Source organism: Nicotiana tomentosiformis, chromosome 9, assembly GCF_000390325.3.
Source record: "Nicotiana tomentosiformis chromosome 9, ASM39032v3, whole genome shotgun sequence".
NCBI lineage: Eukaryota > Viridiplantae > Streptophyta > Magnoliopsida > Solanales > Solanaceae > Nicotiana > Nicotiana tomentosiformis.
This window is the reverse complement of record NC_090820.1, coordinates 78,287,735-78,359,823: the sequence shown is the minus strand read 5'-3', so window position 1 is coordinate 78,359,823 and position 72,089 is coordinate 78,287,735. Positions and strand designations below refer to the sequence as shown.

The 72,089-nt window shown below is 37.7% G+C and overlaps 1 protein-coding gene, 1 long non-coding RNA gene and 1 pseudogene across 3 annotated transcripts; all 3 read right to left on the bottom strand.

Moving 5' to 3' along the window:
• Positions 1-10,174: 10,174 nt before the first annotated feature.
• Positions 10,175-12,849, bottom strand: LOC138899042 (uncharacterized). The gene is made up of 3 exons (XM_070185155.1): positions 11,944-12,849; positions 11,441-11,568; positions 10,175-10,943 (listed from the first exon to the last, which is right to left on the bottom strand). Exons 1-3 carry the CDS (start codon positions 12,847-12,849, stop codon positions 10,175-10,177), a joined length of 1,803 nt encoding a protein of 600 aa, XP_070041256.1.
• A 27,969-nt stretch (positions 12,850-40,818) lies between these two features.
• On the bottom strand, positions 40,819-42,358 carry LOC117275250 (uncharacterized). Of its 2 annotated transcripts, none has more exons than XR_011410932.1 (2): positions 42,234-42,358; positions 40,819-41,463 (listed from the first exon to the last, which is right to left on the bottom strand). It is a non-coding gene; the product is annotated as an uncharacterized lncRNA (long non-coding RNA). The 2 variants fall into 2 exon arrangements; XR_011410931.1 differs by having other exon boundaries at positions 42,238-42,358.
• Positions 42,359-43,154: 796 nt separating this feature from the next.
• On the bottom strand, positions 43,155-43,968 carry LOC104090194 (chlorophyll a-b binding protein 7, chloroplastic-like; annotated as a pseudogene).
• Positions 43,969-72,089: the final 28,121 nt, after the last annotated feature.

Genomic DNA, 72,089 nt, shown 5'->3' with positions numbered 1-72,089 from the left:
TTTGACTAACGCTTCAGCAACTTTCATGCATTTGATGAACAATGTGTTCTAGCCTTATTTGGATCTTTTGTTACTATGTTCATTGATGATATCTTTGTATATTTCCGTAGTGCTAAGGAGCATGAGCATCATTTGAGGCATGTACTCCAGATTCTAAGGGAGAAGAAGTTATATGCTAATTTCTCCAAGTGTGATTTTTGGTTGGACTTAGTAGCATTCTTGGGCCACGCGGTATCTATTTATGGGATCAAGGTGGATCCGAAGAAGATTGAGGCAGTTCAGAGTTGGCCCAGACTTTTTACCATTGTAGAGATTCAGAGTTTCTTAGTCTTGGCTGGGTATTATCGTCGCTTTGTGGAAGGGTTTTCATCTATTACCACCTCATTGACTAAGTTGACTCAGAAGTTCACTTCTTTCAAATTGTTGGGCGAGTATGAATACAACTTTCACAAGCCCAAGACTGCTTTGACTACGATTCTAATTTTGGTACTATCCTCAGGATCGGGGTTGTATATAGTCTATTGTGATGCTTCGCGTATTGGTCTTGAATGTTTGTTGATGTAGGACGGTAGGGTGATTGTCTATACATCGTTCCAGTTGAAGCCTCATGAAAAGAACTATCTTATACATGATTTGAACTTAGCAGCTATTGTGCACACACTTAATATTTGAAGGCATTACTTATATGGAGGGTCTTGTGAGGTCTACACTGATCACCAGAGTCTTCAACATTTGTTTAAATAGAAGGATATGAATTTGAGGCAGTGAAAATGTAACAGTTATTGAAGGATTATGATATCACTATTTTGTATCAACCGGGGAAGGCCAATGTGGTAGCAGATGCCTTGAGTAGAAGGGCAGAGAGTATGGAGAGTTTGACATTTATTCCAGCTTTAGAGAGGCCTTTGGCTATAAATGTTTAAACTTTAGCTAACAGATTTGTGAGGTCGGATATTTATAGGTCTAGCAGAGTTCTCACTTGTGTTGTTGTGCAGTTGTCCTTTTTTTAGAGCATCAAGGCTCGTTAGTATGATGAACCCCATTTGCTTGTCCTTAAGGACATAGTGTTATGAGGTGGTGCTAAGGAGGTGACTATTAGTAATGATAGGGTATTGAGGCTTTAGGGGTGGATTTATGTTCCTAATGTTGATGGCTTGAGAGAGTTGATTCTTGAGGAGACTCACAGTTCGAGCCGTTCTATTCACCCATGTGCTACAAAGATTCATTGTGATTTAAGCAGCATTATTGGTGGAGAAGGATGATGATGGACATTGTTGGTTATGTTGCACGGTATTTGAATTGTTAGTAGGTTAAGTCTGAGTATCAGTAATCGAGTAGTTTGCTTCAGAGTATAGAGATACTGAGTGGAAGTTGGAGCGTATCACTATGGATTTTGTGATAGGGTTTTCATAGACTTTGATGACATTTGACGTTGTTTGGGTCGTTTTGGACAAGCCGACCAAGTCTGCACATTTTATTCCGATCATGACTTCCTACATTTTTGAGCAGTTAGCTCAGACTTATCTTAGAGAGATTGTTCGCCTGCATGGTGTGCTTGTGTCTATCATCTCAGATCGATGTACTTAGGTTACATTGCACTTTTATAGAGTTGTTCAGCATGAGTTGGCACGCATGTAGACTTGAGCACTGAATTTCACCCTCAAATGGATGGGCATTTCTAGCGGACCATTCAGATATTGGAGGATATGTTGAGAGCATGTGTTATAGATTTCAGAGGTCAATGGGATCAATTTCTACCATTTGCAGAGTTTTCATACAATAACAACTTTCAGTCTAGTATCCAAATGGCCCCGTATGAGGCCTTATATTGAGGGAATCTTGTTATCGAGTCAGTTAGTTTTGAGACTGGAGAGGCTAGGTTGTTGGGCACCGATCTGGTTCATAATACTTTGGAGAAATTGAAATTGATTCAGGAGCGACTTAGTACGGCCCAGTCAACGCAAAAGACTTATGTTGACAGGAAGGTTCATGAAGTGGTTTTCATGGAGGTTGATAGGGTTCTCTGTAGAGTTTTACCTATGAAAAGTGTGATGAGGTTTGGAAATAAAGGTAAGTTGAGCCCTCAGTGTGTTGGTCCATTTGAGGTTTTAGAGAGAGTTGGTGAACTGGCTTATAGTATTTCCTTGCCACCTAGCTTGTCGGGTGTTTCATCTTTCTGTGCTTTGGAAGTACCATAAAGATCATCCACATGTGTTAGATTTCAGTTCAACGTACTTAGATGAGGACTTGGCTTATGATAAAGAACTAGTGACCATTTTGGATAGGCAGGTTCAGAAGTTGAGATCGAAGGAGATTGCATCAGTGAAGGTTCAATGGAGAGGTTAACCGGTCAAGGAGTGACTTGGGAGACCGAGCATGATATACTGAGCAGATATCCTTATCATTTTGGCATTCCAGGTATGTTTCTAAACTCGTTCAAGGACGAGCATCTATTTAAGAGGGGGAGAATGTAACGAAATGGCCGGTTGTTTTGTGTATTTGAGCCATGTTCCCCTATTTGATGCTTTTCGTATATGCTTTTGTGGTTTTGTGACTTGAGGCGGTGGTTGATTTGGCTTCGGGAAGATTTGAGAGAGAATTGAGATACTTAGTCTCATTTTGGAAGCGTGTGTTGTAACAGTTGGTCAAGGTTTTACCTCTATGTAAACGACCTCCTATTAGTATTTTTATGATTCTAATAGGTTTGTATAGTTATTTTGGACTCAACCATATGTTCGGAATTGGATTTGGAGATTCCTAGGATATTTTGGCTATATATGTAGAAAGTTGGTAACTTTAAGGTTTTAAGAGTTCATAGGTTTGGCCAGGAGTTGACTTTGATGATATCAGACATGGATTGTTATTTAGGGACTTGCAATCGATTCATATAGTGGTTTGAAACTTGTGTGCGGAGTTTGGTTGGAATCTGGATTGGCTAGACTTGAATCAGACATTTGGTTGGAAGTTCTTGAACTTAATACAAGGATTTTGATCAGCGATTCTTAGTTTTGATGTTATTCATCGTGTTTCGAGCGTTTGGATAAGTTTGTATTAGGTATATGGACTTGTTGGTATATTTTGACGGGGTCTCGGAGAGCTCGGGTATTTTTTGATGTGGTTTCAGACTATTTTCCTTTGATTTACAACTGCTGGTTTTCTGGTGTGAAGCAGAGCTTCACAATAGTGCAGCTGAGTCTTGCGATCGCGGAGAAGGTAAAGGTTGCAGGCGAATATTTACTATTCGCATTCGCGTGTGGGGTGTTGCGTTCGCGGATGACTAAGGGCTAGTGCTTCGTGTTCACGTGCAGAGAGTCGCATTCGTGAAGGTTAAACGTCTGGCAGATTGAATGCCTTCATGTTCGCGAGGAGTAGGTGGTATTCGCGTAGGCTAGGCTGGACTGCACATCACGTATGCGTGTGGTTATTTTCATTCACAAAGTAGAGTTTTAGCTGGGCAGTTTTTTTTTTGGCCTTCGCGATCGCGGGGGGGGGGGGGGGGGGGGGTGTCGCAATCGCTATTTATACTACCGGGCGGACTACTTAAGATATGATCCCGGGACTTTTACCCACTTTTTTATATTTTGAGTCCTAGACCTCGGATTTTAGAGATTTGTGAAGAAACTTTCACCCACTACTTGGAGGTAAGAGTTTTTACACCAATTTTGATAATATATCTTGTTTCCCTATAGATTTTTATATTGGAAGAGAAATATGGGTTTTTTTACTTTTTTTTTTTGGAAAGTATAAATTTGTGATTTGGGAGTCATTTTGGACTCGATTTTGGAATCTAATCACATATTTGGATTCGAGTGATTATAGATAGTTGGGATCCACCTCTTGACTCGGGTTTTGACCATGTGGGCTTGGATTAAATTTTGTTGACTTTTGAGAATTCGATTAAAGATTCGAATTTTATTATTTAGAATTGATTCATATAGGTTTATTTGACATTATTGAATTGTATTTGACTAGATTCGACTCGTTTGGAGTTTGATTTGAGAGAAAAAAACTATTTTGGAAGGTTAAAGACTATCGAGTGGAGAAAATCTCTTGGCTAACCTTGTTAAGAGGGAAATCCCTAGGATTTTTACTTGATTGCTATCTATTTATGGTATTAGGGTTGGTGTATATACAGGGTGGCGAACGTACATGTACTTACCAACTTTACATCATGACCGAGGTAGAATTGGGATACTTATGCCTTGTTTTGATTATGTGCTCATTTGATTCATGATTTATTTGGCTTATATGACTACGTTTGTGCTCTTATTCATGTTAGAGATCATGCCTAGGTTTATAATTATTTATGAAGGAATGGGAACTCACTCTTGATTTATTGAATTGCTTGAATTTTCCGTAGTCATAGAAATTCCTTGAGCACATATCCGCATGATTTTTGCTAAGTCCTTATTATGCATCTTTTATCTATAATTCTTGAGCATATACATATTTTTTGCATATGGATAATTGATTTGAATCGAGAATTTAGGCACAAAAGGTAAGGCATACGGATGAAACACAGTTACGGCACACAGGACGTGATGATCGAATATTAGATTATATATGAGCTATCAAGCTCCTTCTTGTACTTGGAAAAGAATCTGTCCCAGTAGATTCAGGTGATTACCCATATTATTTTGGACCTTGTGAGCATGGTCAATACATGGATTGTGTATCGGATCGATAAAGGATTGGATATCGGGTCGATACATGAATTTTGTATCAGGTTACGGTGAAACATTAATTCTGTATCGTGGTACATGGATCTTGTACTGGTTATGGTATGAGACTGAGTTTGAGAATGCATAGATCCTTGACTCATTTAGAAGCATTCATTTATCTGTTAGTCGTTACATGCCATCTATATATGTTAGTTGGGAGTATCGACTCTGTTGAACTGAAGCATGATATCTTTAAATACTATATCTCAGCAATGTTATGATTATTTCTTGAATTGAAAAAGCATGCTTTATACCTTTTGGTTGTTGGTATTTTTGATTCTTGTTGTTTATGAGATCATTTACTATTTCAGTTTAAAGCTCTATTATTTATATCCGTGTTGTAAGTATCTTGATGGCTATAGCCTCTCCACTACCTATTCGAGGTTAGACATAATACTTACTTGGTACCGATTCTGGTGTACTCATATTACGCTTGTGCACATCTTTTTGTGAAGATCCTTAGGTAGGTACTAGCGGAGCCTGTTGATTGAGCCTAGGCATTCGCACATAGACTTAGGGTGAGCTGGACTCCAAGGATTCATTTCACAGTACTCAAGTCCCTATTCTTTTACCATTTCTTGTCTACCTTAATATTTCAGATAGTTTTGTTCATGTATGTAGACTTGTACTTATTTAATAGTTGCTCGTGTACTTATGCCACCTAGTCTTAGGGGTTGTACTGTTTTGGTCATGTTTATGTCATTTTATGAATGTATCAGATATTTTACATCTTTGAAATTTATTTTTATTTTTATTTATGATATGACTCTGTTAATTAAAGAAAATTTGACTATTTTCTGTTGAATGTGAGTTGGCTTGCTTAGAAGTATGGTTAGGCACCATCACGGCTTAAGGTGGGATTTCGGATCGTGACTTGAAGCTTTGTTCATACTTTCCATATGTACGAGACAAACAACTTAGGCTTCCAAATATGGGTAAAAAGAGTAGACGAGAGGAAGGATAATATTTGAGTCTAAGTACTTTATCCTAAAGGCTATGGGGGAGTGGCAAACGTGCTAGTGCAAGATGGCTAAGAGATAATGTTTTATAGGTGTAGTTTAGGGATACCTAAACCCTCTTGCTTGAATTTTTTTAGTAGTGATTCCCCAAAGGAAGTTATATTAAAATGGTCAATATATTGCATTGTCTTGGAAGGAAGAAGATTATTTTACATTGCATAAGTGGGTATAGAGTTAACGACTGATTGAATGAGTGTGGTATGACCACCTAGAGAGAGAGGAACTTTGTTTTCCACCATAGCAGTCGTCAATTCATTTGGTTTAAAATATATTTATAGTTGGAATATTTGGGATGAAGGTTCGGTTCGGTATAGGAAAGCCAAGGTATTGTCTAAAGATAGAAGTAAATCGAATATTAAATAAGGAAGATATGGTGGCACGATCAGATGTAGGGATATTGTAGGAGAAAATAATTTTGACTTATTAAAGTTGATGCGTTGTCTAGATTGAGCACTTATGTGAATGAAATGTTAATAATATCATGTGTGTTAGGGATATCTGCATTTACCAATAGAACTAAGTTGTTAGCAAAAAGCATATGAGAGTTTGGGGGGGGGGGGAGGGAGGGAAGAAGAAGAACGAGAAATCTTCACGGAAATCCATTGTTTAGTGTCAACAACTTGTTCAATAAGATGAAGCGAGATTTCATACAAATAATAAAAAGATAGGGGATAGTGGATCACCTTGTCATATACCTCGTGATGATCGGAAGACATGAGTTTGCCATTTATGAGTACTAGCATAGAGGAAGTAGTAATACATGACATAATGATATTATTAAGATATGTAATTTAAGTTTTGGAGAAAAAATGGATAAAGGACCATTCTAATCTGTCAAAGGCCTTTTCAAGGTTTATTTTCAACATTATGTTGCCTACTTTACCCTTTTGACAATGAAAAAAGCGTATGATTTCCTAACTAATGATTGCATTGTCGACCAAATGATGACCAAGTATAAAACTATATTAGGTTGGATTTATATAAGTTTTGAGAGAAATGGTTGGATACGATCGACATTAATATTTCAAATAGTTTTGTAAATTGTGTTACAGAGACCAATAGGGCGATATTATGATACATTTTCTGTACGAGCGACTTTGAGAGTAAGGTAACAAAGGTTGTGTTTATGTCAGGAGAAATACTAGACGAGGCAAAAGCTGTCATACATGTTCCAATGACTTCTTGTTTTGTATCTTCCCAAAACCTTTGAAAACAACTAGAAGTAAGCAATCCGACCTACGTGTCTCGAGGGGTTTGAATGATTTTACATCAGTAAAATTTGTGGTAGAGAATGGGTCGATTAAGTATGTGAATATCCTTAGTAGTTGGCGCATAAGGGATGGGCTACGGAGTAGTTGGAACTTGGAAAATAGTTGAGTAGTGTAAAGATCTTTAAAGTGGAAAAATAGAGTAGACTGTATTAGGGAAGTGTCAAAGGTTCAGTTACTCATTGAGTCATTAAGTCCCAAAATACGGTTGCGCCAACGATACTGAATAGTAAATAGGTGAAAAAATTGACTATTTGCGTCCCTATCATTTAACCATTGAATACATTATTTTAGTTTTCAAAGTCTTCTTCATGCCTAAGAATGGTATTATTTTTCATAATTAGGTGATTTTCTAAATTACAATAGAAAGTAATTTTTATATGAGGAGGCATGCATTGTAAGCCAATGAGAATGATCTAGTAAGATTGAGAAGAAGCAGGCAGTGGTCGAAGTGAGTGCACAAAAGATGTAGGATGGTAGAGTCTTCGAAGAGGCTCAAATAGAGATTATTAGCAAAAACTTTATCGAGGCGCTCAAACACAAGCTTTCCCTAAGAAGATTTTATACTATTGAGCTTAGGTTTGTTGGTCCATATAATAAAAGAACCCGAAAAAATTAGGTCTAACATATTTATGTTATTAAGACATTTATTAAGGCAGAGGAGCGATGCAGACTTATAGGGTTACATCAAAACTCATCAACAAACGAATAAACTTCATTAAAATTGCCACCTAATGAACAAACAGAATTATGGTACCTATTAAATTCTTAAAGATTATGCCAGTCACTTGAGCAATGCGGGAGACTAGGGAATGAGTCAAAAAAACTCCCTTGGGGCCGATAAAATAATATATGAAACATTAATTAGATAGGAATTTGATTGGTATTCTTTTTCTTAATGATTGGAAATGTAGAGACATGAGTACGTTATAGAGAGTGAAGGTGGAAGCATCGAATAGTGATGAGAGACGGCTCAACAGAGAAGGAATAAAAAATCTTCAAGGATAACTTCTTTATTGGTAGAACTAAGGGCTATATAAAGAGAGTGATTCTTTGAGGGCTTGTCTACTATTGTACGAGTTACTTGCATAGATGAATGAGATAAACCAGGGAGTTGAAGTACTACTAACCTGAACTGAATCACGAATCTCCTGACTAGTAACAACAATTAAATGCATGGTCAGCTCGTGTGCTCGCCATAGAAGAACAATCCCACTTGAAAGGCCTTGAGCAACAACCTGAAGTAGGTCAGTAAAGTTGTACTCTTGAAGGAGTGATGTATGATCCTCCATTTTAATCTCAGTGATACATAAAACAGAGGAATTGTTCCAGTTAATAAGAAAGTGCATATTAGACAAAATTCTGGCCCATTGGCTCTCCTACAATTGTTGAGCATGACCTTCACTAAATTTTTATTGATTGGGGGACTCCCTCCCGGAGCCAAGGACAATTCTAGGTGCATCAAGATACGGGTTGTAGAGAGCCTCTGGTAGGAGAATGCCATTTAACATTAGAACCATAAGTATCACATACTTCTCGTCCTAAGAGAAGGGATTGAGATGGATATTCTATGAGATTTTCTCCAAGGCTGGAGAAATAAATATCAAAAAATTTCTGTCGATATTTTCTTGCATGGAAATCATCAAAAAATCGTTTAGTGTCATTATTTTCATAATGTCTCTAGCATGTCTGTTAGATTGTGAGGAAGAAGAAGATCGATAAATGAAGAAGAAAAAAAATCGAAATTGTATTCTTTCATCTGTTAAGCCATCGTTCAATACAAGGCTATATAGAGCTTCTCCACTAATTAAATGACAGCTCTTGTACATCAACTAACCACTTTAACTAGCCTCCTTTTATACTAACTCTAAACATACCCTATACTTTTATTATGTACACTTTGACCCTATATCCAAGACTCCTCTCAAGCTGGAGGGTGGAAAACATTGAACACTCCAAGCTTGGAAAGAAGGAAGGAGTGTTGAGCAACACCAAGGCCTTTTGTCATAAGATCAGCCAACTGAAGCTTGGTTGAAATGTGATGAGGAGCGAATAGACCATTCTTAATTTTCTCTCGAACAAAATGGCAGTCTATCTCGATGTGCTTTGTCCTCTCATGAAAAATGAGATTTGCTGCTATTTGAAAAGCAGCTTTGCTATCAAAATATAGATCAACATGTTGATGTATCTCAATGTTCAACTCTTGCAACAATCCAACTAGCCAAGTAACCTCAGTTGTTACTGCTACGAGGCTTCTATATTCAGCTTCAGCTGAGCTTCGACTTACAGTCTGCTACTTCTTGGACTTTCGGGACAATAAGTAATCCCCCAGTTTGACAACATATCTAGTGATCAACCTCCATGTGTTTGGGCATGCTACACAATTAGAATCACAGAAGGCAGAAAGGTGAGTAATATGGCCTTTTTTGAGGAAGACACCAAGACCATGTGAACCTTTAATGTACCTGACCACTCGAAGTGCATCAGTTAAGTGTGACTGCTTAGGATGCTACATGAACTGACTCAAAACTTGCACTACAAAGAAAATGTCAGGTCGTGTGATGGTCAAGTAGAGTAACCAACCTACCAACCTTTAATAACTACCCACATCCTGTAGCTCTTCATCACCATTGTGCCCTACATGTTTGTCATACTCTGCGGTGGTGAGTTTCTGATTAAGTTCAATAGGAGTGGATGCAGGTTTAGCAGCAGCTAGTCCTGTGGTGGATATTAACTCCAGGGCATATTTTCTCTGGTTTAATAACAGTCTCTTATCTGATTTTAGCACTTCAATGCCTAAGAAATATCTGAGCTCACCCAAATCTTTGACTTTAAAACTGTTATGTAATGTAGTCTTGGCCTCTTCCACAAGGGAAATATTGCTACCAGTGATTAAGAGATCATCAACATACACCAATATAACCACAGTGTCATGTGTTGTCTGCTTAGTATAAAGAGAATGATCATATGCACTCTGCTGATATCCTGCTCCCACTAAAGCATCTGTGAGCTTAATGTTCCACTGTCTTGAAACCTGTTTCAGGCCATAGAGTGATTTTAATAGTCTGTAAGCTTTATTCTCCCCCTGTCATTGGAAACCCTGTGGCAAGACCATGTATACTTCTTCATAAAGATCCTCTTGTAGGAATGCATTATTGACATCCATCTAATAGAGGATCCATCCCTTTGAGGTTGCTATGCTAAGGACAGTTCTCACAGTTTCCATTTTGGCAACTAGTGAGAATGTCTCATGATAGTCCAACCCTTCTTGTTGGGTGTATCCCTTTGCTACTAGTCGTGCCTTACATCTGTCAACCTCTTCAGTTAATTTATATTTGATCTTAAACATCCATTTAGAACCAATTGGTTTCTTCCCTTCTGGCAAGTCAACCACTTCCCAGTTATGGTTCTCTTCAAGTGCTTTAATCTCTTGGTCCATAGCTTCTATCCATCTTCGATCATGTGCAGCTTCCTTAAAGGACCGTGGTTCAGTTAAAACTGAAAAAACATTGAGATATGACTGATATGCAGAAGATAGATGATCATAAGATATGGCATTAGATATGGAATAGACAATGTTAGTGTGTGTCTTAGCAGTAGTGATGAAATCTTTAAGCCAAACAGAGGGCCTTCCTTGTCGACCAGATTTCCTAGTCTCTACTTCTATAGATACTGGTTGTGAATGCACTTCTTCTGTTCCTGCTTCTTCTATTGTTGTCTCAGCTGCTAGTTCAAGGATAACAAGAATGGGATTTTCATTTATTGGGACACCAGTTGCAGTCTCATGTTCTTCACCAGATCCTGCATGATCTATGATTATGTCCACAATAGCATTCTCCACTTCTGTAGTAGTGTTTTCAGTAACTGGCAACTGCATGTTTTGGGTTGTGGTAGGAATCACACGTGCATGTGGTTGATGCCTATTTGCTCTATAACTGAAGTTTGAGAAGTAAATAGATCCTCTATACAGTCTGAGTCTGTAGTTCTTTCAAAAGGAAAGACCTGCTATTTAAATACCGCATCTCTACTAACAAATACACTTCTACTCTCTAGATCATACACCCTATAACCCTTTTATGTTTCTGAGTATCCAATAAGAACATCCCTTTTTGCTCTAACTGTGAACTTATCACCTTTAGGGAGGTTACTTACATAACAGAAGTAACCAAACACCCTTAAGTGATCTATTTTGGCTAGCTTTCCATACAATAACTCATAAGGTGATTTTCCTTGCAAAATACTAGTGGGCAGTTTGTTTATCAAGTATACTGCATTTCTTACATAATCACCCCAGAACCTCCTAGGAATCGAGCTTTGAAATTTTAAGCCTCTTGTAACCTCCAGTATATGTCTATGTTTTCATTCAACCACCCCATTTTATTGTGGGGTGTATGGACAACTACTTTGGTGTATGATTCCTAGAGAAGCAAACAAAGCATTGCATTGAGAATTGAAGAACTCAGTACCATTATCTGATCTAACAACATTCACAGTAGCTTCAAACTGAGTGTTTATCATTGCAAGAAAATTCTTTATTATAACAACTACTTCACATTTAGACTGTATTAAGCACACCCAAGTAAACCTGATGTATTCATCTACTATTGTAACAAAATAAAACTTTTTGTCATATGTAGGTACCTTATGAGGTCCCCCAAACATCCATGTGTGTGAGCTGAAAACAACTACTTGACCTGGTGCTACTAAGTGGAAACTGTTGATTTGCCAAAGGGCACACTTCATAATTGTCTTACTCTTTACTTGTATCGTATTCTATAGTTCTGAAATATGTTGCATAGATTTTGTTAATGCATGACCTAGCCTCAAATGACACAGTATTGTTTCTCCATGTTCCTTCAAAAAACTAATTACTGTTGTTGGTAAGTTTTCTTTTATCAAACATAATCCATTATTTTCTCTATCAATCCCCATCACCTTGCCATTGTAGAGCCCCTGAAATATACAAAAATCAGGGTAAAAACCAACTGAGCAGCATAACTGTCTAGTGAGTTTTGACACTGACAATAAGTTGAATTTAAAGTCTGGCACATACATAACTCCTTCAATAGTTTTATTCCCTAAAACTACTGCATCTCCTGTATGTGTAATTTCTGCTCTACTGTCTCTAGGTAGTTGTACTCCATCTGTTCTATGATCTGCTTTTCTAAGATTATCTAGAGTATTCTTACAATATGTCACATGATGAGTAGCACTTGAGTACACTATCCAAACATGATCATTAGCAGATGCATTTGTCATTAAAGTGATAATACCTACAGTACTAGCGGAACAGTCATTTGTGGTAGTCTTCTGCAATACATTCACCAGCTGTTTGTATTGATCCTCAATGAAGAAATTCCCTTGTGTTGGCAGCATAGGTGCCTGTTTCTCCTCACTTGTTATATTGTTTACATAGGTCCTGCCTCCTGTGTTTTGCCCTTTCTTCTTGCTTTTGAAATCTGGTGGATACCCCACTATCTTGTAACAATTTTCCTTTAGGTTTTCTTTGTAACCACAATAATCACAGATTAATCCTGACCTCTTAGGTCTAAACTCATGACCTTTTCCTACCAGCATTATGAGAGGATCCTTCAATGTGTTTGTGACTCCTAGAGTTCTTTGACTTTCTTCTTGTGTAACTATTGCATAGGCTTCATTCACTGTAATCACAGGTCTTTTTTCCAAGACATTACTTCGAATATTACCATAACTCTCGTTCAATCCCATGAGGAACAGTAATAGGCGAATGTTTTTTAAGAGCTCTACTGAAGGCCTGGACTCCTCACAGTCACGTGAAGCCATATGTGCTATGACATCTAGTTCATCCCATAGATCCTTCATTTTCGAATGATAGTTAGTGACGGAGTCTGTTCCTTGTCTCAAAGTCGCAATAGCAGTTCAAAGATGATAGATCCTTGTCAGATTTGACCTATCAAATCTCTCTTGAAAATTAGCCCATACCTTTTTTGCATTCGATGCATATACGATGCTAGGAATTAATTCATTCGAAATAGTACTACCAATCCATGATAGAACAATTGCATTACATTTCTCCCATTGCTCTGCCAATTCACCTCCATATATACCTTTTACACAAGATCCATCCATAAATTCAAGTTTGCTCTTTTCCCGGAGTGCCAATTTTATCACCCTGCTCTATAGTGCATAGTTTTCTGGGCCTGTGAGCTTGACGGAATTAAGACGAGTCCTGGAGCATCTGAAGCTTACAAAAATAGCTGATGAATGTGATCGAATGAACTGACTTCATTGTCTGCCATGGCTGCTTGATTTTGAGCTCGAAATTGAGGAATTTCTCAGCTATGTATTTTGACGGAAAGCTTGAATCTCGCCAGAAATAGATCATAATTACAGTCCTAGCGATTCCCGCTCTGATACCATGTTAGACTGTGAGGAAGAAGAAGATCGAGAAATGAAGAAGAAGAAGAAGAGAAATCGAAATTATATTCTTTCATCTGTTAAGCCATCGTTCAATACAAGGCTATATAGAGCTTCTCCACTAGCTAAATGACAGCTCTTGTACCGCTGTCAACTAACCACTTTAACTAGCCTCCTTTTGTACTAACTCTAAATATACTCTATACTTTTATTATGTACACTTTGACCCTATATCCCAAGAATGTCTATTTCTTCTTCGGCCTCCGCTTCTTGGGCTGGCTTCTCCGATGGTGGTGATGCAGGTAATGATGGTGGCGTTGGGTGGGCTAGTTGTTCATTGACAACTGGTGATGGAAGTTGGAATTCCGTTGGTTATTGTAGATGTTTCGCATACCATAGCCAGTTGTTATGAGATTGGTGTGTAACTTAAGCTGGGTATTGCTATTGCAATTGAACATTCCATTCTTGAATCTTAATAAGATGTGTCTGGAACTTCTAGGTTGCAATGTTATGTAGATACAACAGTTTCATAGCATTGGCTTATTGCATTAGTATGTAAACCCACTCCTAGAATCATCTAGGGCTATGGTGCCGCATAGTAGTATTAGTGAGGAGATGTAATGGAATTCCTAACAGGTGGATAATAGGTGAGGAGGTTAGTTGAGAGTTGGTGTAGATGGGAAGGTGTGGTGATTAATATGTATATTGTTGATGTAGTAGCGTGGCCACTGGTGATAACGATGATGCTTTGGATGGTGGCGGTAATACATTATCGAAGATGCTAATAAGAGGTAACATCATAGTTGTCTTCAAAGATCATGAACATGGAGGAATGAAGGAATCTGTATTTATAGGAATGATTTTTGTAGTTGAGGAAGTAGGTTATACCAGTAGAGGTAGGTATTCATGATAAGATTCTTCATCGGCAAACAATAGTATCAGAGCCATAACAAGTGCGGTAGCCGGTATGTGACTTACATATCCTTATCCGGTAAGTTGCATGATGTTGTGCTCCATGAAAGAGGGTGGAGATGTAGTAGAGGTAATAGGGATTAGAGTGTTAGAATATGACTGATGATGAGGTGGAGCAATTTGAGTAATGTTTGTTGATAGATGTGGCAATGTAGAAGACAGTTGTTGGTGTTTGAAAGTGACTCATGTAAAGCTTATTGTTGATTCCAAGGTATTCAAGTGGTCTATGGTGGTAGGAAGAAAAGTAGAAATTTCAATGGTGCGTTAAACCTTTTGAGGGGGTTCACGAACTATGCTGTTAATTAATCCTCGGGATTTTATTTTTTATTTATTGGCTCTATGAATTAGAGGGAGAAGTAGTTGTGTGGATCTTTGTAAGGTAGGTGATGTAAAGATATAATTAGTAGTCAATTTAGATCTCATAGGAGTGGATTAATATTTTCAGGCTAATTTTGGAGTGATTATGGGATTGAGTGGAGACAATTGAATTATTTTCAGAATAGAAGTCTAATTTGAGAAATAAAACTGGTGGTCTGGGGGTTAGGGAATGTGGTAGGCCTTTGTCAAAAATTTCATCAGAACTTAGGCAAGTAAATATATTAGCTAAAGGAATATCTATAAAGGTAGTGTTTTGGGAATGTAACCTAGTAGTACTTATTATTTGGGGTAAAATAATTTTGGATTGTGTAGTATTCAAAGAAGACACAGGGGTATTGTTGAGAATAATAGGTTATTTCTTACAGTATTTTTGAAATAGGTTACTATTTTTCATGGACTCTCAGTAACACTGTAATTTTCTATAGTAGTATTGTCTGGTGAAGGAAAAGACAACCACAAAGGGTACACAGTGTGTAAGAATCCTCATAGAGTATTCATTGTGTGGGGAGTGGCGTTCCTAGTGGGGCAAGAATACATAGACGAGCATAACTCCCTGAGTAGTATGGACTATGCAAGTAGCGATTTTAAGTGGAGTTCCTATTGGTTGTGTTATTTTACGAAGTTATTTCTAGATCATAATATTCGGTGGGTAGTTTTTGTAGTCTAATCCAAACGATTGAGTAATTACTGTGTGGTATGACGAGATTAAATTTTATTTCAATGTCTCATGGTTAAATATTGAGATCTAATAAACCACGGATCTTGGTGAAGAACTTTGTTATAATTTTCTATAAGTGTGAATTTGATTAAGTAGTACTCAAATCCAAGATTGATAAGTTGAAGGAGTTCGGTAGACTGCCGAAGTGAAGTTTATTTTTAAGACAGTAGTAGGCTATATTTGTCACGTCCCAAATATCCCCTAGACGTGACTGGCACCCAGCTAACACCACCCGTCAGGCGAACCATGCTTTATTACCTTAGCCATTAATTTACAGTATTTGATTAATCACAAGAGTGTCTAAATAATCTGACAACTAAATTACAAACAGTTAATATCTCGAAATATTATACAGAAATTCTAGCCCAAATCCCACACTAGACCATGGAGCATCTAAGAGAATTGTAGCAGACATCATATGAATGAATAATAAAGACTCTTTTGGCGGCCTCCCCGAACAATGTGGCGGCTCACCTCAACAACCGAATCTACTCTAGTGAACTCGTCAGCTACTAGCTCCGTCTTCACCAATAGTATCTGCATAGACATGCAGGTAAAGAGTGAGTTATATGTAAATATAACCCAGTAAGATCCTTGACCCGTCACTCTGAATACCTCTGGAATAAGTGTTAGAAAATACAAATACACAACGAGCACATAAATAATATGCACAAAAATCTTTCACCATATAATTACTCTATAAGGCCCAAACAATTATTCAACAACAACACTATATATATCTCAACACAACCTACACTAAGGACTTGTCATTAACGACAGTGCAGGAAATTAACCAAACACCCCGACGAGTCCACAACAGTATACACAATATCCCAAATCTATTACGGCGACATACACAATGCCCCAAATATATTACGGCATCGAAGAAATAATTTCTAACGCCCCAACACTATAGCACGAGGCTATGCCACATCACACCATATCGCAAATCACTTATTAAATAATTTTAGCTTTTTACAAAATAATATATATTTGCGGCTGGTCAACGACCACCGATTCTGCCAAGCGCACGCTCGTCTCAACACTTGGACCGGACAGACAAAATATACTTTCAAAACAGGTTCGAAAAAGCAAGCATCAAAGCTTAGAGTCTCACTTATCTCGCTAACAGGAAGTTTTCCAACCTTGCAATGTCTAGAACGCCAATCAAACGGCCTCCAATGGCCTCAATCTATCCAAAATATTGAATAACACGCCCTAATTAGTCTAGGTAAATAATGTTTTTACAATTTTAGAACGAGTCAAAATTAAAATTAACCCCGAGTCCAATAAATAAAATCTATACACTATTAAGTATTAAACAAAGCACTTTAATAATGCAAAAATAAATCGGCACAACAGTGACTTCAGAAGCATCACATTAGCTTATACTCTAATTCTTCAAAATATTAATAATATTATTTTCTTATGAATGCTTCCTATCACGGCATAATAAGTTATATCTCCTAATTAAAAATAGCAAAAATAGCAAAAGTAACTGAACGAGATTTTTCAAACAAACTCCTAAATTCCATCCTTATATAAATATTACTAAATTATTTATGTCATCATTGACATAATCATTACCCCAATCATTATTTAACTGTTACTTTCACTAATTGGCTAACAATTTTCTAGCTAATTAAAGAAGCAGATTGTATTATGCAAAGAAAATTAATTCTACGCTTCAGTGTTATTATCTGACTTCTCATATTACTTTGTTTAACTCCATTACTATTCAATCACCATCAAATTATATTGTCTCCCCTAATCATTGGCTTGTTCATGAATATTATCACTTTTTGCTTCCAATCATCACTATGATTATTATTCCTACATAAATAATACCAATAAATAGCAAATTGAACTACAGTAGCATAGCTATGACACCTGATTCTGAAATTGTTTCCTCCAATACTATTGCCGCCGCCCCTCGTCCCTTCTCCTTACGGAAATTGCTACTAAACTAAGGATATCAATTATAACCTCTAACCAGCTAGTAAGCGGTGGGCTTGGCCCATTTATTAACCTTTTAAATACTCACTAAAGTCACTTACTTCTACCTTTAAATTGTAATATGTAATTGGCTCACTAGCCACTTATCAAATACACCGACTTATATATTATAGTAAATCACCTTCCCGTAGATTAGCACTTTTTCAATAGCTACAAAATAAATAAATTCTCTAATCTCATAATTAATAAGTATAAAAAAATATTGGGTATAAGAGGGTTTTTTCTAGAGTAAAAATTGGAATGAAGTGGGGGTGGAGAAAGGGTTCTCTTGGTCATCATCTAAATAGAGTTTACTAAGAAAAGCAGTCTTAAAATTTTTGGGTAGTGGGGGAATTAATGTGTGACAAAAACTTGCAGTGTCCGATGTATGACTTGAAGTGGATGGAGATAGATCTTTAAATATTCATGGCTGGTTATGAATAAAATTGAGGTCAAAGTGGTCATCGAAGGCAGTTTGGATATGGTAAATGTGTTATTTGTTCTTGATTTCAAGTTTAACTTGTTATTAGTATCAAAATTAATCAAGGAACTCTCATGCTCAGTCCACTTCTTTTTTTTGGCTTCTGTGTGTTTTAGGAGCTTTAGAATGGCAGGGTGGAGGGGATTGGTAGGAAAAGACGAGGTTTGTACATCTTCAATAATACAATTGCTATTAGTCACAGCACAGGACACAAAATAATAGCTGCAGTTCAGAGAAGGAGTAGTTGCTTATGACATCAGAGGCTTGGCCATCCTTCCATTTTAGCCATGAAATCTATGAAATTACTGCATAACATTGTAGATAGTTAATTGTTGAATAAGTGTCCAGTTTGTCCTTCGGTGAAACAAACTATGTTGATGTTTCTACTACTGAATTTAGAAGTGAATTACCATTTCATCTTGTACACATAAATCTTTCAGACCCTTATGAAACTCCTATTTTTTATCATAAATAGTATTTTCTGATAATTGTAGATGATTTTAGTAGATATACTTGGATTTATTTGTTGCAGCTTAAATCTGAAGCTACTGTTTCCATTAAATCTTTTGTACTTATGGTGAAGACTCAGTTTGATATGGCGGTAAAGGTACTTAGGACTGCTAATGGTACTGAGTTCTTCAACTCTCAATGTAATACTCTTGTTTAAGACCTGGGAATACTTTAGCACAGCAGTTGTGTGCACACTCCTCAACAGAATCGAGTTGTCGAGAGGAACCAAAGGCACATTCTGAACATATCTAGAGAGTCTATATCTTGATGGATTTGCCCTCTAATCAGTTCTTTGTCAGCAGAGATATCATGTTTTAGGAGACTGTTTTCTTTTGCCACTAAACACTCTGCATAGCCTCCGTTACACACTATATTAGGAGTGAATATAACAAGTCTAGTGAACTATTTTCAGTGATAGTAAGGTCGCAATACAAATTGAAATTAATCCAATTTTTCAAGAACAAAAAAATAAAATAAAGATTGATTGTCAATTTATTAGGGACAAGATCAAGGCTAGGATGATGAACAAGCTGGGGGTTTTCAACATATTACACCCTCCAACTTAAGGGAGAGTATTATGAGATCGAGTCCAACGACTAGTAGTGGGAAGGAGGGGACGTGGGAGTCTGTTACTTGTTTGTTATTCTTTCTTGTGTGACAGCTATGCAACAACTGAGATAAGTTAATTAGGTGATTAGTTACATATTAGTGGATTAGTTAGAGGCAGTTACAATTAGTTTCTATTGTTGAGGTTTTATTTTTTAAGATGTAATATTCTTAAAATGAGGGTGAATGGGAAATGGAGGGAAAATGAAATTTTGAGTAAAATTTTAAGTTTCCCCTCTTAACAATGAGACATTGTCCCATATTGGAAGTGGAAGACATTTTTGGTGGGTATATATATAATTGCTCTTCTTGTAGCTCTTAAAGAGTTAAGAAGAAAGCAAGCCTCGCGCCGTCGTCGTCGTCGCTCGCTCGCTCGGCTCGGCTTCGGCTTCGGCTTCGGCTTCGGATTTGGTCAAATGATTGATTGATTAATTTTTTGGACCAAATTTATTTGTTAATAGTAAATATTAACGTAAGATTATCCGTATTTGTAAACGGATATTTTCCAATCCGTGTATTGACCACCATGAAGTGCTTGCTCCACAAATATGAAGTGCTTGCTCCACAAATATGTAATGCTTGATCCACCATGAAGGGTGGACGTTTGGTCTTGCACTCCTTCTTGGCTGCTATATATATATGAGCAGCAAATGTTGAAGATATACTCAACTCAACATACAATTCGCTCAACAAATTGGCTATACATTGCATTCCTTCCTCTTAGAACTTCCATACGTTTTTCTGAGTATATACTCCTTCGTTCTGCATTGTTTTTAACTTCAAACAAAGCAACTGTAAGTGTGATTTGCTACCGAACTTTGTGTTCGCCGAAACACTGGGGTTTGAAGTACCGCTACACCAGTGTGTTATTCGTTCTATCCTGGGAGGAAATAATCCATTACCTTGGGTACTAGGAGGGGATTAAATTCCTTAAGGAAACACTGTGAATTCAGTGGGCTCGAATTTATTATTATTGTTTCATTACGTTAACTTATATTTTGCAGAATTAATATTTACAAATACAACAATATTGACCGGGAATAACAATCTTAACAATCTTAAGGAATTTAATATTTATTTCTGTACTTGTGTTATTCTTATTATTCTGCAAACTAAAACCTTTGTGGTTTGTGTACTCCCGTTTTGGAGAGTTAAGCCTTCGTGGCGTTTTGTTGGATATTAAAATCTACGTGATTTTTACTCCAGTTTGAAAACGTGTATTAAACGTTTGTTTGTGTCATTCTTTTCTGAAAAAGATGATGACTGAAAACGAAAACCAAGCTGTTCCGATGGCGACTGCCAACGCAACGACAAGCCGAACACCGGCGTTGGCACCGGCAGAAAAACCCGGAAAATTTTCCGGGATTGATTTCAAACGCTGGCAGCAGAAGATGTTCTTCTACTTAACTACGTTATGTCTACAGAAGTTCATCAAGGAAGATGTTCCTGATCTGCTGGATAAAACTCCAGATAATGAACGCTTTCTCGTGATTGAAGCGTGGAAGCATTCTGATTTTTTATGCAAGAATTATATTCTTAGCGGACTGGATGATAATCTGTATAATGTATACAGTAGCATGGAGACATCCAAAGAATTGTGGAATGCGCTTGAAAAGAAATATAAGACTGAAGATGCCGGGATGAAGAAATTCGTTGCCGCAAAATTTCTGGACTACAAAATGATAGATAGCAAGTCTGTTATTACTCAAGTCCAGGAATTGCAAGTGATTATTCATGATCTACTTGCTGAAGGTCTTGTAATCAACGAAGCATTCCAAGTAGCAGCAATGATTGAGAAGTTGCCTCCGTTGTGGAAGGACTTCAAAAATTATTTGAAACACAAACGAAAGGAAATGTCCCTTGAAGATCTCATTGTTCGGTTGAGAATCGAAGAGGACAATAAAGCTGCTGAAAGGAGAGGCCGTGGAAATTCAACAATAATGGGAGCAAATATTGTTGAAGTTAACAAAAAGAGGAAGAAGGCTTCTGGTCCGAAATACAACCCAAGCAAGAAGCGGTTCAGTGGAAACTGCTACAACTGTGGGAAAACCGGACACAAATCTACGGAGTGTCGTGCTCCGAAGAAAGACAAGAAAAGGGGTCAAGCAAACATGGTAGTAAACCATGATGATGTTGATAACTTGTGTGCCATGCTCTCTGAATGTAACTTGGTGGGAAATCCTAAACTGTGGTGGTTTGATTCAGGAGCCACTCGCCATGTTTGTGCAGTTAGAGAGGCTTTTGCTACCTATGCTCTTGCTGAACCCGGAGAGACAGTTTATATGGGAAATGCTTCAACAGCAAAAGTTGAAGGATATGGGAAGGTATTTCTAAAAATGACTTCTGGCAAGGTCATGACTTTGAACAATGTCCTTCATGTTCCCGAAATGAGAAAGAATTTAGTCTCTACTGGACTTCTTGTTAAGCACGGTTTTAAGTGCGTTTTTGTATCCAACAAGGTTGTAATTAGTAAGAATGAAATATTTGTGGGAAAAGGTTACCTCACCGAGGGCCTTTTCAACCTAAATGTAATGGTTGTTGAAAATAATAATAATATTTCAGCTTCTTCTTACTTACTTGAGTCAAATGATTTATGGCATGTACGTTTGGGTCATGTCAATTATAAAACCTTGCGGAAAATGATTAACTTGGAAGTACTGCCCAAGTTTGAATGCGAAAAATCAAAATGTCAAACATGTGTGGAATCTAAATATGTTAAACATCCTTATAAGTCAGTTGAAAGGAATTCAAATCCTTTAGACTTAATTCACACAGATATTTGTGACATGAAGTCAATACCATCTCGCGGTGGAAAGAAGTATTTCATAACTTTTATTGACGATGGTACTCGATATTGCTATGTTTACTTACTGAATAGTAAAGATGAAGCAATAGACGCATTCAGGCAATACAAAAATGAAGTTGAAACGCAACTTAACAAGAAAGTAAAAATGATAAGAAGTGATAGGGGTGGTGAATATGAATCTCCTTTTGAAGAAATATGTTTAGAATATGGAATTATTCATCAAACAACAGCCCCTTACACGCCCCAATCTAATGGGATTGCGGAAAGAAAGAATCGCACATTAAAGGAGATGATGAATGCGTTGTTGATAAGTTCTGGTTTGCCACAGAACTTGTGGGGGAAGCCATTCTTACGGCTAATCGAATATTAAATCGAGTGCCCCATAGCAAAACACAATCCATTCCTTATGAACAATGGAAAAGAAGGAAGCCCAACTTGAATTATTTTAAAGTGTGGGGGTGTTTGGCAAAAGTGCAAGTTCCTAAACCCAAAAGGGTAAAGATAGGACCGAAAACTGTTGATTGTGTTTTCATAGGATATGCGACAAATAGTAAAGCATATCGATTTCTGGTTCATAAATCAGAAAATCTCGACATTCATAATAATACGGTTATAGAATCAGATAATGCTGAGTTTTTTGAAAATATATATCCGTATAAAAAGGAATGTGAGTCGTTTGGTGAAGGATCTAAACGACCTCGGGAAGAAACAAAAGAAAGTACATGTAATCAGGAGAATCCAAGACGTAGTAAACGTCAAAGAACGTCTACTTCATTTGGACCAGATTTTGTGACTTTCTTATTGGAGAATGAGCCTCAAACATTTAAAGAAGCTTATGACTTCTTCGGAATCATTATTTTGGAAAGAGGCAGTCAATAGTGAAATAGAATCCATATTGAACAACCATACATGGGAATTGGTTGATCTTCCTCCTGGAAATAAACCTTTGGGTTCTAAATGGATTTTTAAGAGAAAAATCAAAGATGATGGCACTATTGATAAATTCAAGGCAAGGCTCGTAGTCAAAGGGTATAGACAACGAGAAGGTCTAGACTACTTTGATACATACTCTCCAGTTACAAGAATTACGTCCATACGGATGTTAGTAGCATTAGCTGCAGTGTATGGTCTTGAAATTCATCAAATGGATGTTAAGACGGCCTTCTTAAATGGAGAGTTGGAGGAAGAAATTTACATGGAACAACCTGAAGGGTTTGTGGTTCCAGGTAAAGAAAAGAAGGTATGTAGACTTGTTAAGTCTTTTTACGGACTAAAACAAGCACCCAAACAATGGCATGCGAAATTTGACCAAACAATGTTGTCAAATGGTTTTAAGATAAATGAATGTGATAAATGCGTGTACATTAAAAATGTTCCAAATCACATAGTCATTGTTTGCCTATATGTGGATGATATGTTGATAATGAGTAATGACATTGCCAACATAAATGCTACTAAGCGTATGCTCAATAGCAAGTTTGATATGAAAGACTTGGGAGTTGCTGATTTAATTCTGGGAATTAAGATCAATAAGACTCCTCAAGGTCTGGCATTGTCACAATCTCATTATATTAAGACAGTACTTGAAAAATTCAAGCACTTGGGCTTTAAAGTTGCAAAGACTCCAATTGACGTGAATCTTGCATTAGCAAAGAACAAAGGCCAAAGCATATCACAATTGGATTATGCTCGTGTATTGGGATGCTTAATGTATATCATGAATTGTACACGACCAGACATAGCTTGTGCTATAAGTAAACTGAGTCGATATACGAGCAATCCAGGCCAATCTCATTGGATGGCAATGAAACGAGTTTTGGGATATTTAGAACATACCCAGAACTTTGAATTGCACTACAGTAATTTCCCTGCGGTGATTGAGGGATACTGTGATGCAAATTGGATCACCGGTTCAACTGATTCTAAGTCCACGAGTGGATATGTATTCACTATTGGTGGAGGAGCGGTATCTTGGAAGTCGTCCAAACAAACATGTATTGCCCGCTCTACAATGGAGGCTGAATTCATAGCCTTAGATAAAGCCGGTGAAGAAGCTGAATGGCTCCGGAATTTCTTGGAAGACATTCCATTTTGGCCCAAACCGTTGGCACCAATATGCATACATTGTGATAGTCAAGCGGCAATTGGAAGGGCTGGGAGCGTCATGTATAACGGTAAATCTCGTCATATACGACGAAGACATAAAACCGTTAGGCAATTACTCTCTAGAGGAATTATCACAATTGACTATGTAAAGTCAAGTGATAATGTGTCGGATCCACTTACAAAAGGCCTAACTAGAGAGGTAGTTGAGAAATCATCAAGGGGAATGGGGCTATGGCCGAGAACAAGTCATTGTGGCGGTAACTCTACCTAGAAGACTGGAGATCCCAAGATCTAGGTTCAAAGAGATCAAACAAAGTCATTAATGACGGTTCAACATTGTCAAATAAAATTTTAGTCCATTCTCGTGATGAGACAATGTTCAGTACCAAGGATAAAGCATTAAGGCTTTTTAATGATTTCTAAATTTGATACGGGGTATATCAAATAGTGTATCTACAGGATGACACGTTTAGGAATCACCTATTTAAGTGTGAAGTGTGAGCCGCTTCAAGGAGAACTTTGTAAGGCCAGTTCTCTACGCACTTATGAAACCAGGCGGTGTTCATGGCTGAAACGAACACAACAATGAGAACCAAAGACGGTTAAGGGTTGATTGTGTGACTTATGGTTGTCTAGGTATACACCAAAGATCGACGGTTCAAAGATATCAAATCTACCGATTGACCGAGTATATCCGACATAAGTTTACTACGGAAAGTTCAAAGGGAAACCTACTTATCCAGATGCAATTAATCCTTGCTTGTAAATCACACAGTTTTTTCATGCATACTTCCGTGATATAGCCATTCCCCATTCATGTGGGGGATTGTTGAGGTTTTATTTTTTAAGATGTAATATTCTTAAAATGAGGGTGAATGGGAAATGGAGGGAAAATGAAATTTTGAGTAAAATTTTAAGTTTCCCCCTCTTAACAATGAGACATTGTCCCATATTGGAAGTGGAAGACATTTTTGGTGGGTATATATATAATTGCTCTTCTTGTAGCTCTTAAAGAGTTAAGAAGAAAGCAAGCCTCGCGCCGTCGTCGTCGTCGCTCGCTCGGCTCGGCTTCGGCTACGGCTACGGCTTCGGCTTCGGCTTCGGATTGATTAATTTTTTGGACCAAATTTATTTGTTAATAGTAAATATTAACGTAAGATTATCCGTATTTGTAAACGGATATTTTCCAATCCGTGTATTGATAATTTGGCAGCCGGATAATGGTCTTCCCACCATGAAGTGCTTGCTCCACAAATATGAAGTGCTTGCTCCACAAATATGTAATGCTTGATCCACCATGAAGGGTGGACGTTTGGTCTTGCACTCCTTCTTGGCTGCTATATATATATATGAGCAGCAAATGTTGAAGAAATACTCAACTCAACATACAATTCGCTCAACAAATTGGCTATACATTGCATTCCTTCCTCTCAGAACTTCCATACGTTTTTCTGAGTATATACTCCTTCGTTCTGCATTGTTTTTAACTTCAAACAAAGCAACTGTAAGTGTGATTTGCTACCGAACTTTGTGTTCGCCGAAACACTGGGGTTTGAAGTACCGCTACACCAGTGTGTTATTCGTTCTATCCTGGGAGGAAATAATCCATTACCTTGGGTACTAGGAGGGGATTAAATTCCTTAAGGAAACACTGTGAATTCAGTGGGCTCGAATTTATTATTATTGTTTCATTACGTTAACTTATATTTTGCAGAATTAATATTTACAAATACAGCAATATTGACCGGGAATAACAATCTTAACATCTACTTCATTAGTCTTAGCTGATAGTGTATATATACGATTACTTATCAATGAAACAGAAGAGGTTATCATTTTCCCAAACCATCGTCTTTTCTCTTAGGAAGCTTCTCGAGCACTGAAGCTCAAACCTGTCATATCTTCCTCCATATTTTAGCAGAATATAGTTAGTTTCCGTAAATCGACTAATTTTGTATTTTATCCAATAAAAAAAAATATTCTTGTTACTTATAAGTGTAAACAACATTAAGTGTAAGACGTAGAATAAAGATGGAATACAAATTGTTTTAAATTTTAAAAGTTTGTCAAATGGCTGCATGGGTAACATATCTCTAAGTTTTGGGAGTCAACAATTTTATTTCTAATAATTTGGAATACATCAATTTCTTATTTTCACTTTTTCTTTGCAATAATTTTATCAATATACCATTTCACTTGACTAAAACGTTTAGCAATTTCGGTATGTCGTTCTGAAATATTCCAACAAATAACACCCTGAATGTCAATTAGAAAAGTCGGAGAATGTCACGACCCGAAATTCCAATCATAGGGCCGTGATGCTGCCTAACATCCACTTGCTAGACAAGCCAACATTAGTTACACAACTATTCATTTTAGCAATTTTAAAAGTAAATTAATGAGAAGGTAAAGCTGTAAAACTTCAAAACATATGATAAACTCAGGCACGTTGTCTAGTCTAATCTTGGAATCAGGTATCACAAGTACATGAACTACTAAAAGTGCTACAATCAAGGGCTGAAATAAAGTACAATTCTTTGAATGAAATAAATAGTACAACAGATAAGAACAGGATTTTAGGATCTGCGAACGCCGAGCAGCTTTAGTCATTTGTATGAGGAACTCGAAGGCCGAGGTGGGGATAAAAGGTTGTTCAGGTTAGCCAAGGCGCGAGAAAGGAAGGCGCGTGACTTAGACCAAGTGAAGTGCATCAAGGACGAAGAAGGTAGAGTTTTGTTAGATGCGGGGCTTATCCATCGAAGATGGCAGACCTACTTCCATAGTCTCTTGAATAAGGAGGGGGACAAGAGCATTGTACTAGGTGATTTGGAACTCTTCGGGAGTCATTGTAACTTTGGGTATTGTAGGCAGATTAGAGTTGATGAAGTTAAGGGGGCTATGCGTAAGATGAGCAGGGGCAAAGCGACCGGGCCGGATGAAATCCCGGTGGAGTTTTGGAAGAGGGCAGGCAAGGCAAGCTTGGAGTGGCTCACTAGGTTATTTAATGCCATTTTTAGAACGAAGAAGATGCCCGAAAAGTGGAGGTGGAGCACGATGGTTCCTGTATACAAGAACAAGGGTGATATCCAAAATTGCAATAACCATCGGGGTATCAAGCTTCTTAGCCATACTATGAAAGTGTGGGAGAGAGTGGTAGAGCTAAGGGTGAGGAGGAGTGTGTCTATTTTCGAGAATCAGTTCGGGTTTATGCCGGGACTTTCAACTACAGAAGCCATCCACCTTGTTAGGAGATTGATGAAGCAGTATAGGGAGAGAAAGAAGGACTTGCATATGGTGTTCATCGACTTAGAAAAGGCGTACAATAAAGTTTCGAGGGAGGTTTTGTGGAGATGTTTGGAGGCTAGAGGTATACCGGTTGCCTACATTAGTTTGACTAAGGACATGTATGATAGAGTAAAGACCCGAGTAAGGACAGTGGGTGGGGACTCAAACCATTTTTCGGTTATGATTGGGTTGCATCAGGGGTCGATACTCAGCCCTTTTTTATTTGCTCTGATGATGGATGTACTGACATGCCACATCCAAGGGGAGGTGTCGTGGTGCATGTTATTTGCAGATGATATTGTATTGATTGATGAGACATGAGACGGTGTGAACGCGCAATTAGAGGTATGGAGGCAGACCCTGAAATCTAAAAGTTTCAAGTTGAGCAGGATCAAGATAGAATAATTGAAGTGTAAGTTCAGTGGTGAGACTCAAGGAGGGGAAGGGGAGGTGAAGCTGGACTCGCAGGTCATCTCTAGGAGAGGGATTTTTAAGTACCTTGGGTCTATTTCAGAGAGATGGAGAGATTGATGAAGATGTCACCCATCATATTGGGGCGGGATGGATAAAATGGAGACTTGCTTCCAGCGTTTTGTGTGACAAGAAGTTACCACTGAAACTTAAGGATAAGTTCTACAGAGTGGTGGTCAGACCAACGATGTTGTATGGGTCTCAGTGTTAGCCAGTCAAGATCTCTCATGTCCAGAAGATGAAGATAGTAGAGATGAGGATGTTGAGATGAATGTGCCGGCACACCAGGTTAGATAGGATCAGAAATGAGATTATTCACGACAAGGTGGGTGCGGCCCCTATTGAGGACAAGATGCGAGAAGCATTGACTTAGGTGGTTTGGTCATGTGAGGAGGAGGAACACAGACTCCCCGGTAAGGAGGTGTGAGAGGTTGACATTGAAGGGCCTACGAAAAGGTAGAGGTAGGCCAAAGAAAAGGTAGAGCGAGGTGATTAGGTAAGACATGGCACAGTTTCAGCTGACCGAGGACATGACCCTCAATAGGAAGGCATGGAGGTCGAGAATTAGGGTAGTAGAGTAGGTAGTCTAGAGTGTTCATAACAGTAGTATTGGCACGCAGTCTCACTTTCTGTCGATAGTAGGTTTTTATGACTAACTGTTGTTTTCTTTCATTGTTATCACCTTACTGTCTTGTTGTTTTTATTCTGCTTTTATATGATTTTTTGGTGTTGTCCCTTCTTGTCTATATATTCATTAATGTGGTGCATATGCTTTCCTGAGCCGAGGGTCTATTGGAAATAACCTCTCAATCCTCACAAGGTAGGGGTAAGGTCTATGTACACACTATCCTCCCCAGACCCCACGGTGTGAGATAATACTGGGTATGTTGTTGTTGCTGAACACCGAGCAGCTTTACCTCAAGTCTCCGAATAAGGATAGTCCAAGCAAGCCTCTATTAAATGCCGCTGGGACCAATACCAGGAAAATCGGAATAGAAAATACATAACAGAGGGCCCTAGAATATCATCTATTCTCAATTCTCAATACAACACGGATACGGAACCAATAGTCAAGAATAGTCATAATATATATTTTCCGTTTCAGTGCACAACCCGATCCACACATATCATAGCAATACCAATACCGTTGCGGCGTACAATCCAATCCCAAACAATGTACCAATATCCGTTGTGGCGTGCAACCCAATCCCAAACAACAATATAAATATCTGTTGCGGCGTGCAATACGATCCTAAATAACAATATCAATATTCGTTACAGCATGGAACCCTATTTCAAATAACAATATCAATATCCGTTGCGACATGCAACCCGATCCCAACAATAATATCAATACTACAACAACTACATCGTAGTTCACAACATAAGAGAAAGGAACCAAAACAAGTAAATACTCTAAGGCAAGACCATATAACAAACCGAAGCGAAATAGAAGCAAGTAAAGGCAAATAGACAATTAAAGACATAAAACAAGTAAAAATAAACAACAAGTAAAAATATGGATGCACGGAACAAGTTGCAAAAGAGGGCATGTAACAAGGAAGACATGCATTGATCAAATAAGGACAAATAACAAATAACAATGAAGGTATGACATGAATAGTCGCACAGAGTAAAAGAATGCATAGTTAAAAAGCCCACCCCGCATGCTTAACCCATGATTTCATATGCACACTCTTCACCTTGGACATACATCGTTCCCACACATGAAGTGTTACGACCCGGAATCCCAACCTCGGGGTCGCGATGGCGTCCAAGATCCACTTGCTAGGCAAGCCGATGTGAGATAATTAAATAGCCAATTTTTAACTATTTAAACACAAAGATAATATACAACGATAAAATATAATCCCAATATGATACAGTACCAATATAATTCATGTGATAATATCTACTCCCAAAGACCCGATTCACGAGAACACGAGCAACTACAAGTTCTACAAACAGAGTCTGAAATAAATACAACTATTTTGAAAGAAATGAATAGTGAAAGAGGGAAGAGGAATGGGACTTCATGGTTTGCGGATGCCAGCAGATCTACCTCAAGTCTCCGTATGTAATGATCCGAGCTGACACACCTCACGCACCGCTGGGACCAATACCAGAATCTGCACAAGAAGTACAGAAGTATAGTATGAGTACAACCGACCCAATGTACTTCGTAAGTGTTGAGCCTAACCTCGACGAGATAGTGACGAGGCTATGACAGGACACCTACGTAAATAAACCTGTACAAGTATATATACGAAGCAGTAACAATAACAGAGAATAACAACGTACAAACTAGGAGAAGACATGCAAAAAGAGGAAAATATGATAACTACGACAGGTATGAAATCACGGTATGAAATCATGTAATAGTCAAATAAATCATCAACTGATGAAATCAGATAAACCAATGATATGAAAATGGCACGGCATCACCCTTCGTGCTTTTACTCTCGTCCTTACCATGAAATGATGATATAAGTAAAATGAAATGGCACGGCATCACCCTTCATGCTTTTACTCTCAACCTCACCATGTAAGAATGAATAAATGAGATGAATGGCATGGCATCACCCTTCCTGTTTTTACTCTCTTTCTCACCATATAATAATGAATAAATGAGATAAATGGCACGACATCACCCTTCGTTCTTTTACTCTCTTCCTCACTATGTATTAATCAATAAATGAGGTAAATGCAATGGCACGGCATCGCCATTCATGCTTTTACACTCTTCCTTACCATGTAATGAAGATAATATAAATTCGGAAAAATAAATAACGCGGAGAATGTATTTCACGTCAAATAAGATACCAAGATACCAAACTTCAACTTCCAAAATACTCAAAAATTACGAAATAAGCAATAATTATGGCAGGAATAATTAAAGAAGTAATAACCTAACCTAAGCATGGATATCATAATTAAAAATGCAATAAAACACAAGGAAACAAGTTCCACCCGCATGCTTTAATCCACAATAATGCATAAGTACTTATCACCTCACATATATATTGTACACACACATTAAACACGTAAAAAATAGACTAACAAATTCTAATCCCTCAATCCAAGGTTAACCACAATACGTACCTCGCTCCGCAATCAAATCAAAGCTCAACCGGGGCCTTTCCTCTAAAATTCGCCTCCAAACCAATCGAATCTAACCAAATATAATTCAAAATAAGCTTTAGAACTACCCATGAGCGAAAAATATTCAATCTTCAATGATTTTGGAAAAAGTCAACAAAAGTCATCCCCGGGCTCGCTATGTCAAAATCCGATATTCGGACTAAAACCCAATTATCCATTCACCCCGAGCCCGATTATGTGATTAGCTTTGAAAACCGACCTTAATTTGAGGTCTAAATCTCAATTTTATAAAAATCTCTAATTCTACCCAAATTCCTAATTTCTACCATGAAAGAGCATATATTAAAGGTTAGAAATCATTGAGTGTTGATGGAAATGGAAGAAAATAAGTTAAAATATACTAACCTACGAAGTGGGGATGAAATTCCTCTTTAAAAGTGCATCTAGGCCGAGCTCTAATGTGGAGATGGTGAAAAATAAAAAAAATCCCGTCTTTGGGATAGTTTATATCACTAGCGTCAGGTCTTCATCGCGTTCGCGAAGGACCTGACGCGATTGCGAAGCACTGCGGCATAAGTGGCTTTTGCGTTCGCTAAATGCTCTTTATGTTCGCAATGGCTCTTCCCCCTTGGCCATCGCATTCGCGTAGAATACATAGTTGCTCCCCTCCCAGGCCCATACCCATCGCGTTCGCGTGGAATTGGTCGTGTATGCGAAGGGTGATCCCACCACTGTTTCGCGTTCATGACCTCAACTTCGCGTTCGCATAGAGGAAATCCCACCCCCAGCCTAGGTTACCCTTCACAATCGTGGGAGTTTCTTCACGATCGCGAAGAACAACGCACCATACACCAGAATCTCTGAAACCGGCAATCCTTCTAAGTTCAAAATCACTCTGTAGCCTATCTGAAACTCACCCGAGCCCATCAGGCTCCAAACAAAATGTCACACAAGTGTAATAAATTCGAAAATTGGGATTTGAAGAGATTCGAAAATTGATTTGGAAAGAAATTTCTAAATTCGGAAGCTTTAAGTTGGAAGAATTGACTAGGGTTTGATTTTTGAGTAAACGAGCTCGGAATTAGGATTTGAAGGTTCCAATAGATTCGTATGATGATTTCGGACTTAGGCGTATATTCGGGTTGAGTATCGGGTTGCTCGGGAGCATTTCGGTGCTTATTGTAGAAAGTTGACGTTTAGAAGGTTTTAGAATTTCCTAAGTTTGGCTTGAAAGGGATTTTTATGTTATCGATGTCCATTTGGGGTTCCAAGCCTTGGAATAGGTTTGTATCGTGATTTGTGACTTGTACACAAAATTTGAAGTCATTCAGGATTGATTTGATACGTTTCGGCGCAAATTATAGAAGTTGGAAGATTTGAAAACTCATAAGGTTTAGAAATAAGCTTTAGAAACTACCCACAAATTCAAAAGGTTCACTTTTAATAATTTATGAAACAATCAACAAAAGTCAACCCCGGACTCGCTTGATCGAAATTCGAGATTTGGACTAAATTTCGATTATCCAATCACCCCAAGCCTAGTTATGTAATTTATTTCGAAATCTAACCTCAATTTGAGGTCTAAATCTCAATTTTTGCAAAATTCGTAAATTCTACCCAAAACTCCTAATTTTACCTTGGAATTCATAGATTTGATGCTGAAATTTAAGGAAAAGTAATTGAAATTGATTGAAAACTAGTTAAAGTTGCTTACCAATGAATTTGGGAAGAAAATCCTCTTTAAAAATCGCCTCTAGAGTGTTTAGGGTTGAAAAATGGTGAAAAATAAGCTAAGTCCCAACTTTCTCATCTTTTACCTACATGTAGATGTCGCAATTGTGAACTCTCTTGTTCGCAATTGCGATGTCCACAAATGCGAAACAATGATCGTAAATGAAATCAGTGCATCAGACCCACAAAAGTCACAAATGGGACATATCACTCGCAATTGCGAAGAGCCCCTCCATCGCAAATGCGAAGCTGTTCTCACTATGCACTCTGTCGCAAATGCAACTCCGAGATCGCAAATGCGATCCCAGCTACGTTCGCAAAAGCGAACTCTGTTTCGCATATGCGAAGTGCCAGCCCCCAGCTCATATTCACATTTGCGAGCCTGACATCGTAAATGCGAGGGTTGCAATTGCGATCAGGTTTTCGCAAATGCGAGACCTACAACTCTACACCGGCAACTACTGAGCACCAGCAGTTCCAATTCAATTCGCAATGCATCCGAAACTCACCCGAGCCCCTCGGACTCCAAACCAAAAATGCACACAAGTGTAATAACATCATACAAACTCGCTACCTCAAATCACCAAAATAACATCCAATAACAAGAATCGATCATCAAAACTCAAGATTTCAACTTAAAAACTCATGTTTCACGATCTTTCACATAATGCACCTAAACACGCTCGGGTCACTCGGGACCCCAACCAAACATGCGTACAAGTCTAAAAAAATCATACGAAGCTACAGGAATCGTCAAAACACCGATCCGAGGTCGTTTACCAAAAATGTTGATCGCGGTCAATCCAAACCTCATTTTAAGTCAAAATTACTTTTTCTTCAAAATTGTACGTAAAACTTTTCCGGAAAACGACACGTACCATGCATGCAAACCAATAAATATCAAATGAAGCTATGAGAGATTTTGGAACACAAAAATTAAGACTAGTACTCAAAACAACCTATCGAGTCGTCACGGAGAATAAAATTATGTGTGTGGTTTTCTCTCATGAAGAAGTTGAATTAAGAGTAGGAAATTTTGGTTTATTAGGAAGTTGTACACAAAAGGTTAAGTAGCTGAAGAGATATACCCTAAAGAAATTCATTATTATGACATTATATTCAGAGGCGCATTTAGAATTTTATTTTGACGTGTTTAATCATTAGGTTCTAATCACTAAACCCACTATATTCCGTGTCCAAAAAACTGGATTCATCATAGCACAATACTTATGTTATCCATCCCCACAGATTACACTTAGAGGAATTCTAAGAATAAAAGATAAAGTATAAACAGTCGGGCATATTAATTAGAATCTTGTGTAAACTATTCTTACGATTATGTCATTATTGCAAACTCAAAGAATATGATTACCAATAGGCAGAATATTCAAGAGTTAAGAAGCTTTTCTATTGTTACTAGGTAGGCATGGTCCCGTGCACGGGATCAATCACTACTAAAAATCCGGGAAAAATCGTCTATAAAAACCGACCAAAGTCGGTCGGTAATGGTCAATAACCATCCAAAACGCGATCATTAACGTGTGGTCAGTATTTTGAAGGTCGGAATAGCATACCGACCAAAGTTGGTCGGAAATTACTGACCAACATTGGTCGGTATACTCTACACGACCATCTGACAATTTAATTGACTTACCGACCAATATTGGTCGGAATATTATTTTAATAATTTAATTTTACCGACCAACATTGGTCGGTGTTTTAACTTTATTAATTTTGCTTACCGACCAATTTTGGTCGGTATTGGAAAATATATTTTTTTTATAAATAATTAAAATTTAAACATACCGACCAACGTTGATTGGTAATCTGGACAGGGCAGACAACTTACCGACTAATATTGGTCAGTAATGTAGAATTTCTGGGAATTCAATGTGCGTTAATCGACCAATATTGGTCGATAATTTACAATTTAAATTTTTTTGTTGTTAGTTACCGACCAAGGTTGGTCGGTTTCCTGGGATTAATTTTGGTAGAAAATGGCTGTTTTGGTAGCTATACCACTTGCCAAATATAAACAGCATATCAATACCCCCAATTCACATTTAATAACCACCAATTCACCACATACAACCCCTAATTTACCACAAATCCAACCAAACATCCAACAATTAACTCCCATTCCAAACAGCTGATCAAGGACGCCATGAAAATCATTTATATGATCAAGGATAGGGCTGCCTTCCATGTATTTAAAGGTCATCAATTGCTTTAGCAGGAACAACTTGTTGTTCCTAGTTTTTGAAGCATAAAGAGTCTCTAACTTTTCCCACAATGATCTCGCATGTGTCTCATTCACAATATGGTTGTGAACATTATCTTCAACCCATTGTCGTATATATTCACATACTTGTTGGTGCTCGAAATCTCAATCTTCATCAGATAAAGTCTCGGGTTTATGAGCTGCAAAAACGGTTAGATGCATATTCTTCGCGAACAACTTATACCACTTGTTAGGATCGAAATAATCAGGTGTCATGCGGAAGCTAGTAAAATAAACATTGAACGACGATAAATCAGACAACAAACGAGAAATATACCAAAAGAGACACAAATATTTAACGTGGTTCGGCCAATTGACCTACGTCCACGGACGGAGATGGGCAATCCACTATAATAAAAGAGGGTACAAAATATCGAGAAAACAACCTCACAAAGAGGCAAATATAAGTGACACACTAATAGCCTGTTTGGCCAAGCTAGAGAAATTAACTTATTTTGAGAAGTACTTTTTTCAAAAGTGCTTTTGAAAAAAAGTACTTTTGGAGAGAAGGAGTTTGTGTTTGGCTAATCACTTTGAAAAGCACTTTTGAACAATAATTTGTGTTTGGCCAAGCTTTTCAGAAAGTGCTTTTAAGTATCAAATTACGAATAAGGACATGAATAGATTTACTTAATAGTTAATATTATAAGTAAATAAATAATCTTAATTTTTTTTTTATTACAGACAATAATTAAATCTTTTTATTTTATTTAAGTAAAATATGAAAATAAAATTTAAAAGTACTTAATTCTTTTAATATAAGTTAAATGTATTAAAAATCATTCAACAAATATAAAAGCATTCACCCCTAAAGTCACTATATATTAGAAAGCTATCCTAAAAATAATAAGAAATATTATACATTAATATCCTAAGTATTAGGTTTAACGGTTATTCTGGTATATACTATATTTTGTTAAGGGTATTTTTGGTAAGAAGAAAAGTCAAAACTGCTTCTGCTTCTGCTTTTGGGAAGAAACTATTTTTTTCTGCTTCTCAGAAATTGCTTCTGCTTCTTTCCAAAAGTACTTTTCCCCCCAAAAATGCTTGGCCAAACACCTCAAGTTAGGAAAAAAAAAGTACTTTTGAGAAAAAAATCACTTTTGGCCTCTTGAGAAACTTGGCCAAATAGGCTATAACACTTGTCCCGTAAAGTTCTCCCCCTAAACACGACTCTCAAACCCCATATGGCTACATTGTGGATGCTACTAAATGAGAAGGAAGTATCCTCAATTTCTAGAAGTCCAAATTTTTTCCTACAAGAAAAAGGACTAGCCAAATATGGGAGATATATAGTTTCCTTCTACAAGAAGGAAAACCCAATTATGGTAAATATATTGTCATTTCCTTTAAGTATTAAAAAAATCAAATATGGTAAGAAAATCAGGACAACACCTAATAATTCTCCCCCTTGGCCTGAATTTTCTGACAAAACAAATTTGATCAACCTTCTTCACATAATCTTTAACATGTTGCATCTCCAAATCTCCACCACACAGTTTGTCTCAACGCGAGTAGTACTCCGGTCAAATTTCTCAGAGAAAAATTTGATTGTCGTCAAATAGGTTGCAACTAGGACTAAACCCGTCAAGATGAACATGTCTTGAATCTCGCTCTGATACCACTTGTTAGGACCAAAATTAACTGGTGCCATGCGGGAGCTAGTAAAGCAAACCTTGAACCACGTTAAATGTTTGTGTCTCTTTTGGTAGATTTCTCTTTTACTGTCTGATTTATCGCCGTTCAAAGGTTTGTGTTACTAGCTCCCGCATGACACCAATTAATTTCGATCATAACATTAATCTTGCTATTACTAAGATATTTTCTGTACCTTTGCAGACCGGAAAAAATGAATCTCCCAATATGCATAGACCAACCAGTGAAACAATCCTTGTGTATGAAGATGCAGTAAATAATTTGGATGTTGCAGCTGAGAGAGGACTGTAGTTGTTTTCTAATTTTGCAAATCAACTTCCCGGAATAGAGAGTTCAAGGGAGCATGAAAATCACTCATTAGCCAAGGCAACTGAAATGCTTGTGCTAATAGCAAAAGTATGAAATCAGAACTCGAACTCAAATAATATGATAGGTAAAAGAATAATATGATAGGAAGAGCCAGCTTTATTCGAGAGCATTCCATAAAATTCTATATACAGTCATAATGCACTTAAATGACCACAACCTTTCATGGTTCGAACGTAAAGTAGAGTAAACAAAAAGATTAAAGCAGAACCAAGAACATAACATCAGAAAGTCGATAAAAGTAATAGGAATGTACCAATCCATGAACATCAAGGTTGCCGGTATTTGTATTGGTGCTCTAGATTTTCTCTTGACTTTACACTTCCTAAATACATGAGCTAAATCGAGTGATCTCCATCTTGACCACACATCTTGCATGTAAATGCTAGCTGCACCAACTTTATTATTAGTAGAACTCTTACTCACAGAAAAATAGTGAAGAAAAGCAATGAGAACTATTACTCTCAATTGTAATGCAGCGTGAAAAAAACTAAAATCAAGAATATATGCAAATAGCACAATGGTAGCTTGAAAGCAGAATCATGTAGCTTGAAGCTCGTATTAGCTGAAATCTTTTAGTTTTGCAAATAATTATAAGAGTTGCCTGTACAAATCTTCTATTTTAAAAATCTAGCGGTTTAATTCTTTTAATATATAAGAACTAAGCCAAATTCAGTTTTTTTGCAAAGATGTGCCTATTTTGGCGCATGGTAAATAACACACAATATTGTGATCTCAAGAGTAAATCAAAGGACCTTCATTCTAGACGCTAGGAAAGACCAAGGACCTCACAGTTCTTCCATAATTTAGCAAAAGTAATGTTCTTGTCTTAGTCATGTAATGTCACGACCCAAAATCCACCTAGTCGTGATAACACTTAACTCAACCCGTCAGTTAAGCCAATTAACAACTAACCAATTCAAAATGAGAATTGTTATGAAAAGAAATGAAATTACAACCGCTTTTATACAAGAACTTCCCAAGGTCTGGTAGTACAAATCATGAGCTTCTAAGTTTATAATTTACAAAACTGGTATGAAATAAAAATACGTCATATGTCTGAAATATACACGAACAGATTAAAAATTCTAAAGCTACCATGAACAAGAGGCAGCAATGACTGGAACACACGTACATCTTCAGATCCAGCTCCCGCCACGTACAACGGCATCAAAATCTAAAATCTGCACGCAAGGTGCAGAAGTGTAGTATGAGTATAACCGACCCCATGTACTCATTAAGTAACAAACCTAACCTTAGGTTGAAAGTAGTGACGAGCGGGAACACAAGTCAAAGTCCAACACCAATAGTCAACAACAGCTCATAACAATATAAAAAAAAGTGGTACAGGAAATAACTCAGAAATATAATGTTCAGCTCGTTCACAATTCTAGAAAATAGGCATACTTTTCAAGTATATCCGTGAAAACCCAAATCTTTTATCGAAAATACCAAAATATGAGTAAGTTTGCAAAATCGTAATTTTTCCTTCCAAAATTGTTCAACAGGTAAATGTTTCATTTTCAAATGGCACGAGGAAAAGTACATCACTATGCCTGCATGTTAATGTGTAGGTGAAGTCATGAATGTCGCAATATCATACAGCATGAGAAAAATACATCTCTATAACTGTATGTCAAGTGTGCATGTCAATGCAGTGCAACATAGTGAATAACCATATGCATACTCTGAGAGTATCAATCCACTCAGTCCTCCCAATCACTCAGCACTCGCACTTGCAACCTGCGCTCACTTGGGGTGTGTGTAGACTCTGAAGGAGCTCCTTCAGCCCAAGCGCTATAATCCACACGGACAACTCACGTGCTATAATATCAATATCTGGATTCGCACGGACAACTCACGTGCTATAATATCAATATCTGGATCCGCACGGATAACTCACATGTTATAGTATCAATAACCTCACAATCAGGCCCTCAGCCTCACTCAGTCATCAATCTCTCTAGTCTCTCGGTCCACAATGCTATGAAACTAGCCCAAAATGATGATATGATGTGTCAATATATAGCAACAGAGACTGAAATATGATATAAAATGAATGAACATGACTGAGTATGAAATTGCAATGTAAGCAAATAATTCGACAGCAAAAATGGCCTCAATGGGTCCCAACGGAATAAGTATGTAGCCTAGACATGGTTTCTAATATGGATCACATCTCAATAACTCTAGTACGTAGAGATTTCATGTTTACAGATAAGTTCAGGCAACTATACAGCACCACAAAAATAACAGAGTTACAATTCACACGGTGCACGCCCACACACCCGTCACCTAGCATGTGCGTCACCTCAACAGCAAACACATAACATGAAATTAGAAGTGTTACTTACCTTGAACAAGCCAATTCCAATACCGAGCAAGCCAGGCGATGCTCCAATATGCCATCCCGCGCGTACCAACCTCTGAATGACCCGAAACCAGCCAAAAGCAACTCAAATACATCAAATAAAGCCAAGGAAATAATTCCAATTGATAAAGGTCGAATCTTAATCAAAAACCTGAAATCGACCCAAAAGCCTTACCCGGACCCGAGCCTCAGAACCCGATATAACTCACAAAATCCGATAACCCATTCAATTACGAGTCCAATCATACTAGTTTCACTCAAATCCGACTCCGAGTCGACATTCAAAACTAAAAAAAAACTCACTCTATGAGACTTTAGGCTAAAATCTCAAATTTTCTTTTTAAAGCCCATAATCCAATTACCAAAAATGAAGATAAAATATCGAAATATAATCAAAACCGAGTTTAAAATACTTACCCCAATCCTTGAGATGAAATTTGCCTCCAAAATCGCCTCAATCCGAGTCCCACATCTCAAAATATGAACAAAACGACCAAACCCTCGATTTAAAGCTTCTACCCAGTCATTCCGCTTCTGCGGATACAAGAGTCGCTTCTGCGACACGAGCTCCACTTCTGCGGACTCCACTAGCCAGTCGACTCCTCGCACATGCAGATCTCCATCCACTTCTGCGCAACAGCAGGTGCGAAGCCAAATGCGCTTTTGCGCTCCTTCTCGCTTTTGCGCCCAAGGCCCTCGCTTCTGCGGGGCTGCAGATGTGCTCCAATTTTCGCTTATGCGATCTTCCCCAGCCAAGCCTACTTGCGCTTCTGCGATCAACTGTCCGCATCTGCGCTCATTCTTCCGCAGATGCGGAAACACCAAAACCAGCATACCTACAACAATGCAACATGAAATGAAAATGATCTGAACCTCGTCCGAAACTCACCCGGGACCCTGTCCGAATATACCAACAAGTTCCATAATATAACACGGACCTACTCGAGACCTCAAATCACACATAACAACATCAAAACGACAAATCACGCCTCAATTCGAACTAGAATGAACTTAGAACTTTCAACTTTCAAAACTCGCGCCGAGACATATCAAATCACCCGGAATGAACCCAAATTTTGCACACAAATACCAAATAACATAACGAATCTATTCAAATTCCCGGAACCACAATCCGAACCCGATATCCTCAAAGTCAACTTCCGGTCAAACTTATGAACTTTTCAAACCTTCAAATTTCCGACTTTCGCCATTTAGTGCCGAATCCTTCTAGAAATATCCAAATATAAATCCGGGCATACGCCCAAGTCCAAAATCACCATCCGGACCTAACGGAATCATCAAAATTTTATTCCGAGGTCAAATTCACAAAAGTCAAACTTGGTCAACTCTTCCATCTTAAAGCTTAAATTGTGAAATTCATTCTTCCAAATCGATTCCAAATAACCTACAAACCAAAATCGATGATTCACATAAGTCATAGTACATCATACGGAGCTACTCATGCCCTCAAACTATCGAGCGAAGTGCAAATGTTCAAAACGACCGGTCGGATCGTTACATGTAAGTACAGGTTAAAATTGAGAAAATCATTGCTAGCAAATGCAAAGCTATAACAATATTTTGAGTAATAAGCGTGAAAAATGTTCTAACTTCATAAAGACGTACAAAGAATCAAACTCAACGGAGTTGATGTCATCCCTGGCGAAGGAGTAGTTTGAAGGTTATTTTCTCTTCTTCAGTAAATAAATTTCTATTATTTTTCTCTTCTGCGGTCCTCTTAATAATAGGATAACAAATATATACCCATTATATCTTCATTACCAAAAAATGAGTTTAAAAAACTAAGAAAGAAGAAACAAAACTCACCTGAAGTGAGAACTACAATTGAGGGATACAGACAAATTGCACTAACTAGGAGAAATTTGAAATTACACCTGAAACTACACCAAACAAACATTGAAATCCCTAAATTACCATACTCGTTTTTCTCCAAGTCCCATTTTTCTCAAACAAATATCAAAATTCGTAAACTACCAAAGAAGGCAAATAGAAAAAACTCAAAATTGGAAGTAATCAGGATTTGCTAAGAGAGAACTGAAGAATCCAGATATATATGAAAAAGAAAGAAAATCGAAAGATATTATACCGGCGATTATGTCGGAATCTGATCTCTTCTAGCTAAAAAGTTTCGGACTCAATCGTCAATATTCATCTGTGAACTTCAACACTCTCAATTGTTTGGTACATCTATGAAATCAGTGTTCTTAAAATTCTAATTTCAAAAATTAGGTTAAAATCCCAAAAGTTTTAATGATCATTTAGGGTGTGTTTGGTATGAATGAATGTTTTCCAATTTTTTCATGTTTGGTTGGTTTAAATGTTTTGAAAAATATTTTACTTATGAACTCAAATGTTTTTCTTATCAAAAAGAAGGGAAAATATTTTCCAAAACTCATTCTCCACCTTCCCCACCCTCATCAACCTACCCCACACCCATCCACCTAACTCCACCCCCTCTTCAAAAAGGTTTTTTTTTTTTTTCAAATTTTATTTTTTTTCCGTCACCACCCACCCTACACCCCGCAAATTTTTTTTTGTAATTTTCGGTTTTTTATGCACCACCCACCTCCGGGGAAAAAAATATTTTTTTTATATATTTTCAGTTTTAGTTTTTTCATCTTTCGGTTTACATGTTCAAAATTTTACAAGTTTCAAAATTATGAGTTCGGATGTTTATGTGTTTGGAAGTTTACGGGTTCAAAATTTTGCGGTTTCGAAAGTTTAGCGGTTCAGAAGTTTATGAAATTTGTGGGTTCAAAAGGTTATGGGGTTCAAAAATTTATGACTTAATATTTATTATATCTAAATTATTTATGAATACTATTGAAAAGTTATTTTCCTTAATTTACGTAACAAACATCGGAAAATGAATAACATTCCTACTCGTTTTCCAAGAACATTTTCTTGCAAAATATTTTGGAAGAAAATATTTTTCCGTTATACCAAACACACCCTTAAAGTGAAAGAAGTTACCTACCTTCAACACTTCATGGATAATAACAAAAGGAGCAGCCAAGAAGGAAGAGAAGAAAAGAGAGTCGTGAAGAAGCAAGAAGAGCAAAAACGAAGCAGAAAAGCTAGCATGTTGTGTTTTACAACACACCCGGAGGGATATTGAATGAACACGTGCTCATAAGTAAGCTACATTAAAAACACATACTCCCTCCGTTTCAGTTTATGCGAACTTATTTCTTTTTTTGGTGCGTTCAAAAGAATGATCATTTTCTAAATTTGAAAATAATTTTGCTTAAAATTACAATTCTATCCTTAACGAGAAACTTTTATAACTACACAAATACTCTGAGCCCCTTTTTGACTTGTTTAAGATCACAAATTCCAAAAGTTTTTATTTTTTCTTAAACTCCGTGCCCAATCAAATAAGTTCACATAAATTAGAACGGAGGAAGTAAGTAATATTGGTTGAAAGTCTAAATTACCCTTTGTTGTTTCAAAAAAGACATTAAGCAGCCATGTGGAACAACTTGCTCTTCTATACTATAGAAATGCTATCTTAAGAAACTCCTATATAAGGAACTCTCTCATCTTGTCAGTAAAGCTCATATTTGTATGTGAATCATAAATATGTATATATTATTTCTAAATACTTCTCATAGCGCTAAAAAGCTAGAAAATATAAGATGTACAGTAGAAAATGCCTAATTGACTTGTTTGCAAACATAGGATTTTACATAGATCTGGAAGAAAAATCGCCCTCTTTATTATATTTCAGTTTCAATTTCAATTTGCTCTGTTCTACAATTCCTTGTTTGGCTTGGAATCAACTGTTGATGGCATCTTTGTTCCAAGACTTCTGCATTGCCAACTTGGGAGCACTTATCCCACCTTGTTACTTGTATTTGATTTATGAAAAGTACTGAAATGAGAAATAACAACTTTTGGAGACCAAACAAATTTCATATATTGTCATTTTCTTGTAATTCACAAAAACTTGACAAAGCAATCAAACAACCAAGCAATAGAACAGATTCTTTTTTAACAACTCCATTTTCTGGGGACGACGTTTGTGGCATATGCCCAAGCATTATTGTTAACGGGGTCTGCAAGATGGACAACAAGGTTTTCCAATGGACCCTTTCCAGTGACGATAACTTGAACAAAGAATCTAAACATGGAGAACATAGCAAGTCTGTCATTCTTGATTTCCTTGACTTTAAGCTCAGCAAAAGCCTCTGGGTCATTGGCAAGTCCCAATGGGTCAAAACTACCACTGGGGTAAAGTGAGTCAACAACCTCACCAAGAGGCTCATCAGCAACACGGTAACAGTCAACGGCTCCCATCAATATAACTTGGCAAGCCCAAATGGCCAAGATGCTTTGTGCGTGGACCAAACTTGGGTTGCCCAAGTAGTCAAATCCACCATCGCTGAAAATTTGTGATCCAGCTTTGAACCATACAACTTCACCAAGCTTGACATCGTTACGGGCCAAGAGCTCAGGAAAGACACAACCAAGAGCTCCAAGCATGGCCCATCCACAATGGATAACCTTTAGCTCAAGGTTCTTGGCAAACATTTTCGGATAGGCTGAAAGTCCAGCAGTATCCTAACCGTAATCACCAGGAAACTCACCAGTCAAGTGACTTGGGGATTCACCAGAGAATGGGCCCAAATATTTGACACGGGCAGGACCGTACCATAGGTCGGCTACCTGAGGAGACAGGCTTAGCCTTGGTAACAGTCTTTCTCATGGTGACTTACAATTTATTGAAGTAGTGAAGTGACTACAACCCTGACTGTGGATACGAAGTGGCTTGTATGAAACTAAAAGTAATTGTCACGTCCCAAAATACCTCATAGACGTGACTGACACTCAGCTACACTACCCGCCAGGCGAATCAACTTATACCATACACTTAGCATTTATTCAAAACTCAACCAAAATAAATGCGAGTTCCTAACATTTTAATAATTAAATGCCAATGATTAATGATCCAAGATGGAGGAACAACACTCTAGCCCAAATCTCACACTACACCATGAAGCATCTAAGAGAATTACAAAAGATTGAAGAACGAGTGTGCAAACCCCAAAATAAAAGATATCATATAAATAAATGATAAGGACTCTTTTGGCAGCATCCACGAACATTGCGGCGGCTCACCTCAATAATTGGATCAACTCTAGCGAACTCGTCAACTACTAACTCCATCGTCACAAATAGTATCTACATGGACATGCAGGTAATGAGTGAGTTATACGTGAATATAACCCAGTAAGATCCTCGACCGGCCACTTTGAATACCCCTAGAACAAATGTTAGATAATACAAACACACAACAACCAACACTATTGGCCCAAGTGAAGTTTGTTTTGATGATTGACAAAGGAACTCAAGCATGAACCAGGTCCATACACAGTGAACACAGACATAGGTAGATTCAAGCACAAGACATGCACGTGAAGGAGGTAAGCTTAAGTAATTATATCTGATATCTCCTGAACGAAAATGTTACATATTTGATAAGGAGCAGGACTCCTTACTCGAAGAGAACTCTATCCTAGATAAGGGAGGAGTTAGAAGTTAAAGATAACTAAAACTCTTCTAACAAGGACCAATATATCATTAGAACTCTAGTTATTTCCCATTCTACTAACTCTATATATTGCAGGATGTTCTCATTTTACAGGTACGCACAAATGCTAAAGTTAAACATGAGTTGAGAGCAAAATAGCAAGGCATTTTGCAAACAATTCTTGTATGATTCAAGTGTGCGAACCTGAAGCTACATGAACCAGATAGAAGAACCAGTTCCAAGTGTCTATCTTTTATTTTAGTTCAATTGTAATAGGGCTTTTCAAATTGTACCTTCAGCTTTATCTAAAGGCAATTGTATTAGGTACTCTGAGTATTCAAGTTAGAGTTAACTTGAAGTTGTCGCAACAGTTAGAGGCTGGTTACCACAACGGGATTAGAGGTAATCCTTAGGTTTATAAAAAGTTTTGTAAATATTGTTTTGGCTAAGTGATTTAGTGAAGTATTGGGGAAAATCCTACTGAGTAGTAGGTCGTGGTTTTTTCACCTTTTGAGCTGGGTATTTTCTATGTAAAAATACTCGTGTTCTCTACTTTCCGCATTTACTATTTCTGCAACAATAGTATAAGAAATACATAGAAGAAGTATGTCCTTCTATAATCAGTGCACGCGAAAATTGAACACCACACAAATCACTCCCCCTCTTGTGTGGCATTTATATATAAAACATCAATTGGTATTAGAGCGCGTTTCTCCTTGAAGAGGCTTACACCTTAGGAGAAGATCAACATAAATGCACCACATGGAAACTAGAAAGGGCAGTCCACTGCTAGGACACCACTCTTTAACAGCCAGTACTAATCTTGGTGGAAAAATAGGATGAGAGATCACATTATAGGAGAGTACTATGAGTTATGGGACATTGTCACCGATGGTCCACTGGCTACCTTGAAGATAAATGCTGAAGGAGTAGATGTGCCAAAGACAAAAGCGGATTGCACTGCTGAGGACTTGAAGAAATTGGATAAGAATGCTATAGCCAAGAAATGGCTTGTTTATGGATGAGTATAACCGAATCCAAAGTTGTACCACTGCTAAGCAAATTTGGGACATATTGCAAGTGGATCATGAAGGAACACCTCAGGTGAAGAGATCCAGAGGAACTTTACTGTATTCTCAATATGAGAAATTTGCTATGAAGGAAGGAGAAACCATTCAAGAGATGTACACAAGGTTCACTACACTGACAAATGAGCTAAAGTCTCTTGGAAGGATTATTCCTGAACAAGATAGAGTCGAGAAGATACTGACTATGGTTTTGCCTATCACTTGGGAGAGAAAAATCACTGCCATTCAGGAATCAAAGAATAATGCCACTCTCCCACTTGATGAATTAATTGGAAATCTCACTGCCTATGAACTTAGGAGACAAACCATGAAAATGGATGTACCTAAGAAGAAAAAGAGCTTGGCACTCAGAATCACTGAAGGTTCTGATCTAGAAGATGATGAAATGACAATGATAATCAAGGACTTCAAGAAGTACCTGAGAAGAGGAAAATGTTCTTAAAGAAGTGGAAGTTATAGCAAGTCAAAAGCTCCTGAAAAGCAAACCAATGATGGTTGCTACAAGTGTGGAAAGACTGATCACCATATCAAGAACTGTCCTTTATGGGAAATCGAATGGAAGAAGGAAAGAGCTGAACGAAGGAACAAGAAGAAGGAACAGGTTAGGAAAGAGATGAATGAAGGAACAGGAAGAAGGAACAGGTTCAACCCAAGAAAAGTAACAGCAAAGGATCAACCAAGGATATGGTCGCTGCTTGGGGAGAAAGCTCAGATGATGATAATGATGAGGATGAACAAGCACTTATGGCCATTGGAGAATCTGATGAAGAAACTGAGGTAAGTGTATTTTATCTCAAAAACAAGATTAAATTATTGTCTAAAGAAAGTTTATATGAGTTACTTCTAGAACTAAATTGATGAATCTGAGGATGTAAACAATGAAAAGGAACAACTGTCTAAAGAATGTGTGATTTTTAAGGCTAAGTGCAAAAACCTGGAACTGAGGGTTAGTGAAACTGTAAGTGAAAATACTATGTTGAAGAACCAGGTTCATGCACTTGACTAAACTATCCTAGAGCTTAGATCTGAAAATCTAAAACTGAAATTAGGAACAGGTAAAAAGACAGCTGATCACACACAACTCACTCTAGAAGAAAATATAGGAAAAATGAAAGATGAGTCGTATGAAAGGGATGAGTAGGTAAGAATCCTAAGGAGGATCTAAGCAATGTCAAGCATGAGATAGACAGAACATGTAAATGGAACAGGTCCTCCGATGCACTTTCATGGCTACAAGAACACCATAGTAGTAACAAAAGAGGACTTGGCTTTGGGAACCTGTCACCTAAGTGGGATCCCAAAAGCAAGTACCTCACACTTTTCGAGAACAAGATTTGCACATATTGTGGTAAACAGGTCACTATAAAAGTGAATGCACTACAAAAGAAAAGGCAACTCAAAAGAGAAAAGAATTTGTGTAAGGGAAGAATAGGCTACCAAGTTAGGCTAAAAAGAATTTGATTCATCCTTTTGCCTATAGAAAGGGACCCAAACTAGTTTGGGTTCCTAAGACTAACCCCTTATTTCCTTTTGCAGGTCCAAGTGAAGGGGAGCAGCCAAATATGGTACATGGATAGTGGCTGCTCAAATCATATGATAGGAAACAAGAACCAGTTCCTTTCACTTAAGGACATTAAATGAGGTAACGCCTCCTTTGGAAATTGGAAGAAATGTGAGATCATTGGGGTTGGAAAGGTAGGTAAGACTGATTCCCACTCTATTGAGAACGTCTACTTGATAGATGGACTGAAATACAGCTAATAAGTGTATTATAATTGTGTGATAGAGGTAACATAGTAGCATTCACCTCTACAAAATGCTTTGTGATTAATCTTACCACTGACAAGATAGTTTTGCAGGGAAAAAGAGTGAACAACATATATGTTGTAGATATGCCCACACTTTCAAATTATGAACTCACTTGCTTAAGTGTGTTGGATAATAATCCCGTACTTTGGCACAAGAGTCTTGGACATGCGAGTCTAAGTCAACTTAACAAACTAGTCTCCAAGGACTTGGTGATAGGGCTGTGTAACATTAAGTTCAAGGAAGATAAAGTTTGTGAGGCTTGTGCAAGGGGGAAGCAAGTAAGATCCTCTTTCAAAAGCAAGAAAGTGGTAAGCACCACCAGGATGATGGAACTGGTCCATATGGATATTTGTAGACCAATGTGAACATTGAGCAGAGGTGGTAAGAGATATGTGATGGTGCTTGTTGATGATTACTCTAGGTTTACTTAGACATTATTTTTAACATCTAAAGATGAACCATTTGACATGTTCACTTCTTTTGTTAGAAAAACTCAGAAATAACTAGGTAATCAACTTGCATCAATTAGGTCTGATAATGGTACTGAATTTTAGAATGCTAAATATGTTGAATTTTGTGATGAGCATGGCATAAATCATAATATTTCTGCTCCTAGGACTCCACAACAAAATGGAGTAGTTGAAATAAAGAATAGGATATTGGAAGGAATGGCTAGGAGTATGCTTCTTTCTAGTAAACTGCCCTATAGTTTCTGAGCAGAAGCTGTGAACACTGCATGTTACATCATAAATAGGTACATGACTAGACCTCTTGTTAAGAAGACTCCCTATGATTTACTTAAAGATAGAAAGCCAAACATATCCCATCTTAGAGCATTTGGATGCAAGTGTTTTGTGCACAATAATGGTAAAGACTCCCTAGGTATGTTTGATCCCAGAAGTGATGAGGGTGTATTCACGGGATATTCTTTACATAGTAAAGCTTATAAGATTTATAACAAAAAAACTATGTGTGTAGAAGAAAGTGTACGTATGATTTTTGATGAAACTAACATTCTTTCTGAGAGGCAGGAACATGATGATGAAGCAATAAGAAACTCAAATGAAATAACAGCCCAGACTAGAGCTGCATCAGAGGAAGGAACAGGTGATGGAACAGGTCTTTCAACCCAGGGCAACTTGACAGGGAGAATTGAAAAAAGAGGCACTGATCCTCAAACCTCGAGGGAACCTACCGATGAACCTGTTCCTCAGCAACAAAACATTGAAGGAACATCTAGGGGAAACCAGCTGGTTGTGAAACCTTACAAGTATAAACTTTCTCATCCCATTGAGAACATAATTACTGATCCAACCTCTGGAATGAAAACAAGATCTTCTTTGAAGAATCTTTGTGCTTTTGATGCTTTTTATCTCTTATTAAACCTAAAAATGTTGTTGAGGCTTTGCAGGACGCAAATTGGGTGAACACAATGCAAGATGAACTCAATCAATTTGAGAGAAGTCAAGTTTGGCATCGGGTACCAAGACCCAAGTACAGATCAGTAATTGGCACAAAATGGGTCTTCAGAAACAAACTTGACGAAGATGGAACAGTTATAAGGAACAAGGCAAGATTGGTGGTTCAAGGATATAGTCAAGAGAAGGACAAAGACTATGATGAGACTTTTTCTCCAGCTACAAGATTGGAGGAAATTAGACTCTTTATAACCTTCGCTGCTTTCATGGAATTCACTCTCCATCAGATGGATGTCAAGTGTTCCTTCCTCAATGGCTATCTAAAGGAAGAAGTATTTTTCAAGAAACCTCCGCGCTTTGAAAGCAAGGAATGTCCTTATCATGTGTACAAGCTTGATAAGGCACTTTATGGGCTCAAGCAGGCTCCAAGAGCATGGTATGAAATATTATCAAAATTCTTGCTTGAGCATGGCTACAAGAGAGGTAAAATTGACAATATTTTATTCCTGAAAGAAAAAGGTAAAGATCTCTTGGTAGTTCAAATATAATCTTTGGAACAACTACTGATAAGTTAAGTAAAGCATTTGCTAAACTAATGATGAGTGAATTTGAAATGAGTATGATGGGTGAGCTTAATTTATTTTTAGGCTTACAAATTAAATACAATTCAAATGGAACTATGATCCATTAGCAGAAGTATGTGAAAAAGTTGCTTAAAAGGTTTAAAATGGAATATTCCAAAGAAATTGACACTCCTATACCAACAGCCACAAAATTAGATGTAGATGAACCTGGTTCATCTGTTGATCAGAAGTTGTATAGGGGAATGATTGGCTCGTTGTTATATCTCACTGCTAGTAGACCTGATATTTTTTTAGTGTAGGCCTTTGTGCTAGATTTCAGGCAAATCCGAAGGAGTCTCACTTGACTGCTATCAAGAGGATCTTGAGATACCTAAAAGGCACCACTGACCTTTGTCTATGGTATCCAAAATATAGTAATTTCAATTTAGTGGGATATGTTGATGCTGATTATGCAGGTTTTTGTGGAAAGAAAGAGCACCTCAGGTATGGCACACTTTCTTGTCTCATGTCTTGTGTCTTGGGCTACCAAAAAAGTAAAATTCCGTGGCCTTATCTACTGTTGAAGCTAAGTATGTTGCTGATGCCTCATGTAGGTTGTATCCCCATCTTTTGTGATAACACCAGTGCAATTAGTATGACCAAGAACCCGGTTCATCATAAAGAACTAAACACATAGATGTTAGGCATCACTTTTTGAGGGACAACTATGAAAAGGGTTTGATCACTATAGAATTTTATGCTACTGACAAGCAAATAGCTGACATCTTCACAAAAACTCTAAGTAGAGATCACTTTGAAAGGAACATATTAGAATTAGGAATGATTAAGATCACCTAAAAGGAACCAATTCTAACTCAAAAACACTGGTTAGAAAATCGGTGAATTTTTGTACATAATTAGATTAGATTTTGCTCAGTCTCATACTTTCATCAGTATACTCTTGTGACATGTGCTAAGATGTCTCATGAATCTCTAATAATATTATCTTTATTTTCTTGAAAAATTCAGACTTACACAACAGATTTCTTAGTGAAGAACCTGGTTCATCAAGATTACATGGTACGTACTCTCTACTACGCATATTGTAAAATAATTATATTTGAATTATGATAAAAAATAGAGTCCCATTTAATCCTAACCTTCTTGAGCTTATCTATTATGAAATGAACAAGTTTCATCCAAAAAGAGTTTCAAAAATGCAATAAGTACCTAGATTCTAGGGAGAGTCATAAATGTCTCTTCAAACTGACTCCTAGTTTGATTAGACTCCCGAACTTATGCAAAAGTTGTCATTACCCAATCAAAGCATCTCTCTTTAAATTGATTTGGCTTAAGTCATTTCTTCACTTCTATTTTACAACCGCCATCACTTCTATTTTACAACCGCCAAACAATTCTCTCTAATCTTCTCTCATCTTCCAAAAACACAAAATCATCTTCTCTCATCCTCTAACCATCAATGGCTAACACTTCTGCAAATCCCTTATCACCACCCAAAGAATCCATATCCACTCTTTCAGCCACACCCTCAACCACACATATCTCTATGAAAGGAATATTCAAGATGCTTTCTCGCAAAGTAGTCATTGGAAGAGAACAAATTAAGAAAATCAATGAGCAACTAAAGGCAGGTCAGGCAGATGAACCCCAAAAATCTAAAGATTCTTTCAAGTCTGCAACTGAGATGGAAGAAATTGTTTCTTCTGAAACAGAGCAGGTCACATCTGGCTTTAAAATTACATTTGAAGTAATCTCTGAGGTTGCTGTAAATCTGGAAAATAGATTTGTTCTGGTAGGAGCTGTGGCTGGGGTACAGACCACTGAGTATGGGAAAATTGGTGATAAAAATAAAAGAAGAAAATTAAAGGAGAGTAAGGGTGCTCAAGGCGATGTGAGAGGAATGGGAAATGCAGTGACTGAATCTTCACCCACTCCTGTTGGTTTGACTGAAGAAACTGGAGCTATGGTAGTATGGAGTAAGGAATCTGCTGGAGAAAAAGAAAGTATGAGAGAAAAAAAGGGAAGTGGGTCTGGTGAAGCTACTGAGAGGTTGGTTAGATTGAGGAAGGGGTTCCAAGAACCTGTTCCATCTGTACAGGAACACCTCGAAGACCTATTGAGAAGAGTGTCTGACAGCTACAATCCTAAAAGGAAAAAGAGTTTAGGAGTTAAAATTCCTAGAACTGCGAGGGCAAACAAGAAAAGAAAGGCTTCCTCTTATATCCCTATAGTGACTCCTCCTACAAGAGGAAGAGCTATAAGGACTCAGAAGAAGCAGAGTGAGGCTGAACTGTAAAAAGACCCTAGAAGAAAGTAAGAAAAAAGATACTGCAAAGGGAAAGAAGAAGGTAGTTGAGCCTGTTGAGGCAATTGAAATTTAGGAGATGGACCTGGTTCTTCATGATGAAAAGGAGGCAGAAGAAATGGAGGTTGTGACTCCGAAGGCAAAGAAGATCAAGACTTCCACAAAAGAAGTCTGTTTCAAAGACAAAGTCTGGAGGGCCCTCTACCTTAGCTAAAAGAACCAGGCCTGCCTTGAAGTCTAGAAAAATGAAAGTAGTGGAAGAAGAAGAAGAAGGGAGTGAAGAAGAAGAAGAATCTGATGCAGATAAGGACAAGATGGTTAAGTTTAGGAAACGAACAATCTTGAAAGGTAGACTCCTCAGGAACTTGGAGGAAGAAGGCATGATGATGCTGATGGAAAAGTTACAACTGCAGGGTTGGAAGACATGGCCCTTCAGATGGATGGAAAACTTGCCAGAACTGAGATTGTGGAGTTCATGGCAAACTGTGAGATAAAAAATGACAGTCCCAAGTGTGGTGAAGGGGGTAACAGTGAGTTTTGATGACAAGGAATTGGGAGAGATCTTAGGTGTACCTGCTGCAGGGTACAATGATTACAAAAAACTCAAATGGCCAAGTCTAGAAAATCTCCCTACCTCCCTTGCCATTACAAGGAAGTTTGGTGACAATGAAGAAGAGCTATCTTCAGCCCAAGGCTATATACAAAAGTAAGATGAAGCCACCCCATAAAGTGTTGTTCGAATTTTTTAACAAAGTCGTGCTGCCTAGGCACGAAAGGAGGCACATTGCCACATTCATGGACCTTGTCCTTATGGAATATCTAAATAGTGGAAGGCAAATCAATTGGCCTGAATTTATCATCCAGCTTCTCGATAGGGTTCTAACTGGCACCAAAACTCATGACATACCCTATGGGTTCAATCTCACAGTTGTACTCACACACTTTATGGTACCCATCAAGAAATGGGAAGTTGGTACAAGTAAGGATCACTTTGGGGCAAACACTTTGACTGTTTGTGACTATGAAGTCCACACCACTCCCAAAGAACCTGGTTCATCAAAGAAGGTACCTGTGAACAGCAAAGTGCGAGCCTTGGTACAAGAAAGTAGGGCTAAGGATGCTGAAATTGAAAGGCTGAAGAAGAGGTTAGCAGAAGTAGAAATAAGAGAGATGCTCTTAGAGCTGAGATTGCAAAGGAAAAGTATAAGAATGATGGCATTCTTTATGATATGCTAAAACTGCTTCAAGCCAAGAACCGAGAACTTGGTCCTTCCGAGCCTTAAACCCTTCCTAGCCTGGTTAGGCAAACCAGTGATTCGGATGGGATTTCTTTTGATCTTTTTGCTCATGATCCAGTGTTTTTATTTCTCTTTATCATTGTATCAATGATAATCAACTATTTTTGTGCTCTAACTGTTTGTTGATGCTTCTTAGTTGACTAATATCATTAGATTGATAAATGATGCTTGACTCCATGATTGCATTTGAAACAATCCAGTGGCCATGAGTAATTTCTATTAAAATCTGGTTATCTAGCATAATTATGCAACTTTTCAATGATGCCAAAAGAGGGAAGATAGGTTGTGCTTTTTTACTTTGGACTATGATGTTTATAACCTAATGAACCTGGTCCTTGATGATTTGTGACTTTAAAATAGAAAGTATTCTAACATTATGTTGATGTTGAGCTGAGTTGACACAGGGCCTATGCTTATGAAAAGCACAGAGTTTGTCATCATCAAAAATAGGGAATTTGTTGGCCCAAGTGAAGTTTGTTTTGATGATTGACAAAAGAACTCAAGCATGAACCAGGTCCATATATAGTGTACACAGACACGGGCAGATTCAAGCACAAGGCATGCACGTGAAGGAGATAAGCTTAAATGGTTATATCTGATATCTCATGAATGAAAAGGTTACATATTTGATAAGGAGCAGGACTCCTTACTCGAAGAGAATTCTATCCTAGATAAGGGAGGAGTTGGAAGTTGAAGATAAATAGAACTCTAGTTATTTACCATTCTACTAACTCTATATATTGCAGGATATTTTTATTTTACAGATATGCACAAACGCTGAAATTAAACGTGAGTTGGGAGCAAAATAGCAAGGCATTTTGCAAACAATTCTTGTGTGATTCAAGTGTGCGAACCTGAAGCTACATGAACCAGATAGAAGAACCAGTTTCAAGTGTCTGTCTTTTATTCTAGTTCAATTGTAGTAGGGCTTTTCAAATTGTACTTTTCAGCTTTATCTAGAGGCAATTGTATTAGGTACTCTGAGTATTCAAGTTAGAGTTAACTTGAAGTTGTTGCAACAATTAGAGGTTGGTTGCCACAACGGGATTTAAGTTAATCCTTAGGTTTACAAAGAGTTTTGTAAATATTGTTTTGGATCAGTGATTTAGTGAAGTGTTGGAAAAAATCTTACTGAGTAGTAGGTCATAGTTTTTTACCTTTTGAGCCAAGTATTTTTCACTTAAAAATACTTGTGTTCTTTACTTTTCGCATTTACTATTTCCGTAATAGTAGTATAAGCAACACATAGAAGAACTAGGTCTTTCTATAATCCGTGCACGTTAAAATTGGACACCACACAAATCACCCCTCCTCCCCCTCCCCCCTCCTCCTCGGTTGTATGGCATTGAAGTATAAAACATCAAGCACAATATAATAAACACAACTAATATACGAAAAATTCAATGTATATGTATCAATAGAATTAATAAGAATTAACCAGTAAGAGTAAGCATATCTCAACACAATACACACTAAGGACTAGTCATGAACAATAGTGAAGAAAATGAACCAACACATCTACGAGTCTACGATGGCACTACAATACCTCAAATATGTAGCAGAGCATACACAATGCCCACTGAATCATACACAAAGCTCTAAATATATATCAGGAAGCATACACAATGCCAAGTGATATACAAAAACATACACAATGCCCCAATATCATGGCTCACATCTGTATCAAGCTATCAAACCCAACATCTCACAGCCGTATCACACCATCAAACAACTTACAAAATAATTTTAGTATTTTTTATAAAATAATATATTTGCGACTGGTCGAAGACCACCGATTCTGCCAAGCACACGCTTGTCAGAACACATGGACCACGCAGAGAAATATATTTACAAAACGAATTTTGAAAAAGCAAGTATCAAAGCTTAAAGTCTCAGTTATCTCGCTAACGACAAGTTCCCCAAGCTTGTAACATCTAGAACACCAATCAAACGGCTTCCAATGACCCCAATTAATACAAAATATTGATAAACGATGTTAATTATGCTAGTCGGGGTCAATCTCAGTGTCCCTAATTTTCAAACTTAAAGCTAAGTCTTACTATTCTATCCCTCAAATACTATATTCTTAAAGGTAAATGCATATCCCAGTTAATATCATCATCCATACTTAATTAGTAATATTATGTCTAAATTATTGATACTAATATCCCAAAAAAGATAATCAAAATTTGTATAAGGAAATTAAGGTTGGATCAGAAGCATAATGAAAGAAAATGTGGAATCAATAACTCTGAATAGCCAAATCAGTGACTCTAGAAACGATGGCTCAAGTCTCAATTCTTTAAAATGCTTACTCTTATCATTTTCATATGATTATACATACCTAATCCTTACCAAATCATGACATAATTTTTATATCTCCACATTAAAAGTAGGAGGAATAGAAACTGCATCCATCAAATTATTTTTCCATAGCAGTAGGTTGATCGAATAGATTTTTTCATCTTATATTAAATTTCTAAAAGCTCAATAACTATTCCTCCCCATCATTGTCTTAATCGTTACGTCTACTAATTATGGCATAATCATTGACTCCTATATTTCATATTTCCTTCCTTACTAATTACCAAAATCAATTAAAAAGGGATATCAAAATTTAACAATACATGGTGCCTTCTTTTCTTGGCTTCGCTAGCTAAAGAGTGGTCACAAGTCACAACAATACTTTGCTCCAAAATAAGCTGCTTGTCAATACGAACAATTCAATAGCTTCTATGGCCCTTTGTTCACGCCGCCTTCAGCCTCCTTTTTTTTTTTGACACCTTCTAATAAATAAGACCTTAGCACTTATTTCCCAAACAATATAGAATGTGAGGTTCAAAAGGTGGATCTAGGCCGATTAGCTTTATTTTTTTTATTTTTTTTATTTTTTTTAAACATCGAACCAAATTAATTAATTTACCACTAATCACATACGATATACAATTTAATCCACTAGCAAATTAATTAGTAGTACACTAATTTATTATAGTAAATTCTCTTTCACTAACTTAGTATTTGACCCAATAGTTAAATTTTCCAATCTCACAATTAATAAGATATTAAAAAGAACTGGGTTATTACAGTAATGCTCATGGAAATTAATTTAATTTGCAACATCTGAAGTTGGTCTGAATGGAATTTTGGTCTCTACATATATTGTTCATCAACTATTAGTTATTGTTGAGGTTTTTTGTTTTTAATATGAAATAGTCTTAAAATGAGGGTAAATGGGAAATGGAGGGAAAATGAAAGTTTTGAGTAAAATTTTAAGTTTTCCCCTCTTGACAATGAGACATTGTCCTATATTGGAAGAGGAAAAGATTTTTGGTGGGTATATATATAATTGCTCTTCTTGTAGCTCTTAAAGAGTTAAGAAGAAAGCAAGCCTCGCGCCGTCGTCGTCGCTGCTCGCTCGGCTTCGGCTTCGGCTTCGGATTTGGTCAAATGATCGATTGATTGATTCTGCGGACAGCAAGGCCAATGAAGATCAAATTTACCGGGGTCTGAGTCGTGTCTTGTCCTTGAGTCCTCTCTATGCCTCTCATGTCCTTCTTTCCTTCGCTTGGGACTCACTAGCACACTCCTTGCTGCTTTCGTGCTTGATGGCTTCTGATGAACCAATGATAGAGATCCTTCCCTAACAGCTGCTGTTCAATCCATTCCTGAGAGTGAGAGGAGTCGTAGGAATTTACATTGCCTTTTACGGCTTGGAATTCCTATTGTATAGAATAAATGTATTGGGCAATGCCTTTCTTTTCTTGAATTCAAAAATTAAGATTATCCGCATTTGTAACGGATATTTTCCAATCCGTGTATTGACCACCAGGCAGCCGCCTAATGCTCTTCCCACCATGAATGTGCTTGCTCCACAAAAAAGTGCTTGCTCCACAAACAAGCTAATGCATGCTCCAACATGGAGGGTGGACGGTCGTTCTTCTTCAACACTGGCTGCTATATATATGTGCAGCATCTGTTGAAGAAAGACATACACAATACACAAGACACATAACTGAAATCGCTCAACAGATTTGGCTATACATTGCACTCCTTCCTCTCAGCATTTTCATACGATTTTTTGAGTTTCTACTCCTTCGTTCTGCATTGTTTTAACTTCAAACAAAGCAACTGTAAGTGTGATTTGCTACCGAACTTTGTGTTCATTGAAACACTGGGGTTTGAAGTACCGCTATACCAGTGTGTGATTCGTTCTATCCTGGGAGGAAATAATCCATTACCTTGGGTACTAGGAGGGGATTAAATTCCTTAAGGAAACACTGTGAATTCAGTGGGCTCGAATTAATTACTGTTTCATTACGATAACTTATATTTTGCAGAATTATTATTTACAAATACAGCAATATTGGCGGGAATAACAATCTTAAGGAATTTAATATTTATTTCTGTATTTGTGTTATTCTTATTATTCTGCAAACTAAAACCTTTGTGGTTTTGTGTACTTCCGTTTTGGAGAGTAAAGCCTTCGTGGCATTTTGTTGGAGATTAAAATCTACGTGATTTTTACTCCAGTTTGAAAATGTGTATTAAACGTTTGTTTGTGTCATTTTTTTTTCCCAGAAAAAGTGACGACTGAAAGCGAAAACCAAGCTGTTCCGATGGTGACTGCCAACGCATCGACAAGCTGAACACCGGCGTTGGCACCGGTAGAAAAACCCAAAAAATTTTCTGGGATTGATTTCAAGCGCTGGCAGCAGAAGATGTTCTTCTACTTAACTACGTTATGTCTACTGAAGTTCATCAAGGAAGATGTTCCTGATCTGCCAGATAAAACTCCAGAGAATGAACACTTTATCGTGATTGAAGCGTGGAAGCATTCTGATTTTTTGTGCAAGAATTATATTCTTAGCGGACTGGATGATAATCTATATAATGTATACAGTGGCGTGGAAACGTCAAAAGAATTGTGGAATGCGCTTGAAAAGAAATATAAAACTGAAGATGCCGGGATGAATAAATTCGTTGCCGCAAAATTTTTGGACTACAAAATGGTAGATAGCAAGTCTGTTATTACCCAAGTCCAGGAATTGATAATCATGATCTACTTGCTGAAGGCCTTGTCATCAATGAAGCATTCTAAGTAGCAGCAATGATTGAGAAGTTGCCTCCGTTGTGGAAGGACTTCAAAAATTATTTGAAACACAAACGAAAGAAAATATCCCTTGAAGATCTCATTGTTCGGTTGAGAATCGAAGAGGACAATAAAGCAGCTGAAAGGAGAGGCCGTGGAAATTCAACAATAATGGGAGCAAATATTATTGAAGATAACAAAAAGAGGAAGAAGGCTTCTGGTCCGAAATACAACCCAAGCAAGAAGCGGTTCAGTGGAAACTGCTACAACTGTGGGAAAATCGGACACAAATCTACGGAGTGTCGTGCTCCGAAGAAAGACAAGAAAAGGGGTCAAGCAAACATAGTAGTAAACTATGATGATGTTGATAACTTGTGTGCCATGCTTTCTGAATGTAACTTGGTGGGAAATCCTAAATTGTGGTGGTTTGATTTAGGAGCCACTCACCATGTTTGTGCAGTTAGAGAAGCTTTTGCTACTTATGCTCCTGCTGGACCCGGAGAGACAGTTTATATGGGAAATGCTTCAACAGCAAAAGTTGAAGGATATAGGAAGATATTTCTGAAAATGACTTCTGGCAAGGTCATGACTTTGAACAATGTCCTTCATGTTCCCGAAATAAGAAAGAATTTAGTCTCTACTGGACTTCTTGTTAAGCACGGTTTTAAGTGCGTTTTTGTGTCCAACAAGGTTGTCATAAGTAAGAATGAAATATTTGTAGGAAAAGGTTACCTCACCGAGGGCCTTTTCAATCTGAATGTAATGGTTGTCGAAAACAATAATAATATTTTAGCTTCTTCTTACTTACTTGAGTCAAATGATTTATGGCATATACGTTTGGGTCATGTCAATTATAAAACCTTGCAGAAAATGATTAACTTGGAAGTACTGCCTAAGTTTGAATGCGAAAAATCAAAATGTCAAACATGTGTGGAATCTAACTATGTTAAACATCCTTATAAGTTAGTTGAAAGGAATTCAAATCCTTTAGACTTAATTCATACAGATATTTGTGACATGAAGTCAATACCATCTCGTGGTAGAAAGAAGTATTTCATAACTTTTATTGACGATGGTACTCGACATTGCTATGTTTACTTACTGAATAGTAAAGATGAAGCAATAGACGCATTCAGGCAATACAAAAATGAAGTTGAAATGCAACTTAACAAGAAAGTAAAAATGATAAGAAGTGATAGGGGTGATGAATATGAATCTCCTTTTGAAGAAATATGTTTAGAATATGAAATTATTCATCAAACAACAGCCCTTACACGCCCCAATCTAATGGGATTGCGGAAAGAAAGAATCGCACATTAAAGGAGATGATGAACACGTTGTTGATAAGTTCTGGTTTGCCACAGAACTTGTGGGGGAAGCCATTCTTACGGCTAATCGAATATTAAATCGAGTGCCCCATAGCAAAACACAATCCATTCCATATGAAAAATGGAAAGGAAGGAAGCCCAACTTAAATTATTTTAAAGTGTGGGGGTATTTGGCAAAAGTGCAAGTTCCTAAATCCAAAAGGGTAAAGATAGGACCGAAAACCGTTGATTGTGTTTTCATAGGATATGCGACAAATAGTAAAGCATATCGATTTCTGGTTCATAAATCAGAAAATCCTGACATTCATAATAATACGGTTATAGAATCAGATAATGCCGAGTTCTTTGAAAATATATATCCGTATAAAAAAGAATGTGAGTCGTTTGGTGAAGGATCTAAACGACCTCGGGAAGAAACAAAAGAAAGTATATGTAATCAGGAGGATCCAAGACGTAGTAAACGTCAAAGAACGTCTACTTCTTTTGGACCAGATTTTGTGACTTTTTTATTGAAAAATGAGCCTCAAACATTTAAAGAAGCTATGACTTCTTCGGAATCATTGTTTTGGAAAGAGGCAGTCAATAGTGAAATAGAATCCATATTAAACAACCATACATGGGAATTGGTTGATCTTCCTCCTGGAAATAAACCTTTGGGTTCTAAATGGATTTTTAAGAGAAAAATCAAAGATGATGGCACTATTGATAAATTCAAGGCAAGACTCGTAGTCAAAGGGTATAGACAACGAGAAGGTCTAGACTACTTTGATACATACTCTCCAGTTACAAGAATTACGTCCATACGGATGTTAGTAGCATTAGCTACAGTGTATGGTCTTGAAATTCATCAAATGGATGTTAAGACGGCCTTCTTAAATGGAGAGTTGGAGGAAGAAATTTACATGGAACAATCTGAAGGGTTTGTGGTTCCAGGTAAAGAAAAGAAGGTATGTACACTTGTTAAGTCTCTTTACGGACTAAAACAAGCACCCAAACAATGGCATGCGAAATTTTACCAAACAATGTTGTCAAATGATTTTAAGATAAATGAATGTGATAAATGTGTGTACATTAAAAATGTTCCAAATCACATAGTCATTGTTTGCCTATATGTGGATGATATGCTGATAATGAGTAATGACATTTCCAACATAAATGCTACTAAGCGTATGCTCAATAGCAAGTTTGATATGAAAGACTTGGGAGTTGCTGATTTAATTCTGGGAATTAAGATCCATAAGACTCCTCAAGGTCTGGCATTGTCACAATCTCATTATATTAAGACAGTACTTGAAAAATTCAAGCACTTGGGCTTTAAAGTTGCAAAGACTCCAATTGACGTGAATCTTGCATTAGCAAAGAACAAAGGCCAAAGCATATCACAATTGGATTATGCTCGTGTGTTGGGATGCTTAATGTATATCATGAATTGTACACGACCAGATATAGCTTGTGCTATAAGTAAACTGAGTCGATATACGAGCAATCCAGGCCAATCTCATTGGATGGCAATGAAACGAGTTTTGGGATATTTAGAACATACCCAGAACTTTGACTTGCACTACAGTAAATTCCCTGCGGTGATTGAGAGATACTGTGATGCAAATTAGATCACCGGTTCAACTGATTCTAAGTTCACAAGTGGATATGTATTCACTATTGGTGGAGGAGCGATATCTTGGAAGTCGTCCAAACAAACATGTATTGCCCGCTCTACAATGGAGGCTGAATTCATAGCCTTAGATAAAGCCGGTGAAGAAGCTGAATGGCTCCGAAATTTCTTGGAAGACATTCCATTTTGGCCCAAATCATTAGCACCAATATGCATACATTATGATAGTCAAGCGGCAATTGGAAGGGCTGGGAGCATTATGTATAACGGTAAATCTCGTCATATACGACGAAGACATAAAACTGTTAGGCAATTACTCTCTAGAGGAATTATCACGATTGACTATGTAAAGTCAAGTGATAATGTGTCGGATCCACTTACAAAAGGCCTAACTAGAGAGGTAGTTGAGAAATCATCAAGGGGAATGGGGCTATGGCCGAGAACAAGTCATTGTGGCGGTAACTCTACCTAGAAGACTGGAGATCCCAAGATCTAGGTTCAAGGAGATCAAACAAAGTCATTAATGACGGTTCAACATTGTCAAATAAAATTTTAGTCCGTTCTCGTGATGAGACAATGTTCAGTACCAAGGATAAAGCATTAAGGCTTTTTAATGATTTCTAAATTTGATACGGGGTATATCAAATAGTGTATCTACAGGATGACACGTTTAGGAATCACCTATGTAAGTGTGAAGTGTTAGCCGCTTCAAGGAGAACTTTGTAAGGCCAGTTCTCTACGCACTTATGAAACCAGGCGGTGTTCATGGCTGAAACGAACACAACAATGAGAACCAAAGACGGTTAAGGGTTGATTGTGTGACTTATGGTTGTCTAGGTATACACCAAAGATCTACGGTTCAAAGATATCAAATCTACCGATTGACCGAGTATATCCGACATAAGTTTACTACGGAAAGTTCAAAGGGAAACCTACTTATCCAGATGCGATTAATCCTTGCTTATAAATCACACAGTTTTTTCATGCATACTTTCGTGATATAGCCATTCCCCATTCATGTGGGAGATTGTTGAGGTTTTTTGTTTTTAAGATAAAATAGTCTTAAAATGAAGGTGAATGGGAAATGGAGGGAAAATGAAATTTTTGAGTAAAATTTTAAGTTTTTCCTCTTGACAATGAGACATTGTCCCATATTGGAAGAGGAAAAGATTTTTGGTGGGTATATATATAATTGCTCTTCTTGTAGCTCTTAAAGAGTTAAGAAGAAAGCAAGCCTCGCGCCGTTGTCGCTCGCTCGGCTCGGCTTAGGCTACGACTACGGCTTCGGTTTCGGATTTGGATTTGGATTTGGATTTGGTCAAATGATCGATTGATTGATTAATTTTTTGGACCAAATTTATTTGTTAATAGTAAATATTAACGTAAGATTATTCGCATTTGTAACGAATATTTTCCAATCCGTGTATTGACCACCAGGCAGCCGCCTAATGCTCTTCCCACCATGAATGTGCTTGCTCCATAAACAAGTGCTTGCTCCACAAACAAGCTAATGCATGCTCCACCATGGAGGGTGGACGGTCGTTCTTCTTCAACACTGGCTGCTATATATATGTGCAGCAGCTGATGAAGAAAGACACACACAATACACAAGACACAACTGAAATCGCTCAACAGATTTGGCTATACATTGCACTCCTTCCTCTCAGCATTTCCATACGATTTTCTGAGTTTCTACTCCTTCGTTCTGCATTGTTTTAACTTCAAACAAAGCAACTGTAAGTGTAATTTGCTACCGAACTTTGTGTTCGCTGAAACACTGGGGTTTGAAGTACCGCTACACCAGTGTGTGATTCGTTCTATCCTGGGAGAAAATAATCCATTACCTTGGGTACTAGGAGGGGATTAAATTCCTTAAGGAAACACTGTGAATTCAGTGGGCTCGAATTAATTACTGTTTCATTACGATAACTTATATTTTGCAGAATTATTATTTACAAATACAGCAATATTGGCGGGAATAACAGTTATAACTTGGCGAAGTATTAAATCCTCAACTAAAAGTGATTCTACGCATGCAGTGGATATGTTTTTCAAGGAAGTATCAAATGAAAGTTCCTATTGAATAAACTATTATTATTTGGTGAGATTTTATCTTTTCTTTGTAGTTCATGAGCTTTGACTCATAAAAGCTCATTCTTTAGTTGTAACGAATAATATTTGTAGGAAGGATAAAAGCGCACAAGCAAGACAATCACAATAACAGTACTTCAAGTTATTAACATTTGTTTTACGTTGCAATGATTAGTTAAAAATGTTATAGGTAAGATATCGCTTTGCTTCTAATATTTTGCAACAACATTTCTACTCCAATTAAACCAAAATATTGTAACGACCCGATCGGTCGTTTTGAGTATTATAACCCCGTTCTTCCATTTACTGCTCAATTTATGCTTTACAGCTGTTTTATGACTTACCGAGTTAGTTGGTTCGGGACCGGAAGGATTTCGGGGTGAAATGAGACACTTAGTCTCATAATTGAAAACTTAAGTTGGAAAATTTAACCGAATGTTGACTTATTTGTAAACGACCTCGGATTTTAATTCTGATAATTCCAATAGCTCCGTATGGTAATTTTGGACTTAGGAGCGCGTCCGAAAATTTATTTGGAGGTCCGTAGTGGAATTAGGCTTGAAATAGCGAAAGTCAAATTTTTGAAAAATTTGACCAGGGGGTTAATTTTTTGATATCGGGGTCGAAATCCGATTCTGAAAAATTGGAATACCTCTATTATGTTATTTATGATTTGTGTGCAAAATTTGAGGTCAATCGGACGTGATTTGATAGGTTCCGGCATCATCTGTAGGAATTGAAAGTTCAAAGTTCATAGATTTTGAATTGGGGTATGATTCATCATTTTGATATTGTTTGATATGATTTGAGGCCTCGAGTAGGTCTGTGGTATGTTTTAGGACTTGTTGGTATATTTGGTTGATGTCCCGGGGGCTTCGGGCGAGTTCCGGATGATTAACAGATCAAAAATTAGAGTTGTGAGGTTGTGTGATCGCACCTGCGAGGGTCTTGGCCGCAGGTGCGCAGTTGGAGGGTGTCAGCAGAGGTTACAGGTGCGGTAGCTCGAGCGCAGGTGCGGAGTTGGAGGGTGTCAGCAGATGTCGCAGGTGCAGCAGCTCGAGCGCAGGTGCGGAATGGGAGGGTGTCAGCAGAGGTTACAGGTGTGATGGGGTTTCCGCACCTACGATTGCGCAGATGCGGGCAGGGATTCGCAGAAGCGAAAATGGTGAGTAAGCCGGGCAGCGCAAGTGCGACATTTTTTCGCAGAAGCGGGTGCGCAGGTGCGACCCAGGCTCCGTAGGTGCGAAAAGCCTGGGCAGAACCCTTTAAGTTTGAGGGTTCGATATTTTCATGCATTTTCGCATTTTGACTCTCTTGTGATTATATTTCATGAATTAATCTTCATTTTTGGTGTATGATTATCGAATCTTCAAGAGAAATCGAAGGAAATTTCTATAATTTTATAAAATAAATTTATCGATTTGGAGTCGGAATTGAGTGAAATTAGTATGGTTGAACTTGTAATTGGAAGTGTTGTCGGATTTTGTGAGTTTCGTCGAATTCTGAGATGTGGGCCCCACGGACGATTTTTGGAGTGTAATTTCGGATTTTGTGGGAAAATATTAGTATTTTGATATAGAATTAATTCTTATAATTGTGTGAACTGAATCAAATTAATTGTAACTAGATTCGAGCTGTTCGGAAGTTGATACGGCAGAATGGAATTTTTGGAGCATTGTTTAGCTTGCTCGGCAGTGGTATTGGCTTGTTCGAGGTATGTAACTCTTCGAATCTTGGAGCTGAGGGCATGAACCCTGAATATACGTATTATGTGATTTTTTTGGAGGTGACACACATGCTAGGTGACGGGCGTGTGGGCATGCACCATTGAAATTGTGACGTAATTGTTTCCGTGAAATGTTATAGTCAAATAATCTTGGCATTTTCCATGCAGTTTTATGTGTTAAATAAATTGAGCTGAGAATCATATTAAAAATTATGCTGAGACTATGTTCCAGTATTATAGAGACCCATAGAGGTCTTATTGCTGTGAATTATTTGTTTAAATTGAAATTTCATACTTAGTTATACTCATTTCATTGCATATCATATCCCAGCCCCTGTTGTTATTTATTGATACATCATATTTTCGGGCTAGTTTCATGACATTGTGAGCCCGTGAGAGAGAGACTGGAGAGATTGATGACTGAGTGAGGCTGATGGCCTGATTGATTCTGATATTGATACTATGGCACGTGAGTTGTCCGTATGGATTATAGCGCTTGGGCTGTAGGAGCCCCTACGAAGTCTGCACACCCATAACTTAGAAACTCATGATTTGTACTACTAGTTCTTGAAAAATGTATAAGATTAAGATTTTTTTCTTTACTTAAATTGCTTTAATAATTCTTAATGGAATTGGATAGTTGATAATTGTCTTACCTAGCGGGTTGGGTTAGGTGCCACCACGACTAGTTAGATTTTGGATCGTGACAAGGTGGTATCAGAGATCTAGGTTCATAGGTTCTACAAATCATGAGCAAGTGTCTAGTAGAATCTTGCAGATCGGTATGATGACGTCCATACCTATCTTCGAGAGGCTACAAGACATTTAGGATATACTTCTCATCTTTCATTCCTTATCGTGCAGCATTGATTCAGCTTGACTCGTAACTCTTTGAATTCCTTCCACGCATTCGTGTGCGCATGTGAGCGCTCGGTATCAGCCGTGCATCGCCGGCTTGTGATTCCATGAACGAGGTTCGCAATGTGTATTCTGTGTTTTGGTGATGGGCCAGTCTGGAGAACTTGAGGCCATGTTTAGACCATAGCTTAGGCTCGGTAGCTTCAGTTGTAACTTGTACATTTGGAATCATATGTCCGGTAGTGTCCCTATGAGTGGAGCTTGTAGCTCGATGAGTGATCAAATGGCTATATGATAAGTATGATGTGGCTGTGGGATGTGACGAGAAGTGTTTACTTGGAATGTATAGAGGGCCATTGGGTGCTTGATTTTTGTTTGATGTAACGTATGGTCTCGAATTGTGAGTGTGTTGGAGGATCTGTCATGCAGTTTAATTGTGGAGCAAATTAGATTTTCATGTTATGTTGATGAGTTCAAACTCAGAAAGATTAGGTTATTGTATAGTAATTGTGGCTGCGAAAGGGTATAGCAAGATGCCAATTTGAGGTTAAGCAGGTGGGTTATCCCCTGCAGAGTAATCTACGTAGGTGTGTTCCTTATAATGTGAGTGGAGAGTTTCTTTTCTACCAGCGAGGAGTATGTGTTGAGATTTAAATTTGAATCTGGTTGAGAAAGTTGACTTGAGTATCAAGAGAATGAATGCGAGCTTAGTGGATGATTGAGGTATTTTTATGGTTGGCATTATATGAGCTCGAGAAGAATTTTTGTTGAACTAACTGCGGTATTATGACAGTAATAGAGTATGGGTATTGTGAGTTATCGAGTGTTTTAATCTGTGGCTTTGAGCAAAGTGAGGGAGCATGCAATTGACAATTCAATTTCATGGTTATATGTAAAGGTTTAGTTTTGGGCTGAGGCATACTTGTGGGTTAATTATGACTTGCAGAGGTGGAGTTCGAGAATGACTCGAGAAAGAAAATTTTTGGATACGGGTTATATTGCACTTTATGAGTATATTAAAATCGTGGGATAGGTGAGTTGTTATTTGTGAATAATGTAGTGCTCACGGAGTATGAGTTTGATATGTGGTATTAAAGTAGAGTTACTTCTTTGAGTATTGTTGTGCTAATGGGGCACGTGTCTTTTGGCCCATTTGGGTGGTGTAATTTGGATTTGAACAAAGGGGGAGACTCTCGAGAAAGTTCCAATAGGTTCGAGGTCTATATATAGCAATTGAGAATTTCTCTGGACTTGTGTATGGATAAAATCTAAGACTTGCATTTGATGGAGCCTGGACTTGCGAAAATTCCGTATGACTATGGATTCTATAATATTTTGTATAAGGAAAGTAAGAAGAACAATTTCAAATTCACATAAGGTATTTTTCGAGTGAGTGTTACAGTTTTGGTATTTATGAAGGTGCATAAGAAGAATAAAATTGCTTATGGGCCGTAGGGCATTGTGGTTCTATGCTGAGGTTTGTGGGGTGAGTTGTGGTTAAATATTGTAGCGTTTTAGCAAGGAGAAGTATCAATCTGAAGACAAATTCGGAGGGGACTCGAAGAAATAGGACAACTTGGTAGTAGGTTGGATTAGTATGGTAATAGATATGATCGGTTCTTTGGGTGCTTATGATGTGGGGGTTTTCTACAGGTGCTTTGTGGTAATACTCTTGGGTTTGGCGACCTGCGTGGCTTGGATGAGATAGAGAGATTTAAATCTGATGGCTTGATTATGTTCAAATGGATTCCAAGGCATTCTCGAGGATTTCTACCATGGTTTGAGATGGGTATTTTCCTACCGGCCCGAGGAGCAGGTTGAGTATTGTGATTTTCTACCAGAAGGGATCAAATGGAAGGCTTCTGGCTGATCGGATATGTATTCTAATTGTTACTCTTAATGATTATGGGGTTCTCGTATGTTTCATATGATGGTATGATAGACGTGGTATGTTGTGTGGGATTAAGGTTTGCATGTGCCAAGTCACGGTTTAGTTTTGAAAGGAAGGTTATAAATTCTTAGAGGGCATGGACGGTTTTCGAGGTTTAGATGAATGCTATAACAAATTGGTATTGCATGAGTAGAGTGTATATTTTAGAAGGCGCACTATGTTTTGAATCATGGATATTTCATAGGTATTGCAGCACTGTCCTGGTTGTTATACTACTGATATTCTAATTATTGCTATGTGACATGGAAGAATTATGGAAATATTTCGAGTTGGATGATGGTGCATGAAGGATGTGATAGTTATTTGGGCAGTGGAGATTGGATCAAATATGGTGATTCGTGTGTTCTATGAATTTGGAGACGGGGAGTTCTCAGGAACAGATTGTTTCGTGGTTGTGGACTGTGAAGTTATGGCCAAATCTAGCTAGATGATAATATGTGTTATGATTCAGTCATTGTGGACTTTTGGAGGGTTATTTATCTATTTGTAGGTGACCAGATTTAATTTGAGGTCCATTGGTAGGCCTAATGAGGATGTGTATTCTACACCAGGTCAGATTTGTTGACTCCGAACTGCTATTGTTGAGGGATGTGCCATTCGGTTAAAATCGATTTTATTCGTATCTGATATGTTCTATGTGTTACTCTTCCATGCTACGAGGGGCTGTGATTCATTGGTTATATGCACACATGATGCGGTTCTATTTGGTTCTTATAGCAGAATTCGAGCGAGATGGTGATTGGGGTATGGAGTGGTTGATTGCGCCTTGGTTATAGTCTTTCCGGGCTGTGGTATATTGTGTTATTGGCTTCCCTATGGTTATGGTCATGCACTTTATGTACTTGATGTCGAATTGCGTGTAGTTGTTGATTTTGAGCATTGTGGCTTGAGGTATTTCATATACACCAGTGTTTTGGATGGTCACGCATTGCAGAGAGGCTATGTTGGGATATGATCCTTTGTGTTAGATTCGTGTGTCTTGGTCCTACTATGTGTGATGGGCTTATAATATTGCAGTTGTGGTGGTGCTTGTTGAACTTGCAATACGGTTCTCTTATTTGAGACATTTTCCAATTTTTTTTGATACACAGATTGCGCAGTCTGTGGCTTGAGTTATATTGGTGTGGCATGTCTGTGGAATAGTTGTGTTTAATAATATATGGACATTGGACCTAGAATGAGTACTATCAGGTTTGAAACAGTATATTCGAGAGGATAATATTAAAATTCGGCTTAGAAAGTGATTATGGTTCTGGTTGGGGCGAGAGAGCTCCATGACTTGTTGATCTGATAAAGGGGTCATGAGATTTCTGTGCGTCTCTTTCATTATCAGCAGTGTACGAAAGTGTTAGAACGAGTTTTTGTTTGACATGGGGTTTAATACTAGTACCAGGTTAGTTGGAGTAGTTACTGTGATGAGGGATGGTGCTGCGAGCATGCGAGATGTGTAGTGAGTTATATGAATATATCTGGGGTCATGGTTATGGCTTAATACAACTTGTTCAGACTCATACAGTGTGTAGATGTGAGATTCGTGCCTTGTAAGAAATTCTAAATGTTGGAATTGAATTCCAAGGTTTATGAGCTAATGTTAAATTAATGATTTTCAGTTGTAGTGTGTTGTCAAGCCTATATAGAATAGAGTGACGTGGGATCACCCCCGGGTTCGTGTGTGGTAAGATGAAATAGTGATTTGGTGGCTTGGAAACAATTCTTGGCACGTTTAAGTGGGGGAGAATGTAACGACCCGGTAGGTCGTTTTGAGTATTATAACCTCGTTCCCCCATTTACTTCTCAATTTATGCTTTACAATTGTCTTATGACTTATCAGGTTAGTTGGTTCGGGATCGGAAGGATTTCGGGGTGAAATGAGATACTTAGTCTCATAATTGAAAACTTAAGTTCTAAAAGTTAACCGGATGTTGACGTATCTATAAACGACCTCGGATTTGAATTCTAATTATTCCAATAGCTCCGTATGATAATTTTGGACTTAGGAGCGTGTCCGAAAAATTATTTGGAGGTCCGTAGTGGAATTAGGCTTGAAATGGCGAAACTCGAATTTTTGGAAAGTTGGACCGGGGGGTTGACCTTTTTGATATCGGGGTCAGAATCCGATTCTGTAAAATAGAAATACATTCGTTATGTCATTTATGACTTGTATGCAAAATTAGAGGTCATTTAGACGTGATTTGATAGGTTCCAGCATCGTTTGTAGGAATTGGAAGTTCAAAGTTCATAGATGTTGAATTGGAGTATGATTCGTCGTTTTGATGTTTTTTGATGTGATTTGAGGACTCGAGTAGGTCCGTGGTATGTTTTAGGACTTGTTGGTGTATTTGGTTGAGGTCCCGGGGACCTCAGGCGAGTTCCAGATGTTTAACGAATCAAAAATTGGAGTTGTGAGGTTGCTGAAGCTGTAGCCCTTCTGGTGTGATCGCACCTGCGAGGGTCTTGGCCGCAGGTGCGGCAACTCGAGCACAAGTGCGGAGTTGGAGGGTGTCAGCAGAGGTCGTAGGTGCGATGGGGTTTTCGCACCTGAGATTGCGCAGATGCAGGCAGGGATTCGCAGAAGCGGAAAATGGTGAGGAAGCCAGCTAGCGCAGGTGCGGCATTTTTCCGCAGAAGCGGGTGCGCAGGTGCAACCCAGGCTCCACAGGTGCGAAAAGCGTGGGCAGAACCCTTTAAGTTCGAGGGTTCGATATTTTCACGTATTTTCGGATTTTGGAGCTCGGTTTGGTCGATTTTGGAGAGGAATTTGTCCACACAACTTGGAGTAAGTGTTCTTGACTCCCTTGTGATTATATTTCATGAATTAATCTTCATTTGTGGTGTATGATTATCGAATCTTCAAGAGAAATCGAAGGAAATTTCTATAATTTCATAAAACGAAATTTTGAGTTTTGAACATCGATTTGGAGTCGGAATTGAGTGAAATTAGTATGGTTGAACTTATAATTAGATGGGTTGTCGGATTTTGTGAGTTTCGTCGGATTCCGAGACATGGGCCCCACGGAAAATGTTTGGAGTATAATTCGGATTTTTTGAAAAAATATTAGTATTTCGATATGGAATTAATCCATATAATTGTGTGGAATGAATCAAATTAATTGTAACTAGATTCGAGCCGTTCGGAAGTTGATACGCGCAGAATAAAATTTCTGGAGCATTGTTTAGCTTGCTCGACATTGGTATTGGCTTGTTCGAGGTAAGTAACTCTTCTAATCTTGGAGCTGAGGGTAGGGGTGTCAATGGATATTTAAAAACCGACTAAACCGACCGAAGCGTAACGTACCGAACCGATTTTTATGTTTCTTTTAATAAAATCGTAGATTTTTATATATTTCTATTACTGTACCGATAATTAGGATAAATATTTTATTTTATGAAAATAATCCTAAAAAATACCGAACCGTACCGAATAAATTTACTTGTAAAAAATATATTTGTATATAAGTTTAAAAATAATAAAGCATTAAATGTTTCCGTGGGATTTGGAATTATGAACACTGTTACAAGTCAAGAAGTAATTAAATTCAAAATCTTAATTCCCAACCTATTATGCTACTCATGTTAAAACTAAACTATTTCCAGCATATTCACTAGCAAGACACAAGGTATTCTAGCAATTATGAGTAGCAAAGTACAATGTATTGAATACGTTTCATTTCATATGATTTAGATTTATCTTTTTGAATATATAATCTTCTCTAGACTTTATTCTTGAGTCCCAACTTGGTTAATATATTTCCAGTCGTGTGATTTATATTTTTTTGGTCTTTGCTTAGTGTCTTTTATGCTATTGTAGAATAGTTAATGGATCTATGCTCTCACCATCTTTCATGTTCTTAATCTATCACCTTTTAAATAGTAAAAATGTATAGAGAGTTTTGCTAAGTCCGATAAAAGTACGTATGTTATTGCATTCTACTTCTACTACTTTTACATGACCTTAGAAAAATACCAAAAATTAACCGAACCATACCCATACCGAAGAGAAACCGACATGATTGGGACGGTTTTGAAAGTCTATTTTTGGTTATATATAATAGAATAACTGAAAAATTGGTATGGCACTAATTTTATAAAATAACCGTCTGAACCGAACCATTGACACCCCTAGCTGAGGGTATGAACTC

Excerpts from the sequence above, each read along its gene's own strand:
- LOC138899042 (XM_070185155.1), bottom strand. The coding sequence starts at position 12,849 with ATGAAGGATCTATGGGATGAACTAGATGTCATAGCACATATGGCTTCA. Across the intron at positions 11,569-11,943 it reads AGGGGCTCTACAATGGCAAG|TCTAAATGTGAAGTAGTTGT; the intron begins GTGATGGGGATT and ends TGCTTAATACAG. Across the intron at positions 10,944-11,440 it reads AATTCTCAATGCAATGCTTT|TTATAGAGCAAATAGGCATC; the intron begins GTTTGCTTCTCT and ends CTCAAACTTCAG.